This window comes from Anomaloglossus baeobatrachus, chromosome 11 (assembly GCF_048569485.1).
Source record: "Anomaloglossus baeobatrachus isolate aAnoBae1 chromosome 11, aAnoBae1.hap1, whole genome shotgun sequence".
NCBI classification, from domain to species: Eukaryota; Metazoa; Chordata; class Amphibia; order Anura; family Aromobatidae; genus Anomaloglossus; species Anomaloglossus baeobatrachus.
In genome coordinates, this window is record NC_134363.1 from 53618230 (window position 1) to 53690318 (window position 72089).

Sequence of the window (72089 nt, forward strand, 5' to 3'; positions counted from 1 at the left end):
CCCCTTGGGGTTTTCTTATATCATACTTCACTATTCATATCCACATATAAATCTTTTTTTTTTTTTTAACTCATTTCCTATTTTTTGTTGATTTTGTTTATCAAAACAATTCAATGTATGATTTTATCTGATAGCTCTTATCTCTCTTACACGTGATCCATTTCACCTAAAGGTTTGTGAGTTTTAGGAAACAAACTATTTTTTTTTTAAAACACTATTTTACATTTTGCAGTCCCACCACCAACAATCCCACCGGAGCCCACCCCTGTAAGTAAAAGCCGACCTAATGAATGATGTCTGACACATAAAGGCTTTGTCTGCTGATGGTCAGTGGTTATAATCATGTATTATTACAGGACGTATGTAAAGGCGTTGTGTGCGAAAAGCAAGACTGCAACAAGGAAGGGGCCATACCCGTGGTTGTCGACAGGGACAATTGCTGTGACATCTATGAATGCCGTAAGCTATTGTATTAAAAATTCTATATAGGATATTTGACCAAGCTTTAGCTCAGGGGTCCTCAATTAGAACATTTGAGAGGTTTAGGGATCTCGGTCATGGCAAGCTGGTGGGGTATCTCACTCAATGACTCATTGATGGGATATTTGACCAAGCTTTAGCTCAAGGCTCACAGTTTGAACATTTGAGAGATTTAGGAACCTTTGTCATGGCAAGCTGGTGGGGTATCTCACTCCACGACTCAATCATGGGATATTTGACCAAGCTTTAGCTCAGGGGTCCTCAGTTAGAACATTTGAGAGGTTTAGGAACCTTGGTCATAGCAAGCTGGTGGGGTACCTCACTCCATAACTCAATGATGGGATACTTGTTTTCCTTTGAGAGATATGAACTTTGATAAACTTACAGGGCCATTGTCTGGATCCAAATACTTTTCAAAAAGTTATATCAATGGTGCTGTCCAACCTCCAAAATTCTTGGAGTCTTGGAGTTCTGTAGAAGGCATGTAAGTGGTGTATTGGGGGTGAGCTTCATTGGAAAACATTTCCGATTGAGAACTCTCCAGATGGACTGTCTGTAGAAGCATGATATATCCCCCACTAACTCCCGTTAATCTGGATTTGGCTATCTATCATCAGCTCGGCTAATCTGCTGATTTGACCCATCATGGTTATATAACAGATGTCAATAGTTAAGGTTTCCTCTTTCTTTTCTATTTCTATCTATCATATAGGCCCCGTCACACACAGAGATAAATCTTTGGCAGATCTGTGGTTGCAGTGAAATCATGGACATATTGTTCCATTTGTACACAGCCACAAACCTGGCACTGATTGTCCACAATTTCACTGCAACCACAGATCTGCCGCAGATTTATCTGTGTGTGTGACAGGGCCTTAAGGCTAATCAAAAGAGGTAGGTTCCGCAAATGTTAAGATTAAAAATTGTGCTGATTTTTCCAGAGTGTCAAGCATGCGGCCCTCTCTTATATTGCAATGGAGAAACACCATTTGTGTCTATCAATAAAGACACCCAGTGTTGTCCAACCTACGAATGCCGTAAGTACTATTTACATAATTTTCTGCAATGTTGCATTTCTGGGTAGTGAGAAGGCTTGGGTTCGCTGGTGGGACATGTCCTGTCGTGGAATTTCTCTGTGGTGAAAGGTTTGAAGGATTCGCTGGTGGGATATGTCCTTCCGTGGAATTTCTCTGTGGTGAAAGGTTTGAAGGGTTCGCTGGTGGGACATGTCCTTTCGGGGAATTTCTGGGTGTTGAAAGGCTTGAAGGGTTCGCTGGTGGCACATTTCCTTTTGGGGAATTTCTGAGTGTTGAAAGGCTTGAAAGGTTCGCTGGTGGGATATATGCTTTCAGGGAATTTCTGGGTGGTGAAAGGCTTGAAGGGTTCGCTGGTGGGACATATCCTTTCGGGGAATTTCTGAGTGGTGAAAGGCTTGAAGAGTTCACTGGTGGGACATGTCCTTTTGGGGAATTTCTGGGTAATGAAAGGCTTGAAGGGTTCGCTGGTGGGACATGTGCTTTCAAGGAAAAGTTGCCAACAAGCTTCTCTTCTTTAGTCATTTAAGGCTTGGGGGATGAATTGAATATTTACTACAAGCAAAGTGAAGGGAGTTATTACTTTATTACTTGAAAAATAATGTATATGTCATTGATAACAATTTTGGCTCTTTTTTTCAGCCCCTACTCCTTCTCCAACACCGGTAAGTGATCCATAATATGAAAAATACAGCCCAAGATTTAATTTAATTATTTTGAAAAATAGAATATTGAGCACATTTGTAGAATTTTTTATTTTAATTTTTTGTGTCTCTTTCAGTTTGCAATTTTAGTCACGAATTTGCAAAGCGATATAGCTAGCTAGATCTACCTCTGTCTCGATTGTATAAGACTTAAAGGAATCATTGAGAACATTTTTGGAACTATGGTATATAATTGTACAGCATATGTAAAATCTATCTATTTTGCATGCAACTATTGCAACCAGAGGTCATGAAACCTCTACAATGAAGCATCCAGACCAGGTCTACTAGAGTTGGTAGTCAAGGCGGTCATGTGATGACTCAATGGTTGGCAAGTTATCTGCAGGGATTTACTGCGAGGATCCAAGGGGGAATGTAATAGAATTTCTATGAAGGTGCATTTAACAATTATAGTTCCTTACCACTCATTTTTATTCTATTTTTTACAGGTTATTCCCATTGAAACCACACCGGTAAGTTTTAAGATACCCTGTTTCCCTGATAATAAGACCAACCAAAACTAAACCATAGTAGGCTTTTTTGGGCTTTTTGAAGCATGCGTATAATATAAGCCCTACTCCAAAAATAAACCCAAGTTGTGGTTCCATAAGGAAGTGTCCAAGCAGCTAAAAAAGTTAGAAAGTTAAAGAATGCAGCAGGACTCTTCATAAAAGAAAGCAGAAAGACTCAAAAGAAAGCAAACAGTCCCAAAAAAAGAAAAAAACATCATTCACCAGACTCCAAACAATTACAGTTGGCAAGTGCCGATGGTGGATGGGCTCTCACACAGAAATCTGTGTCGCTGTCAGGTCCCTTGCTATTCCCACTGGATTGCACTGCAGCTCTCACACACAGATCAGGTACCAGTATCACTCAGTGCGAGTGATACTGCTTCCAGTCACCAGGGGGAGCCAACCTCTGTAGAACACAGAGGGGCCTGACAGTGATGCAGATTTGTATGTGAGAGCCCATTCACTTGCCAACTGTAATTGTTTGGGGTCTTGTAAGTGCGATTCTTTTAGGGGGGTCTCTGCTTTCTTTTGGGGGTAAACTTAGCAGTACATAGAGAATAGTAAATGTAAGCCGGTAATTTAACCCTTTGTAAAGTTGGTATGTACCCACCACTATAGGACGGGTTCTGCACCATGAGAATAGCCGATTAGATAAGAAAATTTGCATCTGAACCAGTAATAGGAGTAACACAAAATGTTGATGTTCCAGAATTTGATGACAGGATTATATCTTATATTTTTATAAGAATAAATGTGGATATTTGTTCATGGGAAAATATGACATCCTCTGAAAATAAGCCCAGAGCAAAAAATAAAATAAGACTGTCTTATTTTCGGGGAAACAAGGTAGATAAAGAAATCGATAGATAGATAGATACCATTCCAAAGTGAACCTTGGTTCGCGTATAGATTGAGAACTATTATTTTTGGAGAAAACATTGCATTCTGGGAAAGGGCAAACTTAACAACAAGTTGAGGATGGAGTAATTTGGGGACACATTTTGATTATTTGAAGACGAGTTATGAGATTAAGCAGCCCACACTTGTCATACAAACACCCACCCTACATTCTTCCATGTGAAATTTCATAGTCTACACATATTAAAGGATTTGCAGTTATATTCACGCTTCTAAACTGATTTCCACCCTTCTGCTGTATTACAGAACCCATGTGAGAATAGGGTTTGTGAGCCGGTGACCTGTACCAGGCAAGGCGAAACTGCCCAACAAAGAGAATGGTCAGACCCATGTTGTTCACTCTTTGTCTGTGGTAAGTATTACCGTCATTATCCTTAGGTTCATGCAGAACAGGATTATAGAGATGACACAGTGAGAACCAACTCTGGGACCTCCAGTGCCAATCATTGGGTTAGACCGGCTGTTGCACCCAGATTTTTCTAGCTACTCACTTGTCAGACATTGTTTCTACAAAATAGTATATAAACAGCTCCCTTCGGATGTGGAGTGGTAGCCAACCATGCATGTGGCTTTCTTAGTCTCCATGGTTCAGTTATCTGCACTGTCCACATAGACTACACCTCAGAAGATCATGCCCATGTGCTGCCCCTTTCCTACACTATTACTAACATAATCCAAAATGAAGCTTTATTAAGCCTTTATTTTTAATGTGATGTGAAGAATGTTATTATATGAAAGTTACATTGGGCACATGGCCAAGGTCCTTCACCAACTGAAGTCTCCACCACCCATCCACCCAGCTGCTTCATCCAACATTTTCTAGTTACTCATTCAGCAGTCACTATTTCTGTATCTCATACTTTTCTCCTCTCATGGACTCCACATCTCACAATACACAGCAGTTTAGTCTTCCTGGGTAACCTGGAAGGGGTAGAGAGGTGACCATTGACCATGCTTGTGTGTGGTTCTCTTAAAATCTTTGAGTTCATAGCTTCACTGTCAGCACTACTCTTTCGATAGAATACACTGGAGAACACAATGCCCCTTTTTTGTCAATATTAAATTTGGGTTGGTCCCTGTAGAATAGAACCTATTGTGTTTTTATAGTATCCATCTTGTCTTATATCTGAATTAAGTCATAGGGTTGAGCTAACACTGATGGGCGAGAAAGTTTCACATTTCTATACACACCGCTGCGGCTCTTATTGGTGCATAGTTCAGAGGAGTTATTTCTTTGTTTGAGGTACTATATAAACTGGTCAAATGATGTAATAAAGTAGAAACTTTCAGTACACTACAAAGCATGTGTGCTGCATTCATTTCCCGAGCGCTCGTAAAGCAAATCTTACTAATTTGGTTTTCCAATGGCATAGGAGTGTATTTTTCTCACAGTCCCCACCAAACTTAATTCAGACCTAAGTGTCTGGATTCTTTTCCATCTTTATTCCCATTGTCTTTTACATACAGTATTAGTTTGGTGTTGAGAGAAGTTCATGCTTGTTACTTTACAGTCTGTATAGAGATAGGCAATCAGGTTGTGTTCAGGTGTCAAAGGCAAGATACTAGTCTCCATGAACTTTAATTTGGTCCTGACCGCATGGACTCTTCTTTATCTTTATTCCCTTTACCTTTTACATATTAGTTTGGTGATGGGTGAAGTTCACTCTCGTTACTTTACAGTCTGTATAGAAAAAAGGTTTACATGGTCTTCCATTACAGAATGCACAGAAGACTGCGGTGATATTCCAGAATGTGAAGATGGCAGACCACCATTCAGAACTCAAGACCCTGATTTGTACTGCTGCCCAGAATATACATGCCGTAAGTGATTGGATGAAACTTATAGATGATTGACTGCCTCTATCCATAGTGTTGAGCCGTGTATAATTATCACCGATCACAAATATAGACAAGAACTAGTACAAGAACTGTGCGGATATTATGTAATAATTAACGTAAAACTATCTTGTGTTTTCTTGGCAGTGTCTCCCACACCTCCACCTGTAACCCCCGGACAGGTATGACCACCCACCATTATATCAATAACCGGGCAATTCTCATCACATCTATTTCTTGGAATGTCACATATCGTCTCAGTATTTAAACAATTCTAAGCGATAAAGTAGTTTTGTAAGAATTGTGGATTTTCTTCAGGGAGCGGAACCCTTCTTAGCGCCCATGTGTAAATATACTCCTTATATAACATCTCCATTTACACCTGATGTGTTCTGCAGTGTAATATGGATTGGTAAGTCTCTCTACTGACCTTCATGTCTATTACAGTGCGATGACATTACCTGCGATATTCCATCATGTGACGAAGAGGATTCCCTGATTGAAGTCGCCTCCGATAACCCCTGTTGCAAGAACTACGTGTGCGGTAAGTCAATGTCCAATCTATTTTTTTTGGCGGAGGGGAGGTCCTATTAAAGCTACAAAAAAGATGAAAATTCCCTAATAATCCCCCACAATCACCTGTTATACTTTCAAACTTTCAAAATATAGTTCCTGTTTTAATATACCCTGGCAATGGGGGAGCAGCAAAACCCTCCTACAATGAGCTGCTAAAATGGAAACCCAATTATACCTGGGGCGGCCATTTCTGAATAATCTTATTATGTATGTTGCATATGTTGGAATATATTCTATATACATAATAGTATAAACATAATACATTGTTTCCATAAATTCTAAAATGTATACCAGAATTTGCATAAATTATTGTGTTGCTATTGTTTACTACATTTATCCAATACTTGTCACCAGTAGTGATGGGCGGACTCGCAGATAACCAGCGGGTCTAACCAGGTTAAAAAAAAATCCCGGTTCCAGCCAGGGATTGGTTCCGGTTATCTGGTCGGAGGGCGGTCCCCATATAACTGTATGGGGACCAGAATCCAACTGTTAAAAATGGTGGTAGAAGGGATAAGTGGATAGGAGAAAGTGCTTCATACTTTCCGAGGCTCCGGCGCGGATGTACACTGCTTGACTGACCAGTAATTACGAGATATCTCATCTATGAGCTGTCCTTGTATTATACTGTTTGCCTTGGTTTGTGCCAATCACATAGATTTATGAATTAATGTACTTCTGCTTTTTTTCCTTCATAGTTCCCCCTACTCCAACACTGGTAAGTTATATTTATTTAATTTCTGTATAGTATTCTGTGTTTACAGAAATATTTGCCCCCTCCACATTACACCTACATAGGTTTTTCCAGAATTACAATTCTAAAGCCATAGATATGAATATGAGGTTGGTACCTTTCCAGATATAACAAATCCCACACCTCCGGGAAGTCTTTCTACAAGATTTTGTTGCAGTCTATGGGAATCTTTGCCCCTTTAGCCAGTGTGAGGTCAGACACTTATGTTGGAGGAGAGGCCGGGCTCACAATCTCCTCTATAGTTCATTCAAAATGTCTTTTAGGGTTAAGTTCCAGACTATGTGCGACTCGTCAAGTTCTTCCACAAAATTCACCCCAACCAAGTCTTTATGGATGTTGGAGGAGAGGTTGGGCTCACAATCTCCAACTAGTTCATCCCAAAGGTCTTCATTAGGGTTAACCTCTGGGCTCTGTGTGGCTGGTCAAGTTCTTCCACTAAATTCCGCCCAATCAAGTCTTTATGTATGTTGGAAGAGAGGTTGGGCTCACAATCTGCAATCTAGTTCATCCCAAAGGTCTTCATTAGGTTTGAACTCCCAGCTCTGTGCAGCGAGTCAAGTTCTGCCACTAAATTCCACCCAACCAAGTCTTTATGGATTTTGCTTTGTGCAAGGGGCATTGCTGAAATACTAAGATTTATTTTGGGTCTTGGTAGAAAGTGTGTGAATCAATTTGCAGGACCTGGTCCATCAGTCATGTCAGTAATCTCTGACTGCTGGATGGGAGCCCTGAGAAACACCTTACACATCATGGCATCTATGGCCAGAGTCGGACTGGGATGGCAAGGATCCTGCCTAACATTGACTGTATGGGGGCAAACTGTTCAGCTACATGTAAATTCTGACAATTACTTCTCACTTTGGGGCCCACTAGGAAATTCACCTGTTCTTCTGTGGGCCAGTCTGAGCCAATGCGTGGTTCTTCTTTTGATTAGCCAACATTACATGTGCTTCATACCATAATGATAACATCGTGCCAGGCCGACTAATCAAAAGAGGAGTCAGTTCTCATGGCATCCATCCGGCATCCACAGATTAGTAACGAGGGCTGATTGATCGAGTCCTGCAAATTGATTCGCACCCTGTAGGGCTAGGATAACCGGTGAAACACAACCGCACAGCATTAGACCTCCTGAACTAAGTTTAGAGTTTGCACAATGTGTTCAAGCAGGTAACGTTCTCCTGGCTGTCGCCAAATCAAGACTTGTCTATCGTATCACACAGAACACATTTCCTAATGTTAATGTTCATTTCTTTTTTTTTTTTTGTTTACAGCCTCCGCCAGTTACCCCGGTGAGTTCCCATCATAGTAAAATTAAACAAAGGTAGATTTCCGCCATCCAACTTGCGGCACTAAATGCCAGCCAATCAGCTACTTGTTTGCCATTTCATAACCTCTTTAAACAAGTAAACCGCATGAAATCTGAGCACAGAACAACCTTGTATATATCAGTGCGCATGGCCTGCCATTTCCATCGGCAGCCAATGTTGTGCGATACGCTGTCAAGAAGGATAGTCTTTTAAGCAAACCAAAACATATTTTCACCGGACAAATGTGTTTTGCTTCTTTTTCAGATCATTGTTAACCTGTTTACTTTTCACGTTTATCACTCGTTCCCAATAACCATGCCGTGTCAGTTCAACTTATCTTAACATTTAGTCAGTGACTAATTTATTCTGAACGGATCTTTTCATGTTACTGACATGAATATTTTGTTTGTTTCTTCTAGACAATTTGTGATGGATCCGGTTGTGGCTCTCACGACTGTGATGATGGTTACACGGTGTTGACGAGATATAACCCAGATGATAGCTGTTGTCCCAGCTTTGAATGCAGTATGTATACTTATTTTTTGGGGGGGATTTATGCTGATTTATATTTAATGGGGAATACCTTTGCCTAATGGGATGAGGCTTAAAGGGGTTGTCCACGACTTTTACATTGATGGCCTATCCTTAGAATAAGTCATCAATATCTGATCGGCAGGGGTCTGACACCTCGCACCCTCACAAATCAGCTGTTCTTGGTCCCAACAGCAGCAGGTAGCTGGAAATGCTCAGTGTGATGACATGGACTCTGTCAGTGCATAGCAGGGGTTAAATTTCTTAAAATTTAGCCAGACATGAAGATAGTTTGTTAATAGACGGGGGATAAGCCCTTCTTGTTTTTACAAGACTCTTGTTGACTCATGTAAGTGCCTTGGCTAATGAAGGCCAGACACCCAGATAAATCAATTATGTGAACCTCCCATTGTATTACTAAGTGAATTGCTAGATGTGATGTGACTTACCTGTCTATCCTGTCTCTGGATATTTGAATATGACTTGAAATCTAGCCAATAAGAGCCCAGTCTTATCCACCAATCGTGAAGACCCCAATGGTCTGTATGTAGTGCTCAGGGGTATAAGAAGGAGGACTGTCCATTGCCCGGGTAGACTCTTGCTACATGCTACCAATCTAGGATCTGCGGATCCGAATGGCAAGCCATAGCTGAACCTGAATTATAACACTACATGGACTTCAGCATCGAATGCAAGGATTTGGCTGTGATACCAGAGACTACTTAAGGAAGAAACCCAGGTTGGGACAATTTGGTCACCTAGCTACAGACTTTGCAGACCTCAGCCAGCTTTCTAAATCTGGCGTTATTCCATTCTCGGTGGGTGCCCGCTGAAAGCGGGGTGCTGCTGGATTGGAGTAAGTAGCCCTGGAAGCTCTGAGGCACGGACATTCTAATTCCCTGGTGAGCCAACAAAAGGGTGATAAACTGTTGCCTGTTACATTTGTGTGTTTTGCTGGTTATGTGCTATGTGCCGTTAATATTGTGATTCCCTCACCCTGTGTTGTCTGAGTAGTGTTCCGCCCACGGTTAAGGAGGTCGGGCATTCAGTTGGGATGAGCCCTAGGCCATGCTGTCTTTCTAAAGGTGGCCGGGCCAGCAGACGAGAGCACCTGTAATGCCCCTGCAGCCGGGTCGTTACAGGGTATTAAATATTACCCCCATATTTCCCGGGCAGAAGGAGTGAAGTCCACACACACACATCATACTGGCAGGAAGGAGTTAATAACTTTCCAGTATGTAGTTTGAGCCTGCATGACTCATCCTGTCTCCTAAATGAGCAGGTGTGCAGGTCCCCATGGCAACCCAAGGGGGGGTCTGACTGAGGAGCGAGTACAGTGCAGAGCAGACAGAAATTTTGGCAGAACGTCAGAGGCTGCTAGAGAGTGCAGACCTCCATAGAACAGCTCCTATTGAGGAGATGCCACGAGACCTGGGCTGATAACATCTAGAGGAAGGGAATGGAGTTGAGGACTGGGAATCTTTGAGAATGTTGTACCTGGTGGTGGTGGTTAAGGTGTATACTACCGGGCAAGAGAGAGACAGAGAAGCGGCGAGATCCCAAGATGCTCCATGCCACGGGGACGGCACTAAAGCATACGAAAGGGAGACCCCCCAGATCACCTCACCGGACCCCTTCCTCCTACCTGCCCGGGACCGACCAGAGGCTACAGGCGGCGAGGACCAGCACCCGGGTACGATGTGGAACGGACTGTAAATAAAGAGAAACTGGAACCCGCACTCCGTGACTGGTGTGAGTAATGCTACCGCCCCGTGCCCCCGGTGTCCCTGAGGACTGTTGCCCTGGGTCTCATTAACCTCCCAGGCTCCCCTGCTTCACCCGTGGGGAGCGATTACATCTGGCTTCCTGTAACACCTGCCCCGGAGAGAGACTGTGCAGCGGCGGCTGAACACCTGGCCGCATACAACGGGTGGCACTGCTAGCATTCCCCGTCCCCATCCCATACCGTTTCCGGAGGGGAGATCTGCGGCAGAGGAGGCCGAGACCTCAGTGGCCGCTGCGACAATTTCAAGCTCCCCGGGAACCCCGTTACCCTCCTTCCATCCCCCTTGTCACACCGGACTGACTGTCGGACTTTCCCTTTTATTGAAACCCGCTGGGGTCACGGAAGCCGGGTCGGGCCACTCACAGCCTGACCCCGAATACCACCGGCCCGGTGACCGTACCAGCCCTGCAGGCCCCGGCGCGGGCATTTCACACCCATCGACCCCCGTGTCTCCACACTCAGTTCCCGAGTTGCTCCATTTTCTGATAGTAGCTGCGGCCGGGTACTGCACATCTGCCTCCTATTGATTTGAATAGGAGGTGGATGTGCAGTACCCGGCCGCGGGCACTAAAGATGGAGCAACTGAGCATTTCTGGCTGCCTGCTGTCGCTGCCTGAACCGAGAACAACTGATCGGCAGGGGTGCAGTGTGTCGGACCCATACCAATGAGACATTGATAATCTATCCTAAGGATAGGCCATCCATGTAAAAGTAGGGGACAACCTTGTTAGATTTTGGATTCTGCACTTGTCAGTCAAACATTAATAGGAATAAAGGCTTATGATGATGTCAGTGCAACACGGTCTGAGTATGGATTGGCTTTGAGTCTCCCAACCTGAACTTAACAGCCTGATATCTCATGCATCACGTGCCATGCTCGAAACATGCTGCACAGATATCTGCATGAGCCCTTACGAAGAGTCAACGCATCAGTCACAATTTGTTTATTTAGACTAATGCAATTAACCATTCTAACAATTTCAAGTAGAATTTAGTTAATAGCTACTATATTTTGTGTTGAGATTAATTTGTGACTCTTATAAAATATAAAATGAGTCTTCTATTCAGACTGGTTATTTTACATTTTGCAGTTCCACCACCAACAACACCCATTCCTCAAACAACCCCACCACCTGTAAGTTGCAGACACTGTGTGATGTCTCACACATAGAAGGTTATTCTGTTGCTATATACTGTATTATATGACAATGATTACAATCATACATCATATTACAGGAATCCTGCAAAGACGTTGAGTGCGAAGTCACAGAATGCACCAAAGATGGAGAATTTGCAGAGTTTGTTAGCCAGGATGGATGCTGTGAAATCCGCGAATGCCGTAAGAAAGTTTATTGTGTATTGTGATGTATTTAGACTATTTTAGCTAATTATAATTATACCTTAAATGATTGATCAAAACTATAATGGCTACATATACAAACATATTTTGGGTTACTACTGAAAATGTAAAACACTGCTCAAGAAAAGCAAAACCTTCTTGTGACTGTAGTGTCCTGGAGGAGTTGGACTACCGGCATAACCTGTATGGGCTGCAGGTAACACTTCATACTACCAGTAGTGACCATCATACTAGAAAAATGCAAAACTGGAGAAGAATTAGTCAGGAAGGATGAGAGGAGAGGAATTGTCTGTGACCACCACCGTTCTCTTTTGGGGGTCTCTTGCTGTTCCTCTCCTGTGCACCCGTTGTCACTTTGATTTTCACAAAGCCAGTGAGATTGATTTGTAATCACTTCCGCTTTCCAACTGTACAGATTAATTGTATTGAGGTTGGGGAATACTATCATACATGAGTGTTCCTCCATTTTTGCCCTCTTGCCACATAAAACAATTCCAGTATTAGACATCACATGGGTCTGTGGAAGGCCCTCTGAGAGGCATTAGCAGTAGGATCTCTGAGAGGAATCAGCGGTAGGCCCTTTCAGGAAGACCAGTGGTAGGCCCTCTGAGAGGGATCAGTGGTAGATGCCCTGAGGGAGATCAGTGGTAGGCCCTCTGAGAGGGATCAGTGGTAGGCCCTCTGAGAGGGATCAGTGGTAGGCTCTCTGAGGGGGATCAGTAATAGGAACTCTGAGGGAGATCAGCGGTAGGCCCTCTGAGAGGGATCAGTGGGAAGCTCTCTGAGGGAGATCAGTGATAGGCCCTCTGAGGGGGATCAGTGGTAGACCCTCTAAGGGAGATAAGCGGTAGGCCTTCTGAACTGGATCAGCAGTAGGCCCTCTTAGGGGGATCAGCAGTAGGCCCTCTAAGGGGGATCAGTGGTAAGCCTTCTGAGGGGGATTTGTGGCAAACACTCTGAGGAGAATTTGTGTTAGACAGACTCTCCATGTTGCAGATCCCCTCTTAAGGATCCATGGCACATCTTCTGATGGGGATCGGTGAAAGGCCCTTCGAGGGGAATCTTTGACAGGCTCTTTGAGGGGTACTGTTCCAGGACCTCTAAAGAGGATCTGCATCAGACCCTCCAATGTTGACCTTTGGCTGGCTATCCAAGGAGGTCTTTGACTGGCTCTCTGAGAACAATTTGTGTCAGGCTCTTTGAGGAAGACCTGTGTCAGACCCTCTGAGGGGGGATCTGTGTCAGACCCTCTGAGGGGGATCTGTGTCAGGCCCACTGACACTGAGGGGGATCTGTGTCAGGCCCTCTGAGGGGCATCTGTGTCAGGCCCTCTGAGGGGATCTGTAGCAGGCTCTCTTAGGAGGATCTGTGGCAGGCCCTCTGAGGGGATCTGTGGCAGGCCCTCTGGGAAGGATCATCTGTGTCAGGCCCTCTGAGGAAGATCTGTGGCAGGCTCTCTGAGGGGGATCTGTGTTTAGTTGTGATATGTTGCTCACACTCTCAGGTGGGACTTGATGTTGGGTTACTCCATTACTCTATTATAACATCCACAATCAGTATCCCAACACATTATGTTCAACTATTAAGATTAAAAACTTTCAGAAGGGTGAATAAAATTTATAGAAACGGAGATGAAGAGATTTACTATTGTTATATTTAAAAAGAATTAATTTCAACATGGTTTTATCCGTTGATCTTATAGGGTGTCAGCCATGCAGCTCGCTTCCTGTTTGTTTTGATGGACAAACCCCATCTGTTACTTTCGACATAGACACCCAGTGTTGTCCAAGCTATGAATGCTGTAAGTATTACACTGTTGTGGACAGATGCCAGGTATTGTGCAGGCTCAGCTCCTGAGCCTGCACAATACATAAGAAGTTGGGAAGAGCTTTATAATATTTGAAAGATCAATGGAAGCCTGTGTAGACTCCACCGTAAAGAGACGAAAATATAAATTCGAACATAATTTAATGTAATAATAATAATAATGATAAAACCTGCTATTTCTGATGACAATTTCCTTCTTTATTTCAGCACCTCCTACTCCTTCTCCAACACCTGTGAGTAAAAAAACCCATATACAACAAATATATACTTGAACAATGGGTTTATCTTAGAGTTTGTAGTATATTATGTATTTCATCCTTACATTTCATTACTAATAATTTTGGAGTCATAAATTTAAATTATTTTCAATGACTTGAACAGTTTATGGTTTTCGGAGGACTGGCTCTGCTTAAAGGGGTTGTCTCAACATCATTAATGCTTAAAATAGCATAGTGCTTGTGTCGCAGACGAGTGCCGCCTCCGGTGCGGCAACCAGGCTGCTCGAGTTGCGCTCAGGTCCAGGATTGTGTCTGGGGCTCGAGTGGCGACTGGACCCAGGGCTCGCGCAACTGCCCGTCAATGCACACAGTGAAAGAGGGGGTATTTACAGGGGGAGATTGTCTGTGACGCCACCCGTGGGTTGCGGTGATGGGATGGTGGCACCGCCGCTGCTTCTCGGGGCCGGCATCTGGGACCGATGGTGCGGGGGCAGCAAGGTGGTATCCTCTCCACAGGTAGGGGAGGTGTAGTGCCAGGGCCCAGGTGTAGGTTGGGAGCAGTGCTGGGGTGCCGTCGGCAGGTTGGACCGGATGACACCGGTGTACTCACTCTTAGGCCCCCTTCACACGTCCGTGATACACGTGCGTGTTTGGTCCGTTTCCGTATATACCGGAGACACGGCCAAACGTGCACCAATGTTAATCTATGATTGTGGTCACACGTCCGTTATTTCATTATGTCCGTGTGTGCGTGTCCGTGATCCGTATGTGTTTGCGTTTGTCACGGATGCATGTCCGTTATCTGCACGGAGCACGCACACGTGGACACAATGAAAGTCTATGGGTATGTGCACACACGTTAGTAAACACGTATGCATATACCTATAGTCCGTGTCCGTTTGGTGTTTTTATTTCTAGTGATGTCGGCTATTCTTTCTATTTCTGTGTATGTCGGTCAATCTCCCTGAGTCCGTCGGTCAGTCTCTCTGTCGGTCTCTCTGTCTGTCTGTCCCTCTCTCACAGTCTGTCGGTCAGTTTCCCCCCCTCTCTCATACTTACCGTTCCCCGATCTCCGGCGCAGCGCTGCACGGCATTCACACTGCTGCAGCGGCTTTTACTATTTTGAAAAAGCCGGCCGCCCATTAAACAATCTCGTATTCCCTGCTTTCCCCGCCCACCGGCGCCTATGATTGGTTACAGTGAGACACGCCCCCACGCTGAGTGACAGGTGTCACACTGCACCCAATCACAGCAGCCGGTGGGCGTGTCTATACTGTGCAGTAAAATAAATAAATAAATAATTAAAAAAAAACGGCGTGCGGTTCCCCCCAATTTTAATGCCAGCCAGATAAAGCCATACGGCTGAAGGCTGGTATTCTCAGGATGGGGAGCTCCACGTTATGGGGAGCCCCCCACCCTAACAATATCAGTCAGCAGCCGCCCAGAATTGCCGCATACATTATATGCGACAGTTCTGGGGCTGTACCCGGCTCTTCCCGATTTGCCCTGGTGCCGTTGGCAAATCGGGGTAATAAGGAGTTATTGGCAGCCCATAGCTGCCAATAAGTCCTAGATTAATCATGTCAGGCGTCTATGAGACACCTTCCATGATTAATCTGTAAGTTACAGTAAAAAAAACACACACACCCGAAAAAATCCTTTATTTGAAATAAAAAACACACACAAATTCCCTCATTACCAATTTATTAACCCCGACAAACCCTCCATGTCCGGCGTACTCCACGGACCGCCAGCGTCGCGTCCAGCTCTGCTGCATGGAGGTGACAGGAGCAGCAGAAGACACCGCCGCTCCGGTCACCTCCACACAGCAAATGAGGTGAGTAGCGCGATCAGCTGCTGTCAGTCAGGTAACTCGCGGCCACCGCTGGATCCAGCGGTGGCCGCGGGTAACCTCAGTGACAGCAGCTGATCGCGCTACTAATCTCATTTGCTGTGTGGAGGTGACCGGAGCGGCGGTGTCTTCTGCTGCTCCTGTCACCTCCATGCAGCAGAGATGGACGCGACGCTGGCGGTCCGTGGAGTACGCCGGACATGGAGGGTTTGTCGGGGTTAATAAATTGGTAATGAGGGAATTTGTGTGTGTTTTTTATTTCAAATAAAGGATTTTTTCGGGTGTGTGTGTTTTTTTACTGTAACTTACAGATTAATCATGGAAGGTGTCTCATAGACGCCTGACATGATTAATCTAGGACTTATTGGCAGCTATGGGCTGCCAATAACTCCTTATTACCCCGATTTGCCAACGGCACCAGGGCAAATCGGGAAGAGCCGGGTACAGCCCCAGAACTGTCGCATATAATGTATGCGGCAATTCTGGGCGGCTGCTGACTGATATTGTTAGGGTGGGGGGCTCCCCATAACGTGGAGCTCCCCATCCTGAGAATACCAGCCTTCAGCCGTATGGCTTTATCTGGCTGGCATTAAAATTGGGGGGAACCGCACGCCGTTTTTTTTAATTATTTATTTATTTATTTTACTGCACAGTATAGACACGCCCACCGGCTGCTGTGATTGGGTGCAGTGTGACACCTGTCACTCAGCGTGGGGGCGTGTCTCACTGTAACCAATCATAGGCGCCGGTGGGCGGGGAAAGCAGGGAATAGGAGATTGTTTAATGAGCGGCCGGCTTTTTCAAAATAGTAAAAGCCGCCGCAGCCGTGTGAATGCCGTGCAGCGCCGGTGATCGGGGATCGGTGAGTATGAGAGAGGGGGGGACACTTCAGTCAATCGGGGGATTAGCGGTCACCGGTGAATCCTTCACAGGTGACCGCTAATCAGTACTCGACACAGATAGAGCCGCGGTATGAGGATGAAGTCGGGTGAAGTTCACCCGAGTTCATTCTCATCGCGCAACTCTGTCTGCTGTCAGCCGACATTTATAAACGACATTGTGCATCACACACACGGACATTACACACGGACATTACACGTACACATACACGTTAATTCCACACGCACACACGGACGTTCTGCACACAAACACGGCTAGCATACGCAATTCACACAGGTGCCACACGGACCATAAAAACGGACACAAAAACGGGACACGGACCCGAAAAACGGCCCGTAACACACGTGCGTGTTTTTCACGGACGTGTGAAGGGGGCCTTAGGAGGAATTCACACAGAGTCCGTATTGTAAACCAAGGCTGGATGCCGGTTGCCTCTGGAGGGGTGTGCCGGTCCCGCACACGGGTTGGTAAGATAAGGGCCCTTCCTCCTGCACTTGTGTCTTGCTGTGTGTTGATTAAACCCGCTTGGAACGGGAGAAATCCGCTCCCCTGCAGCTTTGTACGCAGAGGGAGCCGTTGCCCGTAAACACTGACCTGTGGGATCTCAATGGGTTCTTGGCGGACACCCTATTCCCCGCATAGGGCTGCCGGTCTGCTCTATCTGGGCTTCTCTTCTTGGGAACAAGGCCTGGTACCTTGTCCCGCTGGTCAATTAACAAGGTGTTTGAAGCTTGCCTCGTCCTAGGGTCCAGGTACCCCGCCTGGGCACGGGCTCCGGACCGGATTCCTGTCGTCAGCACCAGCAGGCTACAACCCTGCCCCGGTCCACTTCAGGTCTCCCGCGACCGGATCTCTGTCGCCTGTGGCCCTACAATGCCGTCTGCCACCTAGTCGGTCCTCCCGTGGTTCACGGGCTCCAACCCTGACCACACTGCACTTCAGCTCCTGTCACCGACTCCAACTCCAACCTCAGACTCAAACTGAACTGAACTCCACTTCCTACTGAAACTGACTGGTTCCTGCCCCTTGTCACCTCAAGACCCCTAGGTGGGCATTCCCATCTGCCTGGTCCCGCCCAATGGTGTGTCCTGGCTGTCATGGGGGGGCGACTAGGATTTGTGGCTGGTGTTCCTGTGTGTGGGATATGTGGTGTTAATTCCCAAGGAGGAGGCGATTCCTGTACCCTTGGTGGGGGGTACAGTCATCGATGACTACCTGGTTTTGCCAGGGCATCACACTTGTAAAAACAAGCAACTTTGCAATCTTAAATCTTATTAAAAATCCTCAGGGATTATTTATTTTATTGTTTATCATTTGTTGTTTAGGCTACCAACGACCTCTGAAGTCGACCTCTGGCTAAGTCCCTACAAGCTCTTTATAGCAGACCAGTTTAAGCACTGATCTAAAGACTCCATGCACACCTCTGATGTGTCCCTGTGCTCCACCAATGTGTCTCTGGCCTACTTTAATGTGTTCTTGCTCTCCTCTGACACGTCCCTGGACTTTTCCGATGTGTCCCTGTGGTCCGTCAATCCTCTGAAGTGTGCTTCACCTCCTCTGATGTATCACTATTCTCCTCCAATGTGTTCCTCTGCTTTTCTGATGTGTACCTTTGATCTTGCAATGCATCACTGTTCTCCTCAGACATGCCAGTGTTCTCCTCAAACGAGTCCTTGTTCTCCTACTGTGTGTCCCTATGCTTCTCTGATGTGTTCCTATTTTCTTCTGAAGTGTCCCTTCACTCCTCCGATGTGTCCCTGTGCTTCTCCGATGTGTCCCTGTGCTCATCCGATGTGTCCCTTCACTCTTCTGATGTGTCTTTGTGCTCATCCAATGTGTTCCTATAGTCTTCTGATGTGTCCCTTTGCTCCTCCAATGTGTCCCTGTGCTTCTCTGATATGTCCCTATGATTCTCTGATGTCTCCCTTCACTCCTACGTGTCCCTTTGCTCCTCCGATGTATCCCTGTGCTTCTCCGATGTGTCCATCTGGTGGTCTGACTCTCCGAAGTGTCCCTCCAATCTTCAAATGTACCTCTGTTCTCTTCCGACTTGTACTTTTTCTCCTCTGATGTGTCACTGTGCTCTCTGATAAGTCCAAGTGCTGCTCTGAACTCCTGCTCTTCTCCTGTGTCCCTGTGCTTCTCTGATATGTCCCAGTGGTTCTCCGATCATCCATTGTGTCCCTCTGCTCCTCCGATGCGTCCCTGCGCTCCTCAGATACTGCTGCAGCATCTGAGAGTGCAGAGTTTGGACACGAGTTAGGACACTATGCTGCTGGTCCAAAATGTCAATCTTCAAAAGCACATTGAAACTTCAAACAACCCCTTTAAGGAGACCAGCTGTGTAGGGTCTTCTAGGTAAAGCTTCATGGGAAAAAGTTTTCATATTAGTTATCTCACTATTGCCACCTGTTGAAGGAATTTTCATGACCAGGGATATTTGTCAACCAGATGAGTGTCAGGTCAACATTCTTTCTGGGGCTGTGCATAGTATAGACCAGTGCCCCTCCAGTAAAAGGGGTTCAGTCTAAATATGCACGTACAGCATTATTTAAGCTGGAAATAAGTGTTTAATACATTCATGTTGTTAGTCTTCTAATTCGATATTGTCCACAATGTATTATAGGTGGAACCATGTTGGAATAGACTTTGTGAGCCAGTGGTGTGTAACAAGGTGGGCACTATTGTCACAGCCAATGGATGGATAGATGAATGTTGTCCACACTTCATTTGTGGTAAGTGTATACTGTACAAAAAGGTATGGTGTCCATCTATCTATCTTTTTTCATATATATATATATATATATATATATATATATATATATATATATATATATATATGTTTATTCATTTACTTGTTTATTTATTCAGATATACTTGGCTAAATACTTCATTCAGAGTTAAAAGTTAGGGTTCCTCCATTAAAGAGGACCAACCACCAGGATTTTCGTATATAAGCTAAAGCCAGTGCTATACTGGTGCTATCATGCTGATTCTATACATACCTTTAGTTGTGAGATCGGATGTATACTTTCTGAGATACAGGCAAGTAACGTTTGTGAAATGCACTGTTATTTCATTGATAGCAGCTACAGAATATCTAATAGGTGGGTTGGGTTTTGCAAGTTATTCCCACCCCTGTCTGCCTGTCCTTCCTCCGCCTCTGTTTCCTCCCTCTTCCCCCTGTAATAACAGAGACAGGGGGAGGAAGGACAGGCAGAAGACAGGGGCAGGAATAACTAGCAAAGCCCGTCCTATACAGCGGCCTTTTATTTTCTGCCTACGTTTCTTCCATACATTTGAGATTTCCTTAGGGCTTTTGTCTGCAAACATTAAAAATGAGATGGCTCCCGAGAGAAGACAGAAGCCCCTGTGGAGCTGAAGCCTCCATCACTCCAGCTCTATTCCACGCCCAGCGCTTCCTCCTCCTGCTTGACTGAGAGCTCCTTTGCTGAAAATCACACTACATTGAGGCTGTCAGTCAAGGAGGAAGAGGCGGTGCTGGAAAAGCAATAGAGCTGGAGTGACAAAGGCTTCAGATCTGCCATTTGGATATCAATTCAAATGCTGATTTCTCAGTAACGGAAAAACGGCCTGGCCATGTAAAGGTATTGCTGGACTTGTCTTTGAAAGAGCTACATGCACATATACATAGTTTGGGGTGTGAAATCCGGCTGACAGATTCCCTTTAATAGCATCACCTGAATTACAACATCTGTTCAGTCTTTGAATTCTTCTTTTACACTGATCACTATACAAATCAATAGAATTAGACTGATACTGATAACCATCAATGGTATATTAACTTGCTTTCATTCTAAATACTAGTGTGGTGTTGAGGCAGTTAGGGTACCGTCACACTTTAGCGACGCAGCAGCGATCACACCAGTGATCTGACCTGGTCAGGATCGCTGCTGCGTCGCTACATGGTCGCTGGTGAGCTGTCAAACAGGCAGATCTCACCAGCGACCAGTGACGAGCCCCCAGCCAGCAGCGACGTGCAAGCGATGCTGCGCTTGCACGGAGCCGGCGTCTGGAAGCTGCGGACACTGGTAACTAAGGTAAACATTGGGTATGGTTACCCGATGTTTACCTTAGTTACCAGTGCACACCGCTTAGCTTAGCGTGTGCAGGGAGCAGGAGCCGGCACTGGCAGCGTGAGAGCTGCGGAGGCTGGTAACGAAGGTAAATATCGGGTAACCATCTTGGTTACCCGATGTTTACCTTGGTTACAGCTTACCGCAGGCTGTCAGACGCCGGCTCCTGCTCCCTGCACATTCAGGATTGTTGCTCTCTCGCTGTCACACACAGTGATGTGTGCTTATCAGCGGGAGAGCAACAATAAAAAAACGAACCAGCACTGTGTGTAACGAGCAGCGATCTCACAGCAGGGGCCAGATCGCTGCTCAGTGTCACACACAGCGAGATCGCTAATGAGGTCACAAAAACCGTGACTCAGCAGTGATCTCAGCAGCGATCTCGCTGTGTGTGAAGTACCCCTTACACTCTTAAATCTGATTACTTTGCAATCTCCCTATAAGAAAAACGTTGAAATGGTCTTTCATTACAGAGTGCAAAGAAGCGTGCGATTCACCGCCAACATGTGAAAGTGGCTTACCACCACTCAGAACGCAAGACCCCGAAGAGTACTGCTGCCCTGAATATGTATGTGGTAAGTGTCCTTAGGAAAAGTTAGCGGCTCCACCATCATATCATTGAATATATAGTTGTGTGGATTATCTATTGGGTCTTTTTGGCTACTGGGCTAAGAAGTTACAAGCCTATTTTGCCCTACGTTTCTGTTCAGAGTGGTCGCGGTCCACTCCTGCTAGCGATTCAACTGCTTCCGGTGACTCCAGGTTGACAGAGCAGTTTTTTCTCTTTCACTCTGCTCTGTTGACCAGGCATCACTGCCGATATCACTGCTGATTGAGAGTGGGTAACCGACTGTCAATCAGTATGGCATTGGCAGTGACGCCATGCTGATTGACAGCTGGCTAAATGTTGTCAATCAGCAGTGACATCGACAGTGACGCATGGTCGACAAAGTAGAGCGGAAGAGAAAGAACGGCTCTGTTAATATGAGGTCAAATGAAGTAGAAGGATCACCATCTAAGCCAGAACAGGTTAGTTCTTAGCCCAATAGCCTAAAATCCTCAAAGTGCAAGATAACCTCTTTGCGATTACCACAAAAAAACTAATTAAATACACAGTAATTAAAACAATTAACCTTGTGTTTTATCAACAGTTGACCAGGTCGTAACTCCAGAGCCTACTACACAGGTACGATCACCATCATCATCAGTATTAGTATGTTTTGCTCCAAAATTTAAACATGGTTATATGGGGCGACTTGTATTCTGTAAATAGGACAGACTACAGACTGTCATAAAACAGCAAGCTGATGGATGTCAAGAAATAAGAAATCCAGAGGCTGATCTGCTGTATCTGACAATAACCCCATGTTAAGGCATTAACATCTAAGCAATTCACTGATATAATGTCACCAATAATTGGCAAAGTGGTTTTATCTATGGCCCCATGTGCATGCTGCAGTGTATGATGCGTTTTTTGTGCAGTTTTGTCACGGGGTATGTACAGAGTGAACAGGGGCTCCTAGCCTGACCCTAAGACTGGTGCCCCTGCACTGTCCCTTATCTCAAAGTTAGGCTTGATGGTAGCCAGGTTTGAGTCCCCAGAATGGACCTGTCTCCTGTCCAAGCCCTGATACTCCTTCCCTCCACCCAGGGAGCAGCCGGAAACCCAGAAACCAAAACCCCACAAATAGGCAGAGACAAGGGTAAACAAAAACGTATGCACACTGCACTAAAACACAAAGATGGGACAGTATGTGAACTGGGGAGTAACGCAACAGGAGTAGGAAATAAATGCACAACTGGAGAACTCACACACCACGCTGAGCCACAACTTGTAGGACTGGATAATCACAGGAACCGAGGAAGCAGAAGCTATATCCGGCACTAAGCCCCTGAAACCAGAACCAGAACTAATGGTGCTTTATAAATAAATAATAATAATAATAATATAAAGGGTGCAGGCAGCTGAGGATAGTAATCAGCAGCCTGAGCTCCCAGCAGATGACCACAAGCCACCAGGAATTAACTCCTGCTGTACTGGAGTGCAGCAACGCCAGACTCAGCAGACACCCATAACAAGCTGTGCAACTAAGGCTACTTTCACACATCCGGTTTGAGCAGTGCGGCTCAATCCGGCTGTGAAACCTATGCAACGGATGCGGCGAAAACACCGCATCCTTTGCATAAGTTTTTACATGCAGCCCGTCCATTTTTTTCCGGTTGCGGCACTCTACTGAGCATGCGCAGTGGAAGAAACCGCAAGCGGCGGCCAGATGCGTTTTTTTCCGCATCGCGCCGCATCCGGCGTCCATAGGCATGTATTGAAAAATGCACCGCAGCGGCCGGATGCGGCGCGATGCGGTTTTTTTTGCCGGAGCAAAAAACGTTGCAGGCAACGTTCCATCCGGCCGCGGCATCAGCTAAATCTGCCGCATGCTGCAAAAAACGGACCGAACGCAAGCCCATGCGGCACAATACGGCACTAATGTAAGTCTATGCAAAAAAACCGCAACCGGCGGCAAAAAAAAACGGTTGCGGTTTTTCTGCAGAGCGCCGTATTGTGCCGCAGAGCAAAAACCGGATGTGTGAAAGTAGCCTAAGGGATCCCTGACTGCCTGTCGGACTCTGCAATGTGAACAGAGTCCGACACTGCCATGACACCCAGCGAGTGCAATGCTCAACAATGCACAAGAAGTTTGTGGTGACCAAACTGCACCACAAACTGAATGCTTTTCCTTCCCCAGCAAAGTCTATGGGATTTCAGATTTGCTGTGCACATGTTGCTGGGTTTTTTTGGCTGCACTTTGAGGTGACAACAAAACTGCAGCATGTCAATTCTTTTTGTGTTTTTCCCTTCCTTTTTTACCCATGGATGATAAAAAAATGCATAAAAAAGCATGGTCAAAAAACGCATCAAAAGTGCACCAAATAGGGCACTAATCACTAATCATATAGGGCACTAATCCTTCTAAGTGACTGAATCATTGCAACCTTTTCATAAAGTTTCCAATGGGAGTGTAATAATACATGCAGGATAATAAGGATCAAGCTCTTAGTCAATGTCTGCATCTGCTTGCATTGCAGCCACCATGTGAAGGCATTACCTGCTTTATCCCAACTTGTGGACCATCTGATACCTTGGTTAAAATTTCAGGAGATGACCTGTGCTGCGATGACTATGAGTGTGGTAAGTGGCATTCTGTTCTGTCAATTTAGGTTCCTCCGGTCAGTTGCTTGTAAGCCCTGTCTAGAGGCATATCTTGCAAGTGAGTCGTGACATCATGGTTCTAGCCTATCAACTGCACTAGTACAAAGTAGAAATACAATGTATTTCTCAAAATCATGAGATCTGATTGCTGTATCTGTAGTCAAGAAGGAATATAGAGCTATTAGTGACAGCCCCATGGGGTTTCTGCCTTCCTCTAGATCAATATCTTAGGCTATAGGTTGAACCCAATGGACTTAAAGGCCCTGTCACACACAACGAGACCGCTAACGAGATCGTTGCCGAGTCACAGTTTCTTGACGCAGCAACGATCTCGCCAGCGATCTCGTTGTATGTGACACCTACCAGCGATCAGGCCCCTGCTGTGAGATCGCTAGTTGTTGCTAAATGCGATATCCTGCTGGGTAGGATGCATCGCTGTGTTTGACGCTTACCAACGACCTCCTTACATGATCCCAATGCCCGCTGAGATCGTTATACAGGTCTCTGATCGTTACTGCGTCGTTGGTAAGGTCTAACTGTGTGACATCTCACCAGCAACCCCCCAGCGACTTACCAGCGATTTTTATCAGGTCATATCGTTGTCAGGATCGCTCTTAAGTCGTTGTGTGTGACTGGGCCTTAAGGGTTTTCCCCAAACAAAGTTGATTTTAATCAATGGATCTTGAAATAATAATAGGTTCCATAATTGGATGTGATTAAATGAAATGTTCCTGTGCTACGATTCACAAGCTATGTTTGGTAAACTGTTGTAGTCTCATTGTATCATAGTTTTTAAGATTGAAGCTAGACTTAAAGGGAGTTTCCCACCAACAAATTTGATTTTAAAGTTAATTTAAATCAATAGATCTTGGATTAATAATAATTTCCACAATTGGATGTGTTTAAAAAAAATGTTCCTGTGCTGAGATAATCTTATATATGTGCCCCTGCTATGAACTGTGTAATGGCAGTGTCTGACCGTACAGGGACATGGTCTGATCATACCACAGCTCTTGGGACAGGGGAGAAAGTAAAAAAGTATACAGTAATTAAATCATTGGATCGCAAATTATTGATCCTCCCCTGTCCAGGAGTTGTGGTATGATCAGAACATGTTCCTGTACGGTCAGACACGGCCATTACACAGCAAATAGCAGGGTCACATATATAAGATTATCTCAGCATGGGAGCATTTTTTTTAAACATATCCAATTGTGGAAAGTATTATTATTCCAAGATCTATTGATTCAAATTAACTTTAAAATTAACTTTATTGGTGGGAAACCCACTTTAAGTCTACCTTCAAGCTTAAAAACTAAGAAACGATGAATTACCAAATGTAGCTTTTCAATTGTAGCTATGGCAGCACTATAGACGTTGTCTATCTTTGGAAACATTTTAGTTCATGTTAAATAAATAATGCAACCATTTTCAACCCTCCTGTGTATACAGCTCCTACACCAACTTATGTGTCGCCATGGCTACAGGCTACAAACAAACAGTCATTTGTCGACTGTGAACTTTTAACTGACCAAATGCAAAAATGAGGGCTCCAGGAGTTAAATCCATCGGGTTTGTTTGTAGACTGTAACCAAGAAAACACATAAAGGTCCAGTCACACTTACCAGCGACCCCAACAACGATAGGGATCGCTGGTAAGTTGCTAGGAGGTTGCTGGTGAGATGTCACACTGCGACACTCCAGCGATTCCCACCAGCAACCTGACCTGGCAGGGATCGCTGGAGCATCGCTACACGAGTTGCTGGTGAGCTCACCAGCAACCAGTGACCAGCCCCCAGCGCCGCGTGGAAGATGCTGCGCTTGGTAACTAAGGTAAATATCGGGTAACCAACCCGATATTTACCTTGGTTACCAGTGCACGGAGCTACACGTGCACAGAACAGGGAGCAGCGCACACTGAGCACTGGCTCCCTGCTCTCCTAGTTACAGCACACATCGGGTTAATTACCCGATGTGTGCTGCAGCTACACGTGCAGAGAGCAGGGAGCAGCGCACACTGCTTAGCGCTGGCTCCCTGCTCTCCTAGCTACAGCACACATCGGGTTAATTACCCGATGTGTGCTGCAGCTACACGTGCAGAGAGCAGGGAGCAGCGCACACTGCTTAGCGCTGGCTCCCTGCTCTCCTAGCTACAGCACACATCGGGTTAATTAACCCGATGTGTCCTGCAGCTACATGTGCACAGAGCAGGAGCCGGCACTGACAGTGAGAGCGGCGGAGGCTGGTAACAAAGGTAAATATCGGGTAACCAAGGACAGGGCTTCTTGGTTACCCGATGTTTACATTGGTTACCAGCCTCCACAGAAGCCGGCTCCTGCTGCCTGCACATTTAGTTGTTGCTGTCTCGCTGTCACACACAGCGATCTGTGCTTCACAGCAGGACAGCAACAACTAAAAAATGGCCCAGGACATTCAGCAACAACCAACGACCTCACAGCAGGGGCCAGGTTGTTGCTGGATGTCACACACAGCAACATCACTAGCAACATCGCTGCTACGTCACAAAAGTTGTTCGTTAGCAGCGATGTTGCTAGCGATGTTGCTTAGTGTGACGGGGCCTTTACTCTGCACAGGAGCTGCTTACAAAAAACAGAATTTGCTGCTTTTTTAATCTTAGATGGATTGGGACATCAACAGGAGGACATAGCCTTTTAGTGTAGATTCAACAGAGCTTCATTTTCAGATAAATATTGGTTAACAAAGAATTAATCGTGACTTAATTTTACTTTCTTTAATTTTACAGTTCCTCCCATAACAAATGTAAGTTTCCAAATCCTTTTCATATCTCTTTTTTTATTATACATTACTCGTTTTATGTGATCATTCTATTTTTTTGGGGTCTGTTGTATGGATTTTTGTTTTTCCTATTTAGTATGGATAGGTTAATCTGTCAGTAACTAAAGGGTTATTTCCATCTTTGCCTTTTAATGGGTGGAATGGGAATAACTGTTTTTCTGCCTTGGCCAACACCATAACGTGTAACCCCACCTTTGGTGGCCAAGACATAAGTTGACCATAAAAAGTTTTGATGGGAATAACCATTTATTAAGTTTTTCTTTTTGATACAAATTAATTAATATATTATTTTATTTCTAAACATATTTTGCCTCAATCATACAATCAGTGAAAGAACTTGTAGACTCTAGTAAAACCACATCCTAGTAGAGTTGGCGAATACATTTCACTATACAGTTTCACTAATTTTCCATTATCAGCCATTGTATAGCACTGACCCTTGTAATGAGCACAAAATGTATTAATATAAATCTTCTAAATAAATGCATTTCTTCCAAAAATAGTGCCACTCTAGTCCGTCATTGCAGCCCTCCTCCATTTTCCTGATGTGGGCGAGCTGCAATAGCAGACCCAGCCTGTCTACAAGTGTAGTGCTAGAAGAAAAGAAGACCATGTTTTATTATTACCACACAACCCCGTTAAAGGGGTTGTCCACTACTTCTGATTCCTCGTTTCCCCCAGGAACAATAATGGAGCCTATACTCACCTCTCGTATCAGTGCCATTCCAACGGTGTTCGGGCTTGCAGTTCCGGGGCTCACGTGGGGTTGTGACTAGAGTTGAGCGGATTGGCTATAATCCGGGTCCAACGGATCCGGATCGGGTTGCCGGCGAAGTCGGAGAAAAAAAAAACGGATCTGGATTGTGCACCCCGAATCCCGGGTAGTGGTCGGACTCGGATCGGAACCTCGAACCGTGCGGATCCGGATTTTTCAGATCCGGGTCCGCTCAACACTAGTTGTGATATCATGCAAGTCCCGCATCAATCAGCATTGGCTTCCTTCTCCCTGCCTTCGGACAAAACAAGTTAGTCAACAGGAAGTGAGTGCTGCTGCAGAGCTCACTTCCTGTTGATTGTTCATTTGGTCCAAAGATGGAAGACTGAAGCCCGCACTAATTGGATGCGGGGCTTGTATGACGTCACAACCCCACCGCGATCCACGACACTGATGGAAGGGCGCCAGTACGGGAGGTGAGTACAGGCTTTATTATTTTACGTGGAGAAAACATGTGGAATCAGAAAGTTGTCCTAGTAGTGGACAACCTCTTTAATTATATTACTGCACAACTGCAGGTCCTACAGTTCACTAGTAAAATGCGTTATCTTGATATTGTAACTTTCTGTCATTTCTATTAACTTATTGTCTTATTTCTTTTGCAGCCACCACCAGTCACCCAGGTAAATTTCCTTCACTTTTACGGCACATTTATGTGTATAGAGCTGTAATTTATATGAAGATCACTGCATGCTCCCATTGATGCTGCATTATGGAACTATTTTCCACTCAATACATTACTTATAGAGGAGAAAATCTCTATAAAAGAGTGCCATATAGAGGCACTATATGACGACATACAATATCCATTTAGAGAGCTCAGACTGCAGTTAAGGCCTTGTGCACACAGTGCTCTGGATCACTGGATCCTGCCAAATTCGGTGCCCCCGAGCACCTCTGATGCTGCTTGCAGCATTGTAGAGTACACAACTAAGACTATAGGCTCATTCATGCCTCTGGTCCGAACTGTCAATCACCTGGATTTCCCCGCCCACCAGCAAGCAGGAAAGCAAGAGGCAAGGAAGTGATGCTCCTGAACATAAATGTTTGCAATAACTCTTTAAGTGTTAGTCTTCCCTTGTTACTTACAAACATTTCTTTTTCTCCGTCTAGCCAAATTGCGATGATGTACCCGCATGTCCGGATATTCCTGATTGTTTTGACGGAGTAATCATATTAAAATCTAGCGAAATATTTTCATGCTGCCCCACCTATGACTGCGGTAAGTAATAAGTATTTATTAATTTATGCATGAAGTATCTCCCAACTGGGAAACAATTATAATAGTACATATAAGACATGATCTGAAAATGTATACTTCACCCAATGGAATATTTTGAGCCGAGTTAATAATTTAAACTCTTCACACCTCAAAAAGGACCGGTCTGACCAGTCTTTACTCTTCCCACTGCCATTTGTTGTATTTATTTGTTCTTAATCCACCATATTGCTTTAGAGATATGGGACTATCATGCGGTATGTAAACACATAACAGGGGGCCCTAGGCTGGCCCTCAGACTCGAAACACTGCGCTGTCCCTTATCTCAGAGGTAGGCTTGATGATAGCCAGGTCCGAGCCCCCAGCGTGACCCTAACTTCTGTCCTAGCCCTGATCTTACTCCCTCTCTCCCACACCCTTGGGGCAGGCCGGAAAACACAAAGACAAAGCCCCACAAAATGACATGGACAAGAGAGAATGGAAACTCACCATAAACAGGATCACCACAAAGACTGGGAGCGCTGGTGCTTATGCTGAAGCTATAATCGGCGCTGAGTAGAAAGATCCAGGATCTTATATAGGAAGTAGATGACTTTGATTGGCAATTGGTAATCTGAGCTTCTAGCAGAGTTCCCCAGGTCAGCAGGAATTAACTCCTGCAGGACTGAGGAACAGAAAACATTAAACAGCCGACGCCCAGCTCTGGCTGAACAACTAGGAGACATCAGGTTGCCTGTTAGGCTCTGTAGTGTGTCTGATGAGTCGGGAACACTGCATGACAGGGACTTTTTATTTTGTGCTCATTTTTATGATTTTTATAAAAAGGCGTGTTTCAGAGAATAATACACAGAAAAATAATGCAGAGGAGCCTAAAGACACGCCCCCGAGGATCCAAAAAGACACACCTCATTTGTAAAAACCATAAATATGAATACTAAATGAAAAAGTCTATAATTCTGGCACAAAAGAAGGAAATAAAAAACAATTTAAAACCAAGGATAACTCAGGGTAGCAGCAGAAGAAAAAGAACCACTTTTGACCTGGTGACAGGCCTCTTTAAAGTTTATGTATGTGATTAGAAACAGTGCCACTCATATCCAGTGGCTGTATACGGTTACTGCAGCTTAGTCAAAGTTTGTGGCCAGAATTGGAACCTTCTCTCCAAAAAAAGTAAAAAAAACCCCACTTATTTTGTGATGACATATACCGTTTACTATTCATCATACAGATCTGTAGATTGATACATTTCTCCAATATTCATCATATCTAATCCTATGTGTAATATGTAAAAAAAAATTACGCTCTCTAATTTCTACTGATTGATTTGTGATTTTTTTTTTTTTTGCAATAGTTAAAACAACACCCACCCCAATATTCACCGCACCACCTGTGAGTATAATCCACAGCTTCCTACTGAGATATGGGCTATTCAAGATTTGCTGATATATGGTCACTCGCTATAATCTTGTCATTACAGAACTGCGGAGACGTTTCGTGTGAAGTGAAAGAATGCTACAAGGAAGGACAAACCCTAAACTTTGTCGGCTGGTTGGACCCCTGCTGTCGAGATTATGAATGCAGTAAGCTACTTTATACTAGTGACATCTTATCAATTAAATCCACCTTCAGGGATATTTCTTAATTGCTTAAAATCAAGTATTTTTGCCTAAAAATAATTTTTGTAATTGGGTTTCATTAAAAATTTTGTACCGTTCCTTTCTATAGGCTATTTTTTTCACTCTCTACTGCTGACTGCAGAATGAGTTAACTAAGGATCTATCAGTGAGCTCACTTTTATCTGTCTATTTTTTTGCTTGATGAGCATAGACCACCTCAAACTCGAAACCAAGAACCTCTAAAAGCCAATTGAGGCAAAATTTGTAAAGCATATGGATTCTTAGCCCAAAATACATGCGCTTAGGCAAAACAAATTGTCTACAAAGGTGGACAACCCCTTTAAAAGATCAATACCACAAAGTATAGATAAGGATTTCCAACCTTTCTTTCTGTCATGGCTGGCCAGCACCAAGCTATCGGCGCATGTCAGCAATTGGGGGCCATTGCTCTAGACCATACATTGTTTTGCGGTACGGTGGGGGAGAATAGTAAAAAAATAGCTTCCTTACAAATGGTTTACTCCATTGATTTTGCAGAGTGCCTACCTTGCAGTTCAGCACCCAAGTGTGAAGGAGGAGACGCGATTATGACTATCAATCCAGACACCCAGTGTTGCCCAACCTATGTATGCCGTAAGTACTAAACACCATTTTTTAAGGTCCATCGTACATGACTCCGTTATTATTGTTTGTACCTTGGTATTTAATACATGAGCAATTGATCTCTGACAATTTTCTTCTTTTTTTTTCCAGCGCCTCCTCCTACAGTAAGTACATTGATACGCATGTTATTAATTAGATGATAATGTTGCTACAAGGATATCTGTCATAGGATCTGGCTCCACCTATTAACTATGGTTTTGCTGCTAGCACAAAGCTATAGATATACTGTATTCCATGCACCTGGATTAGTTAGATGCAGCATTTTTTACCAAACCATAAAACAATTATTGACCTTAAAGGGGTTCTCCTCCGAAATCCATTTTAAGAAATATACTGCAGAGATAGGGAATAACACAGCTTCACTACTGCCACACTTTTGTTTTATTTTCTATAGTCAATACAGTACAGGTGTGTCTGACAGGTTGGTTGCTAAGGATGCTCTGCCTAACAACCAGTTCTGTAATGCAGTTGTCAAGATGCAGGTGTTTAGAAACTACTCTGTCCCAGATTACTCAAGAGACATATTGGTTGCTAAGGAGATGCTCTGCATAACAACCAGCTCTGAGTCCTTAGCAACCAGTCTTTTAGTCCTTAGCAACACATCTGTTACAGATTACTCAAGTTTTCAGCACAGACCACAAAGAGAAGTATTATCTAAACAATCAAACCAAGAAGTAAAATATCATTCACCAAACTTTTCGGCATCCAATATCCCCTTTATGGAAATACTGGAAGTAGTAAGAACAATAGTAAAACTATATCCTCCCGACCTAGTCTGAATCCATGTTATCCCTTACTGTTCTACCTTAGCTTTTTGGATGGTAGTGTAGAGTATCCAGAAGATGGAGCGCATAGTTCCTTGTGCTCGGCGGTTTTTCTTACCCGTCCTGTTGTCTTATGCCTTTCTCTAGAAGGAACCTGGTACTACAATAATCAGCAGTACCATACCTACGGTAAGGCACGACACCATGATATTGTATTAGGGACTCTATAACCAATAAGACATTCTGACGTCTTCCATGTTACATTAATGTACAGGTGAAGTGTGAGGACAGAGAATGCCCTGTGAAGGTCTGCGATGAACATGAGCGTTTGGTTACACAGATAAATCCGGCCGACCCATGCTGCCCAACCCAGACATGCGGTAAGTACAACAGTGCCACCAAACTGGGAATTACGACTAAAAGATTAGAGATTTTGGTTGCTTTTATGAAATAAGGGAACAACATGGCGTACTGTAGGGTAGTATTACGGGCAGAAAGGTGAGTGTAGACGTCAGCACACATCTAGTGAGGGGAAAAAGCATGAGCTGCAGTACGTCAGTCCTCCGGTACAGATAATTGGAGGAAGATTGGAGGATGAACTACAGTGCAACATTAAGCTAAAAAAGATGGGCACAGAGGTTATGCCAGAACTAATAAAGAAGGGGGGCACTCCCCAAGTGTGTGCGGCTGGAACTTTGGGTGGGATGCATGACACTGGTTTCTTCAGGCTGGTGTCCATCACCCCACTGGTAGTCACCATTGTAGACAGTTAGTAGCACAAGCAACACCTGAGTTTGCTTAGTTTGCTTAAAATTATTATTATTATTATTATTATTACACCGTTATGACAGACATGGCATTCCTTTCCATCCTTTGTCTCAGTGTGGGGTACTGTTCCTCGACTTGTCCACCACTATCTTGGATCTCGTCCTCAAGCTCCTCGGGGTCTGTGCCTCCTTCAACCTTTCTCCATTCACCTCTTATGGGCCCTAATGGCTGTCTAGATGGGCGACTCTCTAAGCCCGTCGGGATGAGCTGTAGGCTCTGGTCTCTCTCAAGGTTACCTTAGAGTTCCCTGACTGGCCCTAACACTGAGGCCATGTTTGAGGCCCAATTCAATACTGGTTCCCTATCAAGCCTTCCCTCCTGTCCTCTTTCCCGCCATGTGCAACTCCTCCCTTCCACTACCGTAACGCCATCTAATCTAACATCTACTCTAAAGTCGACTCGACACTAGATGGCAGCCATTATACAAACACATACAACTTATAGTATTCAACAGTCTATAAAACATGGCCTATGTATACAGTGGGGCACATACACCCCACTACTGTAACTAGAGAGTAGCAGGAGTCTTCTTTTTTTCCAAGTCCTATTCTATGGAACCAGTGGTGGGCATTGCAATGTTTCTAATCCAATATTTCTGTTTCTATATAGAATGTGCTTGCAAGACCATACCATCTTGTGAAAATGATGAGCGGTTGGTAGCTATTCCACAGAGCAACCAATGCTGTCCCAAGCTGAAGTGTGGTAAGTACACAAGAAACAAAATGATATGAGAGTTAAACCTTTGGGGATTCAATTTTTGTGGATAAAATCTTTCCTGATTCTTCAAAAACTTGCGAGGAACCCTCTAAATATGTAACCATTTTGGATGTAGAAGATTCTCCATATGCATATTAATGGTTGATTCCAAATAGCCTTGGAGATTGTCGATTTGCAGGTCCCACGTCCAGCGGCCACATCTGTATTCCATGGCTACCATAAGGAATCTTTACAATTGCTTCTGATTAGAAGGTCTGGTGAGACGTCATGTGTGTGTCACGCCACCACAAAGGTGATGCACCGGGCATAAAAATCTGAAGAGGCGGCGGGGAATCAGGCATGAAGGAGGCACTTCTCAGAGCTCCCTTCCGGCAGCCACAGAATACTGACATGGCCACTGCACCGGGGTCATGCATATCGAATTGCTCATCTTTAATGTGGATCCAATCTGTGGGTTGGAGCAATAATATTAGCTAATTAATAGCTACGTATTTTGCTGGTAAAGCATAAGTCAGGCCAATTTTTGGTCCCATTGCCATAATGATGTGTGGATAACTACGTGGTTGTTGCCAGTTCCTTGTCCTGGACTAAGGGTCCTCTTTGAGGTTGGGTTATATGCTCAGATGGGTCACAGGGTGTAGCAATCCTTATGCCTCATGTTGATGACAACAATTTTTCTCATCCGCAAAACCCAACCCTAGACTCGTTAGTGTCTTGGATTTTCATCAGTGTTTGGTCAGTGTTTTGAATTTTACCATCAGTGTTTGGTCAGTGTTTTGAATTTTACCATCAGTGTTTGGCCAGTGTTTAGGATATTACCCTCAGTGTTTGGTCAGTTTTTCAGATTTTACCATCGGTGTTTGGTCAGTGTTTTGGATTTTACCATCAGTGTTTGGTCGGTGTTTTGGATTTTACCATCAGTGGTTGGTCAGTGTTTTCTTTGTCGCTCCATTGGGAGACCCAGACAATTGGGTGTATAGGCTATGCCTCCGGAGGCTGCACAAAGTATTACACTTAAAAGTGTTAAGCCCCTCCCCTTCTGCCTATACACCCCCCGTGCTCCCACGGGCTCCTCAGTTTTTTGCTTTGTGCGAAGGAGGTCAGACACGCACGCACAGCTCCACAGATTGGTCAGCAGCAGCTGCTGACTATATCGGATGGAAGAAAAGTGGGCCCATATAGGGCCCCCAGCATGCTCCCTTCTCACCCCACTCTTGTCGGCGGTGTAGTTAAGGTTGAGGTATCCATTGCGGGTACGGAGGCTGGAGCCCACATGCTGCTTTCCTTCCCCATCCCCCTCAGGGCTCTGGTGAAGTGGGATCCTATCGGTCTCCAGGCACTGAGACCGTGCTTCATCCACAACTCCTGGGAGACTGCTGGATAGGAGCCGGGTATCGTTCAGGGACATGGCCCTGCTACTTGGAGGTACTCTGTGTCCCCGTGGGGACCGCGCACAGCAACACTCCAGCGGCGCGGACCGGGTTAATATGTGCCATTACACACTCAGCGCTGCTGAGTGTGTTTATGTATAGGGACTGCCGCACTAACCGCCGCTGCCAGGGAAACACTGCGGCGCGGCTGGGACTTGTAGTGCGCCGGGGACTTTCGCGCCGGCCGCGTTTTTACGGCGGCCGCGTTTATTACTAGAGTCCCCGGCTTTTTGCGGCCTAGTTTCCTTTCCTCCCGCCCACAGCCCTGACAGGCAGGGGAAGGGCGGGACGCTGCACAGAACGAGCAGCACTGAGGGCTGAAGCATGCTTTGCATACTCCACTCCCCTCACTGTGCACAGTGCAGGCACCAGCTCCCGCACTTTCTGAGCCACGCCCACGGCTCCCACCTCTCCTCAGGACGCCGGCAGCCATTCCTGTCAGCTCCTTGGACGCTACAGAGGGGGACAAAGTCTGGGAGACTCAGGCAGGGACTCTGGTGGCCTCACAACCGCTTTAAGCGGGTGGTAAGCAGCACCTGTGGTGCTAGCCCCATTGTGCAGTAGTGTAACATTATATGTTTATGGTGTACATATTTTACACTGTATGGTGCACAGTTGATTTCTGGCTATATACCCTATTGTGTTACTCAGGGTAGATAATAGCATGGCGCCCACGAAAGGCAGGGGTGCCAAAACACAGGCTTATTATGCTGCCTGCGCCGCATGTATGACCCCGCTACCGGCAGGTTCCACTGACCCTCATTGTGTGCACTGTTCGGCCCCTGTGGCACTTACTCAGCTAGAGCCTCTGCTAAGGGGGGCCCAGGGGGAGCCACCTGCTGACACTGTTCAGGTGACGGGGACAGAGTTTGCAAAACTCTCTGAGACTATGGCTAAGATACTAGAAGCCTTGCAGTCCATGCCGGTATCTCAGCACAGGGACTCTGTTGAATCTTTGTCCCCTGGCCCACCTCAGTTGGACCAACAATGTCCTCCTGGGGTGTCTCATGGATCCCAGGCTGAGGGTTCTGACACAGACCCCGGCCCCAGACCGACTAAGCGAGCTCGCTTGACAATTCCCTTGACATCCTCATATTGTTCAGGGTCTCAGCGGGGGGAATCTCTAGTTGATGATGCGGACACAGCTGATCAGGATTCTGATCCTGAGGCCGCTCTCAATCTTGATACTCCGGACGGGGACGCCATAGTGAACGACCTTATTGCGTCCATCAATCGTATGTTGGATATTTCTCCCTCAGCTCCTCCGGTGGAGGAGTCAGCTTCACAGCAGGAGAAATTCCGTTTCAGGTTTCCCAAGTGTACACCGAGTATGTTTCTGGACCACTCTGATTTCAGAGAGGCAGTCCAGAATCACCATGCTTGTCCAGATAAGCGTTTTTCTAAGCGCCTTAAGGATACACGTTATCCCTTTCCCCCTGACGTGGTCAAAAGTTGGGCTCAGTGTCCCAAAGTGGATCCTCCAATCTCCAGACTGGCAGCTAGATCCATACTTGCAGTGGAAGACGGGGCTTCACTCAAAGATGCCACTGACAGGCAGATGGAGCTCTGGTTGAAATCCATCTATGAAGCTATCGGCGCTTCTTTTGCCCCAGCATTCGCAGCCGTATGGGCGCTGCAAGCTATCTCAGCAGGTCAAGCGCAAATCGACGCAGCCACACGCACGTCCGCGCCACAGGTGGCGTCCATAACCACACAGACTTCGGCATTTGCGTCTTACGCTATTAATGCTGTTCTGGACTCTGCGAGCCGTACGGCGGTTGCAGCCGCCAATTCGGTGGTACTCCGCAGGGCCTTGTGGCTACGGGAATGGAAGGCAGATTCTGTTTCCAAAAAGCGCTTAACCAGTTTGCCAATTTCTGCCAACCGATTGTTTGGCGAGCGTTTGGATGAAATCATCAAACAATCCAAGGGAAAGGATACATCCTTACCCCAGCCCAAACCGAAAATACCCCAACAGAGGAGGGGGCAGTCGAGTTTTCGGTCCTTTCGGGGCGCGGGCAGGTCCCAATTCTCCTCGTCCACAAGGCCTCAGAAAGATCAAAGGAACTCTGATGCATGGCGGTCTAAGTCACGTCCTAAAAAGGCCACCGGAGGTGCCGCTACCAAAGCGGCTTCCTCATGACTTTCGGCCTCCCCACTCCGCATCTTCGGTCGGTGGCAGGCTCTCCCGCTTTTGCGTCACCTGGCTGCCACGGGTAAAAGACCGTTGGGTGAGAGACATTCTGTCTCACGGTTACAAGATAGAGTTCACCTCTCGTCCCCCGACTTGATTCTTCAGGTCATCCCCGCCTCCCGAGCGAGCCGAGGCTCTTCTGCAGGCGCTGGGCACTCTGAAGGCAGAAGGAGTGGTGGTCCCTGTTCCTATTCAGCAACAGGGTCACGGTTTTTACTCCAACTTGTTTGTGGTCCCAAAGAAGGACGGGTCTTTCCGTCCTGTCCTGGACCTGAAACCTCTCAACAAACACGTAAAGACCAGGCGGTTCCGGATGGAATCCCTCCGCTCCGTCATCGCCTCAATGTCCCAAGGAGATTTCCTTGCATCGATCGATATCAAGGATGCATATCTCCACATACCGATTGCTCCAGAGCACCAGCGCTTCTTGCGCTTCGCCATAGAAAACGAACACCTGCAGTTCGTGGCACTGCCGTTCGGCCTGGCAACAGCCCCACGGGTTTTCACCAAGGTTATGGCTACTGTAGTAGCGGTCCTCCACTCTCAGGGTCACTCGGTGATCCCGTACTTGGACGATCTGTTGATCAAGGCACCCTCTCTAGAGGCATGCCAACACAGCCTCGACGCTACCCTGGAGACTCTCCAGAGTTTCGGGTGGATCATCAATTTTCCAAAGTCAAATCTGACACCGGCCCAATCGCTGACATATCTTGGCATGGAGTTTCATACCCTCTCAGCGATAGTGAAGCTTCCACTGATCAAGCAGCGGTCACTACAGACAGGGGTACAATCTCTCCTTCAAGGCCAGTCACACCCCTTGAGGCGCCTCATGCACTTCCTGGGGAAGATGGTGGCAGCAATGGAGGCAGTTCCGTTCGCGCAGTTTCACCTGCGTCCACTTCAATGGGACATCCTACGCAAATGGGACAGGAAGCCGACGTCCCTCGACAGGAACGTCTCCCTCTCTCAGGCGACCAAAGCTTCCCTTCGGTGGTGGCTTCTTCCCACTTCATTATCGAAGGGGAAATCCTTCCTACCCCCATCCTGGGAGGTGGTCACGACGGACGCGAGTCTGTCAGGGTGGGGAGCGGTTTTTCTCCACCACAGGGCTCAGGGTACGTGGACCCAGCAAGAGTCCTCGCTTCAGATCAATGTTCTGGAAATACGGGCAGTGTATCTTGCCCTGAAGGCGTTCCAGCAGTGGCTGGAAGGCAAGCAGATCAGAATTCAGTCGGACAATTCCACAGCGGTGGCATACATCAATCACCAAGGCGGCACACGCAGTCGGCAAGCCTTCCAGGAAGTCCGGCGGATTTTGATGTGGGTGGAAGCCACGGCCTCCACCATCTCTGCAGTTCACATTCCAGGCGTGGAAAACTGGGAAGCAGACTATCTCAGTCGCCAGGGCATGGACGCAGGGGAATGGTCCCTTCACCCGGACGTGTTTCAGGAGATCTGTTGCCGCTGGGGGGTGCCGGACGTCGACCTCATGGCGTCCCGGCACAACAACAAGGTACCGGTGTTCATGGCACGGTCTCAAGATCCCAGAGCTCTGCCGGCAGACGCCTTAGTTCAGGATTGGTCGCAGTTTCAGCTCCCTTATGGGTTTCCTCCGCTGGCACTGTTGCCCAGAGTGTTACGCAAGATCAGGGCCGACTGCCGCCGCGTCATCCTCGTCGCTCCAGACTGGCCGAGGCGGTCGTGGTACCTGGATCTGTGGCATCTCACGGTCGGCCAACCGTGGGCACTACCAGACCGACCAGACTTGCTATCTCAAGGGCCGTTTTTCCATCTGAATTCTGCGGCCCTCAACCTGACTGTGTGGCCATTGAGTCCTGGATCCTAGCGTCTTCAGGGTTATCTCAAGACGTCATTGCCACTATGAGACAGGCTAGGAAACCAACGTCCGCCAAAATCTACCACAGGACGTGGAAAATTTTCCTGTCGTGGTGCTCTGCTCAGGGTATTTCTCCCTGGCCTTTTGCCTTGCCCACTTTTCTGTCCTTCCTTCAATCTGGACTGGAAAAGGGTTTGTCGCTCGGCTCCCTTAAGGGACAAGTCTCAGCGCTCTCTGTGTTTTTCCAGAAGCGCCTAGCCAGACTTCCACAGGTACGCACGTTCCTGCAGGGGGTTTGTCACATCGTTCCTCCTTACAAGCGGCCGTTAGAACCCTGGGATCTGAACAGGGTGCTGCTGGTTCTTCAGAAACCACCATTCGAGCCAATGAGAGATATTTCTCTCTCACGCCTTTCGCAGAAAGTGGTTTTTCTAGTAGCAGTCACTTCACTTCGGAGAGTGTCTGAGCTAGCAGCGCTGTCATGCAAAGCCCCTTTCCTGGTTTTTCACCAGGACAAGGTGGTTCTGCGTCCGGTTCCGGAATTTCTCCCTAAGGTGGTATCCCCCTTTCATCTCAATCAGGATATCTCCTTACCTTCTTTTTGTCCTCATCCAGTTCACCAATGTGAAAAGGATTTGCACTTGTTAGATCTGGTGAGAGCACTCAGACTCTACATTTCTCGTACGGCGCCCCTGCGCCGCTCGGATGCACTCTTTGTCCTTGTCGCTGGCCAGCGTAAAGGGTCACAGGCTTCCAAATCAACCTTGGCTCGGTGGATCAAGGAGCCAATTCTCGAAGCCTACCGTTCGGCTGGGCTTCCGGTTCCCTCAGGGCTGAAGGCCCATTCTACCAGAGCCGTGGGCGCGTCCTGGGCTTTGAGGCACCAGGCTACGGCTCAACAGGTGTGTCAGGCGGCTACCTGGTCGAGCCTGCACACTTTCACGAAACACTATCAGGTGCATACCTATGCTTCGGCGGATGCCAGCCTAGGTAGACGAGTCCTTCAGGTGGCGGTTGCCCACCTGTAGGAAGAGGCCGTTTTACGGCTCTCTTACAAGGTATTATTTTACCCACCCAGGGACTGCTTTTGGACGTCCCAATTGTCTGGGTCTCCCAATGGAGCGACAAAGAAGAAGGGAATTTTGTTTACTTACCGTAAATTCCTTTTCTTCTAGCTCCAATTGGGAGACCCAGCACCCGCCCCTGTTTTTTTGTGTACACATGTTGTTCATGTTGAATGGTTTCAGTTCTCCGATATTCCTTCGGATTGAAGTTACTTTAAACCAGTTTTTAATTCTTTTTCCTCCTTCTTGCTTTTGCACCAAAACTGAGGAGCCCGTGGGAGCACGGGGGGTGTATAGGCAGAAGGGGAGGGGCTTAACACTTTTAAGTGTAATACTTTGTGCGGCCTCCGGAGGCATAGCCTATACACCCAATTGTCTGGGTCTCCCAATTGGAGCTAGAAGAAAAGGAATTTACGGTAAGTAAACAAAATTCCCTTCTTTTCAGATTTTACCATCAGTGTTTCATCAGTGATTTTCTTGGAAGAAAAAAATGTATTGAAAAACTTCTAGAAATTACAATGTTAATCACAGACAGAACATGGATGACAATGTGTGCCGTCAGTGATTTTCAAGGACCTATAACTTGCATGGGTTACTCTGATCCATGGTAAAAGACAGACATGTCCCTGCGAATTTTTTTTGTGGAAACACAGCCCGAATGGGGTCTCATCAAGAGGGCACCCAATCCATATGCTCAATTTTAGATATAGGAATCAACTTTTTATTTTCCCTATGGGCTGAGAAATCCTTTGCTTGACCAGATGGTGTCCAAAATCCAAGGTCTTGGCATGGCCAACATTCTACCTAGAACCATATGAAGTGTGATAATTGAGATATGATCTTTTAAAAGCTTACCATGGACGGATGAAGATCTACTAATCTCCTAAAACTCACTTTATTCTTTATTTTTCCTTCGCAGAGAGAAAGGCGGACGAGTGCTATGCTGTTCCCACCCAAGTAACGATATCATCTGGACAATGTAGTGGCAATGTAAGTAAAGGGATGGACACTTAGAGCATACAGTCACAAGGAGAATAAAATGTCTTCATCTTCTCCACTGTGTCATTGTGCGGAAATCCGACTGCACTTGGATGTCATCAGAGTGCAGTCCGATAGTTTCCATGCACTCATTGACTTGCATGCCTGAGTGCATGATCAAATTTGGACAAGCTGCAATATTTTCCTCTAACTGTCTCAGTCCGATGACAAAATGTGACATCTGAGCTGCCCAATAGGATAACATTGTGAACAGATTTGATCTGACACATCCTGGTTTTAAGGCCATAAAGTAAGTCATACATACACTGTGACTCCTCAGGTGAGAGGTTCCACCTGTCACGAGTGTGGCATGAGCTGATGTGATCTCGTAGGGATCAGAAGGTCACAGCACATTGTGGATCACATATCCATTTTAGTGCCTGCTCGCCATTTACCCTGAGTTGGTGCATATTTAAGTCCATCCGGTACTGAAGGGGTTAAGGTTCATTTCTATCCTGCAGTGATCTAACAAGTAGTTGTAATCTCAGCTGCAGCCACTCTCTTCTGCTATAAGTATCCACTCCTCACTCCTTCCTATGTCAGCTATAGCTCAAACTTATGCTGTCCACTTGGAAGGAACCAGTCTCTGGAGGAAGCTGAGGTGTTGCTTCAGTTGCAGCTGAGAAGTTCCTGTCAGAGTTTTATTTATTGTGTATTTCTCCCCTGTTTGCCTTTCCTACCTCGTGTTGTTTTAAGTCAGTAACGAGACTAGAGTCTCGCTGGCCTGCACTACGCAGGATGAAGTTCAGGGCCAGCAAGGGCCAAGGCACATAATCGGCGCATGGGGAAAGGACACGTCTAGGGATGTTAGGGAATGCAATGATCAGCCTCAGGTGAGTGTTAGTAGGTGACCACGCTCCCCTCTCCCCAGCAGTAGGGCCCACCATTGTTTTTTGTTTCCGGTGTACTCTTTGTGTTACGGCGCTTGCTTGGAGGATCTCGATAGTCACTGCATGATATCACCGCCATGACACCCAGCTATGTACTACACATACTGTTCATGCTACATTTAAAGAGCTTAATGCGTAAAAGAAACATGGATAGAAAGCTAATCAACAAATCAAATGTATAAGGCAGTGGTGGTGTTTTGGGCCCACGAAGGAGGCTTTTTAATGGAGATGTCCCTTTAAATGGACTGTATTGACTGCAGTTACTATTGACTGTGTAATATTCTTGATCTTCTATTTATCATTCATTCTTTCTTTTTATTTTCAGGTGATATTATCATCTTGTAGTGGATTCTGTCATTCCAAGACAGAGTACAGCAGCACCTATACCCCAGTTTCTCAATGCCGATGCTGTTCCGTAACAAGAACCCAACCCAAGACTTTCCAGTTGCCTTGCCCAGATGGTACAAAGACCATCTATACGGTGCAAGAAGCGTCAGAATGCGGGTGCAACAAATGTTCCGAGGAGGAAGGATCTGGAAACGGCAGTGGAGGCGGCAGTGGGAGTGGAGGCGGCAATTCTAGTGGAGGCGGCAGTTCTAGCGGAAGCAGTGAAGAAGAAGAAGGAGAAGGGAGTGGCTTCTCTCTATGGTCATCTTTCGGAATCCCAAAGTAAATGAAATCATGTAATTTTATCATTTCCCGTTAAGAAAACACTACCACAGCTGCTTTTCTAAACTCTGTATCATTTTTGTAAGAGGCTTCTTTTTTTTTCCTCCAAACTCTTAATTGGAAGAAATCAGCCATTTTTACTTGTATAGTATAAGACACAATAAAGTTTTCTTACTGTAGCTTTAAGTTGTCTCCACTCTCCACCTGCTGACAGAACCAACCAAATTAGACCATATAGTTTGATGTCACAACTCACATTTGGGATAATTTTTGGGTGCACTCATCTCATCTCTGGGATTACCAAACTAGACCATATTGTTTGATGTTACAACTCAGGATAATTTTTGGGTGCACAATCCAATCTCTGGGATTATCAATTTAGGCCATATAGTTTGTTCTCACAACTCACATTCGGGATAATTTTTGAGTGCACTCATGCCATCTCTGGGATTACCAAATTAGACCACATAATTTGTTGTCACAACTCACATTCAGGATAATTTGTGGGTGCACTCATCATATCTCTGGGATTATCAGATTTGACCATATAGGTTGATGTTACAACTCAAGATAATTTTCGGGTGCACTCATCCCATCTCTGGGATTACCAAACTAGACCAGATAGTTTGATGTCACAACTCATATTCGGGATAATTTTTGGGAGCACTCATGCCATCTCTGGGATTATCAGATTAGACCATATAGTTTACTGTTACAACTCGGGATAATTTTTGGGTGCACTCATCCCATCTCTGGGATTACCAAATTAGACCATATAGTTTGTTGTCACAACTCACATTTGGGATAATTTTTGAGTGCACTCATGCTATCTCTGGGATTAACAAATTAAACCATATAGTTGGATGTGACAACTTGGGATAATTTTTGGGTGCACTCATCCCATCTCCGGGATTACTCTTCCCATTGGCCACCATGCTTCATGCACTATGTGAATGTAAACTTTTGCACAAAAAAGCTGCCATATTGTTTCCAGTCCTGGAAATCTATCTTATACTTATGTGTTACAAAATAAGAGGTAAAATGAAGGATTAAATGAAAATGAAGGATATTTGTAAAAAAAAAAAATGAAGTATACATAAATATTTTAAAAATATATGATGTACATAATATACAAATTCACTAAGCCCCCTGAGTTTTGGTGCAATATGACATTTGTACAATTGGAAATTCAACCTATTAAGGCGATGTTAGAGGTGGGGACTGAAGTAATGAAAAAAAAAATGATTGTTAAACTGTGATACCTTGTTACCTCTGTTCACTATTTTGCCATTAGAGCAGATTTGTGGAATTTCTCTGTGATTTCTAGAATAAAAGACGTTCATACAATTTTCATTTCTTTCTGTTTCTGTTATTCTTTTCATGATTATTCTGGTATAAATGAATCAAAAGAAATATCTTTTAATTATGTTTGTGGGGTAAGTAACAAACTGCAAACGGGCCCACCGGAGAATTCACCTGCTCTCCTGTGGGCCGGTCCGAGGCTGTATAGTTATGAATAGAGTTGAGCGCGGTTCACGGTTCGAGGTTCTCCAGTTCGCGGCTCGAGTGATTTTGGGGGCTGTTCTAGATAGAACTAGAACTCGAGCTTTTTGCTAAAGCTCGATAGTTCTAGATACGTTCGAGAACGGTTCTAGCAGCAAAAAGACCAGCTAATTCCTAGCTGGCTTTCCGCTGTAATAGTGTAAGTCACTCTGTGACTCACACTATTATGAAATTTCAGTGTATAGTGTGCGGGAACAGCGCATTCAGATCACTGCTGTTTGGATAATGGCGATCGCCATTTTTTTTTTTTTCCTTGTCTTCCTTCCCTAAGCGCGCGCGTGTAGTGGGGCGGGCCCGCATGTCAGCCAATCCCAGACACACACACAGCTAAGTGGACTTTTAGCCAGAGAAGCAACGGCATGTGTGATAATATGTCCATGTCACATGTCCCTGCATTATAAAACCGGACATTTTCCTCCAGCACGCCATTATCTGCCTTCTGCTTCTTGGTGTCAGTCACCGCTGGCGTAGCTCCTGTCTCCGATACTGCTGTGTACGCTCTATACACAGCGCTGTACAGAATAGGGATAGAAGTTTCTATTAGCCCTTGTAAGGGCTAATACCGGCAGGGTCAGAGCCATAGGTGACAGTCAGGTCCGTGGAAACAGATTTTAACAGCTACACAAGATAACAGCGTCTGTGTAGCTAAGGTCAGGGATTTCCTCGCTGCATTTCCCCATTAGGAGGGATAGAAAGGCAGGCTTCCTTTCCTCTACCCAGAGCCCCACAACCCTGCCACTGTACCCTCCTGCCCTTTGCACACTCAAACTCATTGTTACTAACCCATTATACTAGCAAACACTGAGGAAACTTAGTGGCATCCTAAACATGGCTGTTGGACTTCTGTATTGTCCCACTAGTGCAAAGATATTTGCAGCACCTCTGCCTGCATTGCACACTCAAACTCATTGTTACTAAGCCATTATACTAGCAAACACTGAGGAAACTTAGTGGCATCCTAAACGTGGCTGTTGGACTTCTGTATTGTCCCACTAGTGCAGAGATATTTGCAGCACGTCTGCCTGCATTGCACACTCAAACTCATTGCTACTAAGCCATTATACTAGCAAACACTGAGGAAACTTAGTGGCATCCTAAACGTGGCTATTGGTCTTCTGTATTGTCCCACTAGTGCAAAGATATTTGCAGCACGTCTGCCTGCATTGCACACTCAAACTCATTGTTACTAAGCCATTATACTAGCAAACTGTGCTGCCAGTTTAAGGGCCGTAGTTGCATTGTCAGGGATAATTATTGTTGTTTATTCTGCTGTTAATAAAGATAGACCACCGCTAAAATCTACACCACCTCTCAATTTTTACTACCGCATTTTAAGTGCACAATCTTGTCGCAATCAAAATGAGTGGCAAATGACAGATGCTGGTGGAAAGGGTAAGAGGCGTGTTGGAAAAGGAAAAAAAGGGTTTGTCCGTGGGGAAGGTGGCAAAGCTCCATTAACATCTGCTGAAGATAGACCATCTTCCAGCAAAAGTAAGATAGATGATGGCCAAAAAAGGAAAATGCTTGAATAGATCTCAAGTGGTCCAACAAGTGCCCTCTCCGCCACCTCAACTACCGCATCCAAAAAACACCAGTCCTCTGAGTTGTCAGCCCAATCACACTTGCATTCTCCCAGCTCTGAAGTCTCCATCCGCCCTGCACAGTATGGTGGAACTGAGATGGCTGAGTCTGCAGAGCTGTTCAGTCACACTATAGCCTGGGAATCAGAGGTCTACTCCCAAGCTACAGTGAGTACAGACCAGGAAATGGTCTGCAGTGATGTCCAGAACCTTTGTGACTCTGATTCAGGCCGTGAGGACCAAGTTTCTGAGCATAATGTTGACCCTTTTTCACAAACTATAACACCTGTTGTTATAGACAATGAGGAACATACTGATGATGATGAGACACAGATACCAGATTGGGATGATAACTTAAATATTCGGTCAGGGCAAGAAGAGGCTCGGTCTGAGGGTGAGGGGAGTGCAAACACAACAATTGATGAGGAAGTTCTAGATCCCACCTACTGTCAACCCACAGTCAGGCACTCGAGGAGGTCAACAGAGGCGGTGGAGGAGGATGCAACCGACGACGAAGTTACCTTGCGCCTTCCTGGACAGAGTCGGAGCACTGGTAGCACGTCTACAACTGCATCCTCAGCCACCACTCTGCCTCTGAGCACTAGTCGGGGGGGCTCAGCAGGTCGCATGCCCTCTAAGCCTTGCCTAGCCTGGTCCTTTTTTGACATAGCAAAAGATCGGCCAAATTATGTGATCTGTAAAATTTGTCATGATTCTGTTAGTAGAGGGCAAAAGCTCAGCAGTTTGACAACTTCTTCCATGAATCGTCACATGAATAAATATCATATGTCCCAGTGGGAAGCTCACTGTGCTGCAATGCGGCCTAGCGGAGCGAACCATCCACCGCCTGCCCCTTCCAGTGCATCCGCGCGCTCTTCATCTTCTAGGACTGTGGGGACAGCTGTCACACCTGGTTTTCCACGCACAACTTCCACCACTGTAACCGCAACAGGCACTTCCCTTGGTAGGTCGTCAGTTGGTTTGGAAGGGGAAACAAGTACGTGTGTACAGCTCTCTCAGACATCGATAGCACCAACGTTGGATGAAGGCAACATCATGTCTACGCCTGCACTTTCCTCACAAAGCTGCATTTTTCCAGGGACACCCTACTCAACACCGTCTACACACAGCAGCCAGATCTCTGTCCCTCAGATGTGGACAAATAAAAGGCCATTTCCTGCGACCCATGACAAAGCTAAGAGGTTGACTTTATCCCTCTGTAAGCTCTTGGCTACCGAAATGCTGCCTTTCCGCCTGGTGGACACACAGGATTTTAGAGACCTTATGTCTGTCGCTGTGCCCCAGTACCAGATGCCCAGTCGCCACTACTTCTCTAAGAAAGGTGTGCCCGCGCTACACCAGCATGTGGCACACAACATCACCGCTTCCTTGAGAAACTCTGTGTTTCAACGGGTGCATTTCACCACCGATACTTGGACCAGTAAGCATGGACAGGGACGTTACATGTCGCTGACTGGGCACTGGGTAACTATGGTGATAGATGGTGAAGGGTCTGCTGCACAAGTCTTGCCGTCCCCACGACTTGTGTGTCAATCGTCTGTCTGTCCAAGTTCCGCCACTGCTTCTGCCTCCTCCACCTCATCTGGGTCCTCCACCTCCGCCCCAAGCCTGCCTGGTCAGGCCACCATATTTCTCACTGCGCAGAAAGAATCACGCACCCCTCATTACTATGCTGGCAGCAGAGCGCAACGGCATCAGGCGGTCTTTAGCTTGACATGTCTTGGGAATAGGAGTCACACAGCTGAGGAGTTGTGGGCAGCTCTGGAGACTGAGTTTAATAAATGGTTGTCTCCACTCAACCTGCAGCCTGGTAAGGCCGTGTGCGACAATGCTGCAAACCTGGGTGCGGCCCTTCGCCTGGGCAAGGTGACACACGTGCCTTGTATGGCTCACGTGTTGAACCTTGTTGTCCAGCAATTTTTAACACACTATCCCGGCCTAGATGGCCTTCTGACCAGGGCACGAAAACTGTCTGCTCACTTCCGCCGTTCAACCACCGCAGCTGAGCGATTTGCATCGCTCCAGAAGTCTTTTGGCCTGCCGGTTCATCGCCTGAAATGCGATGTGCCGGCACACTGGAATTCGACTCTCCACATGTTACAGCGACTGTGGCAGCACCGACGAGCCCTGGTGCAATACATCATGACGTATAGCCTGGGTCAACGAGATGCAGAGGTGGGGCAGATCACCCTGATGGAGTGGTCTCAGATCAAGGACCTATGCACCCTTCTGCACAGTTTCGACATGGCGACGAATATGTTTAGCGCTGACAATGCCATTATCAGCATGACAATTCCAGTCATTTACATGCTGGAGCACATGCTAGACACTATTCAGAGTCAGGGGGTGGGACAACAGGAAGGGGAGGAACTACAGGAGGATTCATATGCGCAAGGGACAACAACATCACCAAGGTCCAGACGTTCATCATCACCAACGCAGCAGGCATGGGACCATGGGGGACAGGGATCAACAAGGGCGCATGGTAGCAGGCGAAATGTTGAGGAAGGTGCAGGAGAACATGAAGAAATGGAGGACGAACTGTCCATGGACATGGAAGACTCAGCGGATGAGGGAGACCTTGGTCAAATTTCAGTTGAAAGAGGTTGGGGGGAGATGTCAGAGGAAGAAAGAACGGGTAGCACCTCTATGCCACAAACACAGCGTGGACTTGGTCCGCATGGCTGCGCAAGACACATGAGTGCCTTCTTGTTGCACTACCTCCAACATGACCCTCGTATTGTCAAAATTAGAAGTGATGATGACTACTGGCTTGCCACACTATTAGATTCCCGGTACAAGTCCAAATTTTGTGACATAATTCCTTCCATAGAAAGGGAGGCACGTATGCAGGAGTATCAGCAGAAGCTGTTACTCGATCTTAGCTCGGCTTTTCCACCAAACAACCGTGCAGGTGCAGGGAGTGATTCTCCCAGTTGTAACTTGACAAACATGGGTCGTCATCTTCAACAGTCTACCCATACCAGTAGCACCGTATCTGGTGCTGGTAACAGCAATTTTATGGAATCATTTCATAATTTTTTTAGACCCTCCTTTGCAAGGCCACCAGAGACAGCAAGTCTGACACATAGTCAACGGCTGGAGAGGATGATACAGGAGTATCTCCAAATGAACATCGATGCCATGACTTTGCAAATGGAGCCTTGCTCATTTTGGGCTTCAAATCTTGAAAAATGGCCAGAGCTCTCCACTTACGCCTTGGAGATTTTGTCGTGTCCAGCTGCCAGCGTTGTCTCTGAACGTGTATTCAGTGCTGCTGGGTGTGTGCTGACAGATAAGTGCACGCGTCTGTCCAGTGACAATGTGGACAGACTAACGTTCATCAAAATGAACAAGTCATGGATCCACAAGGAATTTACTACCCCTGTGTCATCCTGGGGAGAGTAAATGCTTGTGGATTTGGAATGTGCTTGATGCAAATCAAAACATCCTGTTTGCAACTAGGGCACAACTGCTGCCACTGATGGGGTGTCTGTGTGGCCCAATTTTTGGAAAAAAGGGAGACTCCGCTTGGAGGAACCCTTGCTTGCTGTGTTTTTTAAAAGGAGCCAAGATGAACAAGTCATGGTTCAACAAAGACTTTGCTACCTACCCCGGTGTCATCCTGGGGACAGTTAAGGATGGCGTATTTTTGAATGTGCTTGATGCAAATCTAGCTGTGAAGTGTACAACTGGGGCACAACTGCTGCCACTGAAGGGGTGGGTGTGTGTGTGGCCCAATTTTTGGAAAAAAGGGAGAACTCCGCTTGGAGTCACCTTGCGGTGTTTTACATTATTTTAGAAGGGCGTGCCATGCCTAGATCTGTGTCTCCTCCTCTTTTTCCTTGTCCAGCTCTTTTGTTTTCGCATGAGTATATGTCCTTGTCACTTTCCCATGTGTTTGTGTTGTGTTGTGAGTTGTTTGTCACCTTTTGGACACCTTTGAGGGTGTTTTCTAGGTGTTTTTATGTGTTTGTGATTGCCTGCCATTGTTTCCTATGCGGTTCGAGTTCGGTTCGTCGAACGTTCGCCGAACTGAACTCGAACGAGACCTCCGTTCGACGAACCAAACTCGAGCCGAACCGCGGCTGGTTCACTCATCTCTAGTTATGAACCTTGCTTGATGGCTGATTGAACACTAATTGAAGAAGAAGGGAGCAGTTACACACATCAGTTTGCCTTTTGAAGTTTGTCCGGTCTCTCTCCCCATAGTCCAGCTACAGGGAGAGAAACAAGACAAATCTCAAAAGGCAAATTGTTTGCATAGCAGTACAACTATACAATAATAATACAATTCTGTATAATTCACAAGTCATAGGACATACCCAGCCATGTAAACGTTTTGCTGGATTTGTCTTTGAAGGAGCTAGATTGACATATAAGTAGATTAAGGGTTGAAACCTTACTTACAGATTCCCTTAAAATAACTTTGTAACAAAGTATTCTAAAGTTACATAAAATTTAAATGTTCCCCCTTTTCTATCTCATACTTTCATAAATTGTACACAACTCTAGAATTGTGTGTACCTCTAACTGAATAATTTAGAGTGTGCCCTTTATTTGGTCTACCCACCCTTTGTGTCCTGGTCTTTTTTCCTCTTCATGTGCTTTACTCATTATCTGTAGCCTGTTTTCTCTGCCCTCCCTGAGACTGTATATACTTCTTCCCCTCTCTATCTGTAGCCTGTTTTCTCTGCCCTCCCTGAGAATGGATATACTTTTCACCTCTCTGTATGTTGCCTATTTTCTTTGTCCTCTCTTTGACTGTATATAGTTTTTCCCCTCTCTATCTGTAGTCTGTTTTCTCTGTCCTCCCTGAGACTGTATATACTTATTCCCTTTCTATCTGTAGCCTGTTTTCTCTGCCCTCCCTCAGAATGGATATACTTTTCCCCTCTGTCTGTTGCCTATTTTCTCTGCCCTCTCTTAAGGGTCATTTACACGCTGCAACATCGCTAACGATTTATCGTCAGGGTCACGGTGTTTGGGACGCACATCCGGCATTGTTAGCGACATCGCAGCGTGTGACATGTACGAGCGACCTTCAACGATCGTAAAAGAGGTAAAAAACTTTGGTTTTGGAGAGGTCGTTCATTTACCAAAAATCGTTGTATGTGCAGTAACGAGGTTGTTTGTCGTTCCTGCGGCAGCACACATCGCTATGTTTGACACCGCAGGAACGAGGAACATCTCCTTACCTGCGACCTACGGCAATGAGGAAGGAAGAAGGTGGGCGGCATGTTCGGCCCGCTCATCTCCGCTCCTCCGTTTCTATTGGGCGGCCGCTTAGTGATGTCACTATGATGCCACTAGCGAGATCGCAGTGGGTAAAGTACCCTTTAGACTATATATAGTTTTTCCCCTCTCTATCTGTAGTCTGTTTTCTTTGCCCTCCGTGACACTGTATATACTTATTCCCTTTCTATCTGTAGCCTGTTTTCTCTGCCCTCCCTGAGACTGTATCTACTTTTTCCCATCTCTATCTGTCGTCTGTTTTCTCTACCCTCCCTGAGACAGTATATACTTTTTCCCCTTTCTATCTGTAGCCTGTTTTCTCTGCCCTCCTTGAGACTGTATATTCTTTTTCCACTCTCCATTTATAGCCTGTTTTCTCTGCCCTCCCTGACATTGTATATACTTTTACCTTCTCTATCTGTAGCCTGATTTTTCTGTCCTCCCTGAGACTGTATATACTTTTCCCCTCTCTATCTGTAGCCTGTTTTCTCTGCCCTCCCTGACACTGTATATACTTTTACCTTCTCTATCTGTAGCCTGTTTTCTCTGCCCTCCCTGACACTGTATATACTTTTACCTTCTCTATCTGTAGCCTGTTTTCTCTGCCCTCCCTGAAACTGGATATACTTTTTCCCTCTCCATTTGTAGCCTTTTTTCTCTGCCCTCCCTGACACTGTATATACCTTTTCCCTCTCTATCTGTAGCCTGTTTTCTCTGCCCTCCCTGAAACTATACATACTTTTTCCCCTCTCTATACTGTGAAGATCTACATAAAATGCCCTCCCTCTACCTGCTGCTATCTCTAAGGCTGAATTCACACGTACATATTTAAACACATACGTAATAAAATGGTACTGTTTTCATCAGTGTTTTGGATCAGTATGTCATTAGTTTTTTTCATGAATGGATATATAAATTAACTAGAAGGTGGCCCGATTCTACGCATCGGGTATTCTAGAATTTACGTATTGTGTAGTTCATGTATGATTTTTGATATATATATATATATATATATATAGATGTTGTTGTGTGTAGTTACCAAGTGTTTGTGTAGGGGCTGTACATGTTCTGGGTGTTGTCTGGGTGTGACGGGGGGTGAGAGCGGTGTTGTATGTGTGTTGCGTGTGTTGCGTTGTTTGTGGAGCGCTGTGTGTGTGTTGCGCGGTTTGTGTGTTGCGTGGTTTGTGTGTGTGTGGTGTGTTTTGGGGGGAGGTATGTTTTGTGCAATGTGTGTGTTGTGCGGTATGTGCGTATATTTGTGTGTGCCGCGGTGTTTGTGTGTTGGGTGTTGTGTGTGTGCAGCGTTGTCTGTGTGTGTGGGTGTCTGTGTAGGGCAGTTGTTTGTGGTTCCCAGTGTGTGTGTGTGTGGTGTGTGGTGTGTTGTGCAGTGCGCACGCGTGTGTGTGTGTGTGTGTGTGTGTTGGGGGGAGGTGCGCACTCCCAAACGTGCTCCATCCCCCATGCAGCGCACTCCCCATCGTGCTCCATCCCCCATGCAGCGCACTCCCCATCGTGCTCCATCCCCTATGCTGCGCACCCCCCATCGTGCTCCATCTCCCATGCTGCGCACTCCCAAACGTGCTCCATCCGCCATGCTGCGCACTGCCAAACGTGCTCCATCCGCCATGCTGCGCACTCCCAAACGTGCTCCATCCGCCATACTCCGCACTCCCCATCGTGCTCCATCCCCGATGCTGCGCACCCCCCCATCGTGCTCCATCCCCCATGCTGCACCAGCATCAGCCTCTCTGCCCCCAGCATCAGCTTCTCTGCCCCCAGCATCAGCCTCTCTCCTCCCAGCATCAGCCTCTCTCCTCCCAGCATCAGCCTCTCTCCTCCCAGCATCAGCCTCTCTCCTCCCAGCATCAGCCTCTCCTCTCTGTCCCCAGCATCAGCCTCTCTCCTCCCAGCCTTCCCCAGCATCAGCCTCTCTCCTCCCAGCCTCCCTCCTCCCACCCTCCCCCAGCATCAGCCTCCCTCTCCCAGCCTCCCCCAGCATCAGCCTCCCCCAGCATCAGCCTCTCTTCTCTCAGCCTACCTCTCACAGCCTCCCTCCTCCCAACCTCCCTCAGCATCAGCCTCCCTCTCCCAACCTCCCCAAGCATCAGCCTCCACCAGCATCAGCCTCTCTCCTTCCAGCCTCCCCCAGCATCAGCCTCCGCCAGCATCAGCCTCTCTCCTTCCAGCCTCCTCCAGCATCAGCCTCCCTCTCCCAGCCTTCCCCAGGATCAGCCTCTCTCCTCCCAGCCTCCGTCCTCCCAGCCTTCCCCAGCATCAGCTTTCTCCTCCCAGCCTCCCTCAGCATCAGCCTTCCCCAGCATCAGCCTCTCTCCTCCCAGCCTCAGCCTCTCTCCTTCCAGCCTCCCCCAGCATCAGCCTCTCTCCTTCCAGCCTCCCTCAGCATCAGCCTCCCCTTCCCAGCCTTCCCCAGGATCAGCCTCTCTCCTCCCAGCCTCCTTCCTCCCAGCCTCCCCCTCCCAGCCTCCCTCAGCATCAGCCTTCCGCTCCCAGTCTCCCCCAGCATCAGCCTCCCCAAGCATCAGCCTCCACCAGCATCAGCCTCTCTCCTTCCAGCCTCCCCCAGCATCAGCCTCTCTCCTTCCAGCCTCCCTCAGCATCAGCCTCCCATTCCCAGCCTTCCCCAGGATCAACCTCTCTCCTCCCAGCCTCCTTCCTCCCAGCCTCCCCCTCCCAGCCTCCCTCAGCATCAGCCTTCCCCTCCCAGTCTCCCCCAGCATCAGCCTCCCCAAGCATCAGCCTCCACCAGCATCAGCCTCTCTCCTTCCAGCCTCCCCCAGCATCAGCCTCCCCAAGCATCAGCCTCCACCAGCATCAGCCTCCCTCGTCCCAGCCTCCCCCAGCATCAGCCTCCCCCTCCCAGCCTCCCCCAGCATCAGCCTCTCTCCTCCCAGCATCAGCCTCTCTCATCCCAGCATCAGCCTCTCTCCTCCCAGCATCAGCCTCTCCTCTCTGTCCCCAGCATCAGCCTCTCTCCTCCCAGCCTTCCCCAGCATCAGCCTCTCTCCTCCCAGCCTCCTCCAGCATCAGCCTCCCCCAGCATCAGCCTCTCTTCTTCCAGCCTCCCCCAGCATCAGCCTCTCTCCTTCCAGCCTCCCCCAGCATCAGCCTCCCTCTCCCAGCCTTCCCCAGGATCTGCCTCTCTCCTCCCAGCCTCCATCCTCCCAGCCTTCCCCAGCATCAGCTTTCCCCTCCCAGCCTCCCTCAGCATCAGCCTTCCCCAGCATCAGCCTCTCTCCTCCCAGCCTCAGCCTCTCTCCTTCCAGCCTCCCCCAGCATCAGCCTCTCTCCTTCCAGCCTCCCTCAGCATCAGCCTCCCATTCAAAGCCTTCCCCAGGATCAGGCTCTCTCCTCCCAGCCTCCCCCTCCCAGCCTCCTTCAGCATCAGCCTTCCCCTCCCAGTCTCCCGCAGCATCAGCCTCCCCCTCACAGCCTTCCCCATGATCAGCCTCTCTGCTCCCAGCCTCCTCCAGCACGCCGTGCTCCTCTGCCGACACTCACACACCCAATCGCATCCACTCACACACACCCGATCGCATCCACTCACACACACCCGATCGCATCCACTCACACACACCCGATCGCATCCACTCACAAACACCCGATCGCATCCACTCACACACACCCGATCGCATACACTCACACACACAGACACTGACGATATCGCACATACGCGCTCACAGTCACAACATCCGGAGATACCACATGCTTCAGGCCATGTGATCCTCCGTCAGGTCCTGGAAGGTCACAACAGCACAGTATCGAGGCCGAGAAGCAAGCGATATCGCCGGATGCTGTGAGTGTGTGGATGCGATGTGAGGTGTGTGTGAGGTGTGTGTGAGAGTGAGTGTGATCTGATGTGTGTGTATGTTTGTGTGTGTGCTGTTATGTGTGTGCGTGTGGATCTTCCGCAGCAGCAGGACCTTGATGCGCTTGTAACCATGCGAGCATGGTTACCAACGTATCCACACCACTCCCGTGCGAGCCGGGGTCGGGGGGGGGGGGGGGGAGTACAGTACTCATCTCCGTGACAGCCGTGTCAGTTCGGGGAATGCGCGGGGGGAGGGAGGGGGCGGGGCCAGAGCTAGCGTGCATTGCGTGAGGGGGGCGGGGCGGGGCGTGGCCGAATTGCCAATGCCTGCAGGGTGCCGGGGCGAGAGGCCAATCTGTGGGGGGGGCGGAGCCTGGGCGAGCGGCTGGCCAATCCGTGTGGGGGCGCAGCCTGGGCGAGCGGCCAATCCGTGTGGGGGGGCGGGGCCATGGCGAGCCCAGCGGCCAATCAGCTTTGTGTCACCGTAAGGACACAATTTTGGAGCATGACAGACAGACAGATAGACAGACAGACAGATAGACAGACAGACAGACAGACAGAATAAGGCAATTATATATATAGATTAAAATCCTTCTTGTATACTTTGCAATGTTAAACATCACAGTACACAGATGATACAGCACATGGATGGCATCAGTGTATGTGTTTTTCATGGATCCATAGACTTGTATTGCCTCCTTTTCATCCATGATACCGGAAAGAACATGGACACGTGAATAGCACCATAAATTATAATGGATACGTGCTGTATTCCTGAAAAAAATGGATGCAACACAGAAGTGTGAATGAGGCCTAATATTGAGACAAGGAAAGGGAAAAGTAGGGAAGCAGTTATAAAGAAATGAGAAGGATCTTTGAGGAAAGCAATTGACTAGATAGGAAACTAAAAGACATTGAAGCAGTACAATGGAAGAAACGTTTTAATGGAGACTTGTTAAGTAACCTACTGAGTCACGGTACTGGTGTCAGTGAGCTCTGCACCCCCAGGCTATCGGTCACATGGTAGAAAAGAAAGACAGTGTGAGATAGTGACTGGATTCCTGCCACTGGAGACAAAAACATAACTGTGTACATAATGTGTGTATATACAGTGCCTACAAGTAGTCTTCAACCCCCTGCAGATTTAGCAGGTTTGATAAGATGCAAATAAGTTAGAGCCTGCAAACTTCAAACAAGAGCAGGATTTATTAACAGATGCATAAATCTTACAAACCAACAAGTTATGTTGCTCAGTTACATTTTAATACATTTTCAACATAAAAGTGTGGGTCAATTATTATTCAACCCCTAGGTTTAATATTTTGTGGAATAACCCTTGTTTGCAATTACAGCTAATAATCGTCTTTTATAAGACCTGATCAGGCCGGCACAGGTCTCTGGAGTTATCTTGGCCCACTCCTCCATGCAGATCTTCTCCAACTTATCTAGGTTCTTTGGGTGTCTCATGTGGACTTTAATCTTGAGCTCCTTCCACAAGTTTTCAATTGGGTTAAGGTCAGGAGACTGACTAGGCCACTGCAACACCTTGATTTTTTCCCTCTTGAACCAGGCCTTGGTTTTCTTGGCTGTGTGCTTTGGGTCGTTGTCTTGTTGGAAGATGAAATGACGACCCATCTCAAGATCCTTGATGGACGAGCAGAGGTTCTTGGCCAAAATCTCCAGGTAAGCCATGCTATCCATCTTCCCATGGATGCGGACCAGATGGCCAGGCCCCTTGGCTGATAAACAGCCCCACAGCATGATGCTGCCACCACCATGCTTGACTGTAGGGATGGTATTCTTGGGGTCGTATGCAGTGCCATCCAGTCTCCAAACATCATGTGTGTGGTTGGCACCAAAGATCTCGATCTTGGTCTCATCAGACCAGAGAACCTTGAACCAGTCTGTCTCAGAGTCCTCCAAGTGATCATGAGCAAACTGTAGACGAGCCTTGACATGATGCTTTGAAAGTAAAGGTACCTTACAGGCTTGTCTGGAACGGAGACCATTGCAGTGGAGTACGTTACTTATGGTATTGACTGAAACCAATGTCCCCACTGCCATGAGATCTTCCTGGAGCTCCTTCCTTGTTGTCCTTGGGTTAGCCTTGACTCTTCGGACAAGCCTGGCCTCGGCACGGGTGGAAAGGCTCTCCAGGCTGTGGAAGGCTAACAGTAGTTCCATAAGCCTTCCACTTCCGGATGATGCGCCCAACAGTGGAGACAGGTAGGCCCAACTCCTTGAAAAGGATTTTGTACCCCTTGCCAGCCTTGTGACCCTCCACGATCTTGTCTCTGATGGCCTTGGAATGCTCCTTTGTCTTTCCCATGTTGACCAAGTATGAGTGCTGTTCACAAGTTTGGGGAGGGTCTTAATTAGTCAGAAAAGGCTGGAAAAAGAGATAATTAATCCAAACATGTGAAGCTCATTGTTCTTTGTGCCTGAAATACTTCTTAATACTTTAGGGGAACCAAACAGAATTCTGGTGGTTTGAGGGGTTGAATAATAAATGACCCACTGAATAAACTTTTCACAATTTAAAAAAAAAAAGAAATAATAAATAACATTCTTTTTTGCTGCAGTGCACTCCACTTCCCTCGCCCAGCGATCGTTTTCAGCTCACAGCGCCTACCTGTCCCCGCTGGCTGCCGCGTCCTCGCCACCTCTGCCGCTGTTACTTGCAGGAGTGTGATGAAGTCGCAGAGTGATGACCTCACCACTCTGCTGCACGGCCCAGCGATGACCCTGCTCCACTCCAGCACATGGCTAATTTGCATGCTCTGCCCCTTCGCATGCAAATTAGTTATGTCTGGCCCGACACTGTGGGGCCCCTCTGCTGCTGCTGTGACTGGGGCCTGGTGAAGAAGGGGGCCCGTCTTGCCTGGGGCTTAACAAAGCTAAGTAATTACCCCGGGTCTGGCCGGGCCCCCTCTCTTCCCCGGGCCCGGTACACCAGGCACAGTAGTAATGCCCTGAGTGTAGTGCAAGATCAAGATCTAGCTGTGATAGAAAATGTTTGTAAGAAACGTTGCCATCTAGTGACCGATTTAGATAATGCTTATAGAATAGATGACAGCAGTATAAGTGAGAGTTAAGTTGTGGGAGTAGACCACAGGGGGAGGAGCCAGTCACGGGGAAAAGGACTGATCCCATCTTAGATTTGCACATAAGGTTTGATTCGAGGTTAGAACTAACGTGTCGGTCGAGTTATAATAAACTGCTGTTAGTGGGTGAATACAGAAGCTCCGAAGCAGCAGAATGACAGAGTAGCAGTGTGAAGTTCACTGAGAGACAGCAACTACTGACAAGAGAGGTGAGGGCTAAACATGGACAATTGGCCCCAAATTTAGAGACTGTGCTAGTGGACGTACTGCAAGTTGGGCTTCTGACCCTATCTGGCATTGGTAAGTACTAATTCCGATGTGGCAGGGATCCACCTTTGTGTCCTGAACCTTTGGCAGCGACTGTGAGCTTAAGGCTCCTTTCTGGAACTATGATGTTCCCCTGGCCCTCGTGTCTTCTGGAGATGGAAGACTCTCTACAGAGAGCCAAAGAGCATATGGCTCATTCCCCGCCAATGTTCAGAGACCCCTTGTAGATCCTCTAAAGAGAAGGGAAGCGAAAGTAATCTAATAGGTAAAGAACTTAATTTGAGAAATTTTGTTGTAATCCATACTCTGTCAATGGTCCCCCTGTTGTGTGTGTATCTCTGTATAGGGTGCATGGCACTGAGTTGCTCCTGGAGGATGCCGGACATCTCTTCACCCACACCTGCAGGGGCTGCCGGAAAGAGGTTGCACCACACCAGGGTGTCTTTAACAAAGCAGTCTATTCTTTTGGTTATCGGTTGCATAGCAGACAAGTTGTTCAACGTTTTTCCTCTGTGGCTGGGGTATTTCTTCCTCTTAGAACTACCATATAAATGCATTGGCAGCCCTCCTTCCATCTAAAAGCTCCCACTATGGGTGCAGAAGCAGCTTTGCCGTTCCCAGGCTACCCTATAAGCTGCACCAGCCTCTGCTTTCTTTGTCAATACCATCCGAGTGTTTCACACGGGTCTACGTTACCTCAGGATCATCCTGTTTTCCTCGATCCAACTCCCCTACGCATCATGCCTGAGCAACTTCACCAAGCCCAGCTGCCATGAGCCTCAAGCTCCAGACGTATCTGAATTGGCATCACATTTTCAGGGCAGGCCCCAGCACCAAGGCTCTTCTCATGTGAGGCAAAACCTTAACTGACTCTCTTGTAACCAGGAAGTCTCTCACTCTGCTCAACATTAGTCCCACCCTCCGGTGAGCTGAACAAGACATTTACTGTTTCTATTACTAAAAAAGTCCATCTACATAACATTCCTATGCTTTATATTACTTCTAGTGATGAGCGAGTACTAAAAAGCTCGGGTGCTCGAAGCTCGGGCCGAGCCTCCCAAGATACTCGTGTACTCGGCCCGAGCAACGAGCCCAATGTTATCCTATGGGAGACCCGAGTATTTTTGTGAAATGACCCCCCGGCAGCATGGAGAAACCCTAAAAATGTCACAAAAGTCTCAGAAGAGTGCTCAAATGACATGGCAACAGCATGGGGAAGACCCCTTGAAGCATTTATCACTGAAAAGTCACAGCTGTGAACAATTTTGTCCGCGTTTTACGCCATTTTTACGGACTCACCAGAAAACCTTCCAAAATGACCCCAAAATGATTTTTCATGGCGGAAATGTTAAGGGCACATACCCAATAGTGAGATAGAGCTGGTGTATGTTACTTTTTGAGATTAATACATGAAAGATTTTACGTGAAAACATTGTGTGGCACTCCGATGTCCCTGAGAAGAGACGTACATGAAGGCCTCTTGAGTCTAATGTGCCCATTTTGAGGAAGTGAGTCTTTGTAGTATTTTCCTTTGCCAGGGCAGTCCAAAATTGTGAGGTTCACCAATGCCCCTGCATACAGACGTGCATGATGGCCTGTAAACCTGAAGTGCCCATTGTAAGGAAGTGGGTCTATTGTAGTATAGCCCTTAGGCAGGGCAGCCAAAAATTGGGAGGCTCCACATTGTCCCTGGATAGAGACGTGCATGATGGCCTGTAAACCTGAAGTGCCCATTGGAAGGAAGTGGGTCTATTGTAGTATAGCCCTTAGGCAGGGCAGCCAAAAATTGGGAGGCTCCACGTTGTCCCTGGATAGAGACGTGCATGATGGCCTGTAAACCTGAAGTGCCCATTGTAAGGAAGTGGGTCTATTGTAGTATAGCCCTTAGGCAGGGCAGCCAAAAATTGGGAGGCTCCACGTTGTCCCTGGATAGAGACGTGCATGATGGCATGTAAACCTGAAGTGCCCATTGGAAGGAAGTGGGTCTATTGTAGTATAGCCCTTAGGCAGGGCAGCCAAAAATTGGGAGGCTCCACGTTGTCCCTGGATAGAGACGTGCATGAGGGCCTGTAAACCTGAAGTGCCCATTGGAAGGAAGTGGGTCTATTGTAGTATAGCCCTTAGGCAGGGCAGCCAAAAATTGGGAGGCTCCACGTTGTCCCTGGATAGAGACCTGTTAGGTTCTTAGTGCCTCCGTGCTTGTATTTAAAAACCGCACGTGTGTGCCTGTTGGTGGCAGCTTTCCGCTGCATTTGTGTGAGTTTTGCAAAAACTTGGATATAACGCACAAGTCTAGTGAATACACATCAGCACAGCATTCCAAAATGCGCAAGGGCGTTGTCAACGAACAAGGAAGTGGACGTGATGGTGGTGCAGGCAGAGACCGAGGTTGTGTGCAAGCTCTAATTTCGCCACAACAAAGGGCCACATCTAGTCGCTCGCACGTCCTGTCCCAAATTCTTGGGGACCGCAGCAGTACACCGCTCTTGAACCAAGACCAGTGTCAACAGGTTGTTAGTTGGATAGCGGATAATGCTTCCAGTCAGATTGGCACCACCACAAACACTCTGTCTTCCACACGGTCAAGTGTCAGTAGCCGTGATACTGCACCGCACATTTCAGAACCTGATCCTCCTTCCTACCACCAGGCCGAGTACACGTCCACGGACATTACTGATCCCACACTTGGACACTCGGAAGAGCTGTTCGTTCACATTTCCATTCACAAATTCTGGCCTCTCGCCAGCTCCTGTTGAAGTGGGCCATGACGAGATTGTATGTACAGATGCCCAAATATTTGAGCAGCCACGTTCTCACGAAGTTGGCAACGTGTCTCAACAAGGGGTGGACGATGATGAGACACAATTGTCAGGAAGTCAGGAGGAGGAGCAGGGTGCGGAAGAGGAAGACGACGTGGTGGATGATCCAGTAACTGACCCAACCTGGCAGGAGGATATGCAGAGCGAGGACAGCAGGGCACAGGGGGAGGGAGGCGTAGCATCCCAACAGGCAGTAAGAAGCAGAGTGGTGGCCCCAGGCAGACGTCAGGCAACTGTTCCCCGGAACAACACGACACAAGGTGCCTGTACAAATGTTAGGTCTTCCCGAGTCTGGCTGTAATACTATTGTATGTATTGAGGATTTCAATTGCGTTAGGGCAATGACAACCAGAGACGAGTTCTTGGTGCAAGACGTTTATAATATGCAACCAGCAAATATGTACATAAACGGAACAAAAACACAGTAGAACATAAATACAGGAAATACCTTCCAGGGACGGAGCGAAAGGGAATTCCCGGGACCGCGCACCGGACTCCCCCAGGGAGACCACCAAGAGCGAACCCCTATACAGGGACTGTCTGGCAATCACCCCAGAAGCCCTAAATGCGCAGCAGCCGGGACACAAAAGGGCAATAGGTAAGTCCAAAAATGTCCGTACGTGATGTGAGTCCAGAGTGGTATTAAACGGAAGGAACCGGGCAGAAGTGCCGACCAAAGACGGCAAACGGAGTCCGGGCACAGCTAGATGATACCAGATGAAGTCCAGAGTCAGTGTCGGTTGTTTTCCAAGAGGATCCGAATAACAATCAGGAACCAAAAGCAGCAGGGCAGGAGCACACAGGAAGCAGTATACTCAGGCACTGGACTAAGCTTTAGGGGCGGCTTTTAAACAGATGGACAGGAAGTAGGGCAACAGAACAGAAAACTCCATGTTAACAAAGGGCAAGCTCTTTCAAAAGAAAACTGGAAAACCCGGAACTCTGACACTGGCAGTTTTTTAAGTTGGCTCCAGATGATTCTAAAAAGGCCATTTGCAACACCTGCCATGCCAGCATCAGCAGGGGAACCAAAACTAGCAGCCTGACCACCACCAGCATGATCAGGCACATGTCAGCCAAGCACCCGACTTTGTGGGAAGTACAACAGAGTCGAGGAGCAGTGCTTGCTGATGTCACTGCTACGTCTTCGCTGGTTGTGCATGCGAGCCAATCCCCTGTCCATGCTGCCTGCGAACAAGCCTCCTCCACTCCTGCACCTGCAGTTGCCTACGCAGAAAGAACACCATCATCAAGCACGTCCTTGTCCCAGCGCAGCGTTCAGTTATCCATTCAGCAAACCTTTGAACGCAGGCGCAAATACACTGCCAACACCCCACATGCCACAGTTCTAAATGCTAACATTTCGCGACTGCTTGCGCTGGAAATGTTGCCTTTTAGGTTGGTTGAGACAGAAGCATTCCGCGACATGATGGTGGCAGCTGTCCCACGTTACTCGGTCCACAGCCGCCACTATTTCTCCCGGTGTGCCGTCCCCGCATTGCATAACCACGTGTCACAAAACATCACACGTGCCCTGAACAACGCTGTTTCAGCCAAAGTCCACCTAACCACAGACACGTGGACAAGTGCATGTGGGCAAGGCCGCTACATCTCGTTGACGTCACACTGGGTTAATATTGTGCAAGCTGGGACCCAGTCTGAGCGAGGGACGGAACACGTCCTTCACACACCAAGTTTTGCAGACCCTACCTCAGTCAGGGTTTCACACACACTCTACAGCTCCGGAATGTCATGCTCCTCAGCCTCCTCCTCCTCCTGCGCATCCTGATCCACTTTACCCTCCACACCAGTCCCAAGCTGGAAGTGTCGCGGGCGGAGGAGGGGACGGTGCGCTCTCCCACTGCTCGGGTCCGGCTGACGCTGCTCTACGGCTGCTGCTGCTCGTTGGCTCGAGCGATGGCCGGATCCCGGGGACTCGAGCGGCGCTACTCGCCCGTGAGTGAAAAGGGGTGGTTTGGGTTTTGGGGATATTGTCCGTGACGCCACCCACGGTTGTGGTGATTGTGTGGACACCACCGCTGCTCTGGACGGGGATCCCGGGAGCCTGTGACAGGGAGCAGCTTTGTTGTTATTTCTCCCCTCCGTGGGTAGGGGGGTTGGTTGTCCCGGGGCCTGGTGATGGGGTAGAGATGGATGACAGGCGGGTTGCGGGGCCTGATGAGGTGCAGGGTCGCAGGGGCAGCGCTGTGCCGCACGGCACGGAGGTACTCACTCAGCCCAATGATGATGACACAGTTCACGGTAAAACAAGTGGCTGGATGGACGGGTCACTCGGACGGCTGCGGTTGTTCCTCCCTGCAGGTTAGTGATGACTGTCTCTCCCTGCACCTAAGTTAAGTGTTGGTAGTGATGGTTTCCCAACGGTAACCCGCTCCCCGACCTGGATATGGGCCGGAGGAGCCCCTTTTGCCCACAGGCGCTGGCCCTGGGAGACGGTTGCCCTTAGCGGTGGCGGTGTCTCCCCTTCACGGTTGTACGGTTGCCTTCTATCTGGACTTGGCTGTTTGGAAACCCTGAGGTTCCCTTCACTAACGGATTTGGCAAATTCACGGCGACACCAAGCCTTGCTGGGATCCGAAAGTCCTCTGCCAATGGTGCTGGCTTCTCTTTGTATACCAGTCCGGTACGGCCGGGTCACCACCCGTCCACGGTCCTTATGGCAGACTCCAATCGGCCTCCACTGCAGACGGTCACCACATCCTGCCAACCTTGCTGTCCTGTCCGGGCCACACACCCGGACCAACTTCAGGCTCTTTGCTGTCACTTTTCTCCTCTCTACTACTTTCCTCCTTCCACTTCCTTAGCTTAACTCTCACTGCCTGTGTTTTCCCTCCTCCTCGGTGGGTGGAGACCAACCGCCTGGCTCCACACCCTGGTGTGGACAACAGCCCCTGGGGAAGGCAACAAGGATTTTGTGTTTTGACTATGATATGCCTGCAGGGAGTGTGGGGTGTTTAAGTGTTGTGCTCTGTGGCCCCTGGCTTGTCCAGGGCGACACAGAAGCACTGCAGCACTGCCTCGGCGAAGCGGCAACAGGCAGTGCTGAAGCTAATCTGCATAGGTGACAAACCCCACAATGCAGAAGAGGTGTGGACAGCTCTGAAACAGCAGGCAGATCACTGGCTCACAACTCTGAACCTAAAGCCAGGAAAGGTCGTGTGTGACAATGGCCGGAACCTGGTGGCGGCTTTGAGGCGAGGCCAGCTGACACATGTTCCATGCGTGGCCCATGTGCTCAACCTCGTGGTTCAGCGGTTTCTAAAGTCATACTCAGAGCTGTCTGATCTGCTGGTAAAAGTTCCCCGCCTGTCTGCACATTTTCGAAAGTCACCTACTGCTTCAGCCGGCCTTGCCGGCTTAAGACGCCGTTTGCATCTTCCGGCACACAGACTGGTGTGTGATGTCCCCACGCGTTGGAATTCAACTCTGCACAAGTTGGTCAGGATATGTGAGCAGAAGAGGGCAGTTGTTGAGTACCTGCATCACCTAAGCCGTCGGGAAATGGGTCAAACTCCACACATAACACCTGAGGAGTGGAGATGGATGTCCGACCTATGCACCATCCGCCAAAACTTTGAGGACTCCACCGAGATGGTGAGCGGCGATGACGACATTATTAGCGTCACCATACCGCTTCTCTGCCTTCTAAAATGGTCTCTGCTCAAAAAACAACCATGATGCATTGCAGGCGGAGCGCGATGAGTTTGAGCAAGAAACAGTAGTGGGTGTGGGTGATGATAACACACAGCCCAGCCTCGTCTCATCACAACGTGCAGTGGAGGACTATGACGAGGAGGAGGATGAAGACATGGAGCAACTCTCTGGCCAAATTGAGGATATGACATGCAGTCATATCCTCGGTTCAGCGTGGCTGGCCAGAGGACAGGGTAGATGATGAGGAGGAGGAGGACAGCATGTTCAGTCATCGTGTTGGTCAGGATACTGAAGTGATGGCTGTTAAGAGTCTGGCACACATGGCTGACTTTATGGTAAGCTGCCTGTCTCGTGACCCTCGCGTTAAGAACATCTTGGCCGACAATCATTACTGGTTGGTAACACTGTTAGACCCACGCTAAAAGGAGAACTTTATGTCTCTTATTCCCGAGGCGGAGAGGTCAGGCAAAATGCAGCAGTTCCAGAAGGCCATAGTCACGGAAGTAGGCAAAGCATTCCCCTCACAAAACGCTAGCGGCATAGGTCAGGAATCACTGGACAACCAAGGCGTACAGCCGAGAGGGGCACAAGTCCAATCCGCCAGAGGTAGGGGAACAGTCTTTAAGATGTGGGACAGTTTTCTCAGCCCCTCACATACCACAGCCACTGAGGTGAGGGGTAGTGACACAAGAAATCCTAAGTTTGGCCAGATGCTCAAGGAGTACCTTGCAGATCAAACAACTGTACTCCGACATTCCTCTGTGCCTTACAATTAATGTGTATCCAAGCTGGACACGTGGCATGAATTGGCTCTCTACGCCTTGGAAGTCCTGGCCTGCCCTGCCGCTAGCGTTTTGTCAGAGCGTGTTTTTAGTGCCGCAGGTGGAATCATTACAGATAAACGCACCCGCCTGTCAACTGAAAATGCTGACAAGCTGACTCTGATCAAGATGAACAAGGGTTGGATTGGGCCAGACTTCACCACACACACCAACAGCAAATTACAGCGGAATTTAAAGTTTGTAACGGGAATTTGCCATGTACCTCCACTCACCCATGGTAACACACTTCTGGACTTTGGCTAATCGCTGGACTGCTCCTCCTTCTCCTCATGCGCCATCATGATGATGACCGTTACAATAGTTAAGCCGTTGTTTCAGGTATACCCCCAGTGGTAAATTTTTTCGCCCATTCTTTCTGAATGGGCATTACAACGACAGGAGACCCGCTCCTTTGCAATGGGAACAATGTTTTGAGGCCCTCATGCACATCTCTATCCAGGGACAATGTGGAGCCTCCCAATTTTTGGCTGCCCTGCCTAAGGGCTATACTACAATAGACCCACTTCCTTACAATGGGCACTTCATGTTTACAGGCCATCATGCACGTCTCTATCCAGGGACAATATGGAGCCTGACGCTGCCACCGACAGACACACACGTGCTGTTTTTAAATGCAAGCACGGACGCAATAAGAACCTAACTGGTTTTTAGGAGCGACAATTACTGAGAAGTCTGACACTATCAGACACTGCTGACTGACGTGTATTATACACTAGACTTGTGCGTTATATAATAGTTTGTGCAAAACGCGCACCTGTACGCTGCCACCGACAGACACACACGTGCTGTTTTTAAATGCAAGCACGGACGCAATAAGAACCTAACTGGTTTTTAGGAGCGACAATTACTGAGAAGTCTGACACTATCTGGACTGTTTTACACTGTGTACACCAGCCCCAGATATGATGAAGGCTGGTATACGGTCACCACTAGGAATGGCTATATACCCTGCCTGCCTGCCTGCCTGCCTGTATACTGCTACAATAGTCCTGACAAGGACTCTTTTGGTCACTAGCCTGTATTCAGACCTGGCTATACCCTGCCTGTATATAGCAACAATAGTCCTGAGAAGGACTCTGCTACTGTACTCCGACCTGGCTATACCCTGCCTGCCTGTATACAACTAGAATAGTCCTGAGAAGGACTTTTGGTCACACTGTTTGCAGCCCTGCAACTGAAAAAGCTATAAAGGGCCGCAAAGCTTTCCCTGAATCAGCGACACTCTCCCTACACTGACAGTCTGGATAGCTGTGAGCAGAGCACAGCGCGCCGGCCGATATAAAGGCTCGGTCACGCTGTGCAGGCCGGCCAATCACTGCAATTCCACAACTAACAGGGCTGTGGCATTGCAGTGGTCTGCCAGCCAATCCCTGCATGAGGGCTGGCTCTCAAAAGAGCGCCAACATGCAGGGATGAAGACCACGAGTACAGCACGAGTATCGCGAGATTACTCGGTCCCCGCCGAGCAGCCCGAGTACAGCGATACTCGTGCGAGTACCGAGTAGTTACAAGCATGCTCGCTCATCACTAATTACTTCCTATAAATTACATCCTAATCCTTTACCTCATACTACATCCTACTTCACATTCCCCACTCTGCTGTATATGTTAAAACCATTGTCTTAATCTAAAACTTTTCTGTGTAATACACAATGTTAACGCATCTACATAACCATGTTTTACATGCGCCTCTGACATCCTCCTACAGTTGTACAAAGAAGAAGCTGTGCTAATGATATGTGTTCGCTGCCACATGGTTTGACCTTAAAGAGATAGTAAAAAAGAACTTTGTGCCTCATTCTCTGTCTTTATTGTGGAAATGACCTGGGTCACCAAAGTCATCGGCAACATACAGCAGCTCCAGAAGAATGACCTGAATAACACAGACCCTTACACGCAGCCAAACCTACACCACCAAACACTATATCCCCCACCCTGTGGGGCTGGACCGAGCCTCAACCACAGCCACCATGGCAGGGGCAGGTGCATGATGATAGCGGTTACAGCGGTCGCGACTGTGACCAGGCTCGAGGGTACAGGAGGCCCATCAGCCCTAGTGCCTGTTTTATTTGGATGTTACACACTGGTCAGTTGCGACATGCCATCATCGGAGGAAGACACCAGGTGAGTGGGGGAAGGTGAGTATAATCTTTTTTTGGGTTTTTTTTGTGTGGCACCCGGGGTTATCATATGTACTAGGATGCGGCCAGGATGGGGACATAAACCAAGCTGGGGCCATTATGGGGACATGTATACCAGGATGTGGCCATTATGGGGACATGTATACCAGGATGGGGCTATTATGGGGACATGTATACCAGGTTGGGGCCATTATGGGGACATATATACCAAGATGCGGCCATTATGGAGACATATATACCAGGATGGGTACATGTTTTCCAGGATGGGGCCATCAAGGGGACATATATACCAGGATGAGGCTGTTATGAGGACATATGTACCAGGATGGGGCCATCATGGAGACATCTATACCAAGATGGGGCCATGATGGGGACATATACCAGGATGGGGACATATATACCAGGATGGGACCATTATGGGGACATATATACCAGAATAGGGTCATTATGGCAACATGTATACCAGGATGAGGTCATTATGGAGACAAATACCAGGATGGGCAATGATGGGGTCATACAGCAGGATATGGCCATGATGGGGACATATACAATGAGGATATGTATATTGGGATGGCGCCATTATGGGGACATGTATACCAGGATGGGGCCATTATGGGGACATGCATACCAGGATGGGGCCATTATGGGGACATGTATACCAGGAAGGGGCCATTATGGTTACATGTATACCAAGATGGGGCCATGTATACCAGGATGGCGCCATTATGGGGACATCTATGCCAGGATGGGGCTATGATGGGGACACATATACCATTATGGGGACATATATACCAGAAGGGGGCAATTATGGCAACATGTATACCAGGATGAGGCCATTATGGGAGTATATATACCAGAATGGGGCCATTATAGGGATATATATATATATATATATATATATATATATATATATATATACCAGAATGGGGCCATTATGGGGACATGAATACCAGAAAAGGGCCTTTATGGGACATATATACCAGGATGTGGCTTTTATAGGGACATGTATATCAGGATGGGGACATATGTACCAGGATGGGGCCATTATGGGGAAATGTATAGCAGGATATGGCCATGATGGAGACATATATACCAGGATAGGGACATATATACTAGGATGGGGCCAGGATGTGGACATATACCTGAATGGGAACATATACCAGGATGGGCAATGATGGGTGTCATATATAACAGCATATAGCCATAATGAGGTTATACAGCAGGATATGACAATGATGGGGACATATACCAGGATGGAGCCTTTATGAGGATATGTATATTGGGATGGCACCATTATGGGGACATGTATACCAGTATTGGGCCATAATGGGGAAATATATACCAAGATGTGGCCATTATGGAGACATATATACCAGGATGGGGCCATTATGAAGACATGTATACCACGATGGGGCCATTACGGGAACGTAAATACCAGGATGAGGCCATTATGGGGACATGTATGCCAGAATGAGGCCATTATAGGGACATATATACCAGGATGGGGCCATTATGGGGACATCTACGCCAGGATGGGGCCATTATAGGGACATATATACCAGGATGGGACCATTACATGTATAACAGGATGGGGCCATTATGAGACATATATAACAGGATGTGGCCATTATGGGGACATGTATACCAGGATGGGTTCATATGTACCAAGATGGGGCCATTATGGGGACATATATACCAGGATGGGGTCATGATGGAGACATACTGCATATACCAGGATGGGGACATATATACCAGGATGTGGACATATATCAGGATAGGGCCAGGGTGTGGACATATACCAGGATGGGCAATGATTGGGACATATATACCAGCATATAGCCATAATGGGGTTATACAGCAGGATGTGGCCATGATAGAGACATATATACAAGGATAAGGCCATATATACCAGGATGGACAATGAAGTGCACATATATACCAGGATGGAACCATATATTCCATGATATAGCCATGATGAGGTCATATACCAGGATGGGGGATATATTTACCAGGAAGTGGCCCAGGATGGGGGACATTAGTACAGGATGGGGGTCAGTACTACACAATGAAGAGGAGGGGGGGCAACTTGTACGTCTTTATAGGATTTAGAACGCTACAACTGCCCATACATTTGACCAACATGTGGTGGGGGTCCTGCGTAAATTTTGCACCGGGACCCATCGGACTCTGGATACTCCACTGGCAGGAGGGGGAAACGAGGGGTTGGATGTTAAACTCTGGGGGCAATGGGACTGATAAGCCTGAATTTTGTGATTATGTTATGTTTCCCAATACTTTTCTTTTATGCATATATATATATATATATCTTTTTTTCTGAATATATGGTGGTGAATGTATGAGGACCTTCTTCATAGTAGTATAGGGGATCTGTTACTAAAAATGAGTACAGATTCTACTAATAAATAAAAGATTATTCCGGCCAGACAGAAATAGCGCATAATCTCTTGGCTCTGAGCCTTTCTCTCTCTTCTCAGAGAACCTTACGTACATTGTAATTTCCCAACCAGATTACAGGTTGAACTGTATTTGATGTCTTAATCCCGGCGGACAGATCAACAATCGCTTTGTGGAGTCCGCCTCGTGCCGGAAGCCCTATCCCCTGATTAATGATACCAGGGCAGATTTCCTTTCCTAAGCCTTCAGGCATTTTCGTTTTCCTTCTGTAAACGTTGATGATTATTAACATCCTGGTAAATCTCCGCATCATCTGTGGCCACAGTTGGTTCTGTACAGATGTTCTTTGCTGAGATCTTAAGAGTCCCAGATCGTGACTGATGAATTTTAGACACGAGAATAATTGTAACATGATAAATATAGCAGAAAACTCATGTTCCAGGATTATCATTTGTTGTCAGAAAAATGAAATATTCAATGTCATGTTTACATTTAAATTTAAAAAAAAAAAGTGAAACATTTATATTCAACTTTGATGTGGTCTGTGGTCATAAATTAGCTTGGAAAAGTGAGATAAAAGAGTTATTGACTCTCAGATCAAACAAGAGAATGAGCTCACTGATAGATTCTCAGTAAACTCATTTTAAAGTGAGCAATACACACTATAAGGCCGGGGCCACATGGGACACTAGTGCGATGCTCGCATGACACTCGGCTCACGCTGGCAGCACAGCAGGAGCCAAGTGTCATGCTAGCATCCCTGCGACTGCGGTCCGACTGTGCGAGCGGATCTCAGCTGCGGGGGACGGGCCGGCTCTGCGGAGGGGATGGAGGGATTTCTCTCCCTCTCTCCTCCGTTGCCGGCTATTGCGATTCTTCCTCTGCACTCGCGGAACACCGGTGTACCGCGAGTGCGGTGCGATTTTTCTCTCGCCCCATTCACACTTGAATGGGTGCGAGAGAAAAGAGTCTCGCATTACAGTCGCTGCATGCTGCGATTGTTTCCTCGGTCCGATTAGGGCTGAGAAAATAATCGCTCATGTGCGCTGACACACAGGCTAGAATTGGTCCGATTGGAATGTGATGTTTTATCGCACTCCACTCGCACCAATTTTCTCGCCGTGTGGCTTAGGCCTAACACAAAGGTTATAGAAAGTAAATAGTGGCAATTTTTTGCAGAAACCCAATTGCAAAACTGATTTTTAGCCCCAAATACAGATATTTAAGTTAAAAAAAAGAAGAAAGTTGGACAGTTTACATTACTGTATGTTTAAATGAATTATTTTTAGTTCTTTACAACAAAAATGACAGAGACTTGAGAAGTACAAAACACTTTATTTTTTTTATTGTAGATGAACTCACACTTATGACATATATCAATATAACAAAAAACATTGAAAAAATGTATTTACATAAGAAAAATGACATCACAACAGTAACCAGAAAATCAAAGTAATGGTATTTACTAACAGTTATATATATACAACTCTTACTGGCCATTATATATTTAGCAAAATAGAGTTTTCTGAAGATGATACTGAACACACGCATGTTCACTTGCAATATAAATCAGTCAAATAATCAATAAGAGCTAATATGTTATTTCTGAATAGGAAATAGATGTTATTGGCAACTGATTGGCTCCAAATTAAAGAATCTGTCAGCAGATTTTTGTTATGTAATCCGAGAGCAGCAGGACGTAGTGTCAGAGACCCTGATTCCAGTGATGTGTCACTTACTGGGCTGCTTGGTGCAGTTCTGATTGAATCCCACTTTTCTTTACTGTAGATGTAGCAGAGCTCAGAATGCTAACCCTGCCCACATCACTGATTGGCAGCTTCCTGTGTACACTGTACATTGTCAGTGGGCTCCCAATCAGTGGTAGGGGTGGGGTTACACAGATTAGCATGACTGACCTGCAGGTGAGAACTAGTCTGGTTTTGACAGCTCTTGTGTGCACTGTACATTGTCAGCGGACTCCCAATCAGTGGTTGGGGCGGGGTTACACAGATTAACATGACTGACCTGCAGGTGAGAACTAGTCCGGCATTGGCAGCTTCCTGTGTACAGTGTACATGATCAGCAGGCTCCCAATCAGTGGTGGGGGCCGGGTTACACAGATTAGCATGACTGTTCTGCAGGTGAGAACTAGTTTGGCAGTGATAATCTCCTGC

At 47.1% G+C, this 72089-nt stretch overlaps 1 protein-coding gene across 1 annotated transcript; it reads left to right on the forward strand.

Annotated features, from left to right (window-relative positions):
* Positions 1–18867: 18867 nt before the first annotated feature.
* Positions 18868–43756, forward strand: LOC142255804 (uncharacterized). The gene is made up of 17 exons (XM_075327251.1): positions 18868–18942; positions 19225–19333; positions 21169–21270; positions 21847–21881; positions 23780–23882; positions 26668–26684; positions 28101–28118; positions 28609–28717; positions 30066–30103; positions 30192–30294; positions 30868–30963; positions 31084–31097; positions 31905–31946; positions 32032–32137; positions 33195–33287; positions 40747–40817; positions 42081–43756. The coding sequence occupies exons 1-17, from the start codon at positions 18868–18870 to the stop codon at positions 42426–42428; spliced, it is 1479 nt and encodes a 492-aa protein (XP_075183366.1). The 3' UTR covers positions 42429–43756.
* Positions 43757–72089: the final 28333 nt, after the last annotated feature.

Coding starts and splice junctions, on each gene's coding strand:
- LOC142255804 (XM_075327251.1), top strand. CDS start 18,868: ATGCTGCTGGTCCAAAATGTCAATCTTCAAAAGCACATTGAAACTTCA. Junction 21,882..23,779: donor CTCCAGAGCCTACTACACAG/GTACGATCACCA, acceptor CTTGCATTGCAG/CCACCATGTGAAGGCATTAC. Junction 30,104..30,191: donor CAATATTCACCGCACCACCT/GTGAGTATAATC, acceptor TTGTCATTACAG/AACTGCGGAGACGTTTCGTG.